Raw genomic sequence first — 72,089 nt, 5'->3', positions numbered from 1 at the left:
TATATTTTATGGTAACAAGTGCTGAAACCAGTACTTAAATTAAAATGCAGGCAAGGCAAATTGTAAAAACTGTTTATAACTATATTGATACACCACCTTCGTATTTTGAAGAAAACACCTAATACTTTATTTTTGAAAAGAAAAATTGAAATGTTTAATCCAGAAATAAGGGTTTAATTGCTTTTAAATGAGCCTATAGGGAGAAGTCTTTTTTTTACTACATTTCACTACTATGTAACTGAGGCAGCCAAGCAACTATTTATGAAGCGAAGTCAAACCAAAGGAAAAAATCTATCAAAAGTTCAATGAAAACATTTACTATTACAAAGCAGTGCTTTCTTGAAGATTTCTGATAAAAGCAGAACAGTGAACATGCTTCTCTCTCCTCTGAGTATTTACAAAACGTTTAAAGTCAACAGATGGCATCTTGATATGCATGTTAGATGGGATTTCGTTGGGAAAAAAATGGCTAATTTTCTCTTTGAAATTGTGGGGCCAAAGTGAAAATTCACCACGGAGTTTTAAATGTATATAATTGTAGAATTCAATTCTATTTTCAGATTTTAGCAGTAAAGAAAGATGTATTTTTAAATTGGTGAAGGTCATGACACTAAATTAATAATTTTAGCATTACATAATTATTTGATAATATAAAGCATGTACTATATAGAAATCAATTAAAATTTAATAATTACTAACACTGATTGAGCACTTACTGAATGCCAGGCAACTTCTAAACCTATATTACTCATTTGATTTCCACAAAATCTCCATGGCACAGTTACCATTATGGTTCATTTTCTACAGGTGAAAAGACTGATAAAATGAGAGTATAGAAAGTTGCTAATGAGTGATGAAGTTGACATGTAGTCGAGAGAGTCTAGTCCCAGAGCCTTTGCTCTTAGTCACTATGCTTATTACATAAAATTATATAAGAAATCAAATTTTAATTCCAGCTTAAATCATGATAGTTTTCCATGACCATGACCATGTTGATGGTAATACTGGGTGTCAGTTATTCAAATAAGTCATTACTAGAATATGAACCAGTAGAAAACTACACCTAATTTCATATTCCAAAACTCAATATAAAAGTACCCTGTTTCTCAAACTGTTTCATCTGTCTGACAATCTTATCAATTTAATACATCAAGGGATTGAATAAATGGCAAGATGTGTAACTAAATAAATTTTTAATACCAAGGAAACTATTACCCAGTTCTCAACAGAGTTTGCTCTTCATATTCATTTAGGACTTTGAGATCATTGAAAGCACATAATGCCTTCATTTCATAAGAATTCCAAAAATTTCTGTAAATTTTATTGAATATATTTAAGGCAATATTTACTAAAGCTAAGTTAGAGTGTAATAATTACGTAAAAGAAATCTTAGACATATGCTTTAGAGTTTCACACCATCAGCATTCTCTAAAGAAATAAAATTGCCTTTGCTCTGCACTTTTTCTTTGCCCCGAGTTCATGACTGGCTGTGTTTTTAAGTCATGACATTTTATTTCTAGCTTCAATAGTTGTTTCTGGCTTCTGCTGTCATTTCTAGAATAGATTTTTGCCCCACTTCTGTCTGTCTGTCTCTCTCTCTCTCTTAAACAAGTAATAATGTCTTGAGATAATTACTCAATAATTTTCCCTATTGAGAGGAAATCCTGAAACAAAATGTTCATGCTGTAATAGAGTATTCTCTATAGAATCAGCCTTGTTGAATTTTAGCACCATAGAATGTGAGACCATCATATTAAAGTAGTTATAAGCAAACACACACACACACACACACACACACACACACAGAAAGATACAGTTAGATATACTTACCTATATCAAGATAAACATCTATAACAACTGAGTGATTTTTAAATTTACACGTTATTTTTCTCTGCATTATTATTAAATGGTATTGCTAAATCTTTCAAAATTGAGTTTGTTTATTCAATTCTTCTTTCAGCTTTTGTTGGCTTTTTGAGCAGTTATAGATCCCCTGGAGGGTTAATCAAGAATGTCTTAACACAGGTAATGGATATTACAGGGGTAGGTAATTGCTGGGAAATGAAAGATATCAGTAAAATACACTTTAAGAATTAACGTTTTCTTCGAGATATGATCATTTTCTTCAAACACAGCGGTAGTATGCTTTTAGGAAATTTAAGCCTAGTTACTTAGCTATGAAAGTAACTAAATCATGTCTTCCATTATACTTGAGGTAATTTATATTACAGTGTTATCTTGATGGATGCCATACCTTTTTCTTTCCACCTTTTATTTTAAGTTCAGGGGTACATGTGCAGGATGTGCAGATTTGTTACATAGACAAACATGTGCCATGGTGGTTTGCTGCCAGATCATCCCAGCACCCAGGTATTAAGTCCAGCTTCCACTAGCTGTTCTTCCTGATCCTCTCCCTCCTCCCACTCCTTGACCTCTGACAGAACCCAGTGTATGTTGTTGCCCCCATGTGTCCATATGTTCTCATCATTTAGCTCTCACTTATAAGTGAGAACAGATGATATTTGGTTTCCTGTTCCTGACTTAGTTTGCTAAGGGTAATGTAAATGCCAAACCTTTGAATTATCCTAATTATAGTGATTTTATTATCTTTGTTAATGTGTCTGTTTGATCCAGATCAAAACATAGATCAAGAGATCTTGTTTTTGGGTGGAATAAGTAGAGATTGTTAACAAATCCTATGTTAATTTCTGTATGTAGTGAATTTACTTGTCCTAAGCACCTGTGAGCCATACATAGTGCTAAGCATTTTTTAGGTATTAGCAAAACTACCCCTCAGTAAATTTATGACGTAGTTACTATTACGCCCATTTTCCAGATTAGAAAATTGAACCTCACATTTTATGGCTGATTAGTACAGTTGACCTTTGAGCAATATAGGAGTTAGTAGCGCTGATCCCTACAGAGTCAAAAATACACTTACAACTTTTGACCTCCCCAAAACTTAACTACTAATAGCCTACTGTTGACTAGAAGCCTTAGCAGTAACATGAACAGCTGATTTATAATATATAGTTTTCATGTTATATGTATACTGTATTTTTTTACCAAAAGGTGAACTACAGAAAATTAAATGTTATTAAGAAAATCAAAACAAGGAGACAATCTATTAACTATTCATTAAGTGGAAGTGGATATTTTAAAGGTCTTCCTCCTCATCACCTTTATACTGAACAGGCTGAGGAGACGGAGAAAATGAAAGGGTTGTTCTTGCTGTTTCAGGGATGACAGACGTAGAAGAAAATTTGCATGTAACTGGACCCACACAGTTCAAATCTGTGTTGTTTAAGGGTCAACTGTAATAGTGCATGTACTGCTTGTACTGTTTATTTGTGTTGTTTGACTCCACAGGCTAAGCTCTTCTTACCCTCTACAAGTTCAATTATATTTGTCTATTTGTATCATGCTGCTATTTTTTCTTGGATATTTTTGATTGCCTACTCCATATCTTCTTTAACATCTTAATTTCTTTTGATGGGCTTGTTCTTTCTCTCCCCCCTTTTTCACTAAAAGTATTTGATTGAATTTTTTCTCTTTTTTCTTTCTTGAGTTCTTTATTTTTCTCCCTCTTCATTCTTTTCTATATATTTAACCAATCCATAGATTCAAATTTTTCTCTTTCCCATGGGAAATGATTTTCTCATTTTCTTACTTCTAGTTTAATAGCGTTCCTTAACACGTCATTCCTTTCCTGTTTATCTGTTAAAATAATAAGTTATTCTAGAATAAATAAGTATATAATATTATTTTGACTAGGTAAGAAAAATATCTGAATATATCTATGAAAATAATGGAACATGAAACCTAAATGCATAATTATTGAGGTTATCTATAGACACGAGTTCTCTAGACCCTTTAATTTGGGGAAAATGATGTTTTCTGAATCCAAGGGAGAATTTTAATCTGTAAATGACTATGAAAGGATATTCCTGATAAAAGGAATGGTGGTCCTCCCCTGGTCAACGTAATCTTTGAAACATCAGATTTCTCTATTTGCTCCCTATCACTCAGCTACAGTTGTATTATTCTATCAATCTAGCATTCTATCAGCTATGTAGCTCAGTGAGTCTCAAAATGCTTGTACTACCACTTGTCAAATGGTATGAAAATGTGTTGGGACTTTTGTTTTTCACACGACTAAAGGTACAACTGGCATTTAATAAGCAAGGACTAGGATGACAGAAGTCCTGCAAGACATGTTATACTTATTTCTAGCTCATATTTCAAATAGTCAGATATTCAGAGGAAGTGTTGATATTTTTAATATTTACAATTAATTTTTAGCTTTTCACAGTTATCACTATTTTAATCATAGTGTATGTTTGAAAGTAAAACATAAATATTAAGTAAATATTTGATAAAGAATTATATTGATAAAGCAGGTAAAGGTCCATATTTCAAAAATTTGAGCAAAATGTTGAAAACAAGAATACAATAAATCACTGGAATGCTCATAAAAACTCCCTGTAAAAAGTAACAGCATTATTATTTCTTACAAAAAGTACAAATACTTTAGAAATGTTATAATTCACACAGTACTGGAAAAATTTATCTTGCTAGGGTTATTAGAATTGGTCCAGTATGATTGTTGAAATAAATCAAATGAAACAGTGAAATATAACAACAAGCATTAAACATTTTTCAGTAGGTTTTATTAAGACAATTAAGTGGAACTCCTCAATAAGTTATTTCCTAAAGAGTACAGTAAAAATAGAGAAGAGTTTAAATATCTTATTCCATGGAAGAAAAAGCTTTGCAAGGAAAACTGGTTAAAAAGAGTTTGCTTGCTATTGAATATTTTGTGACACATTTAAAATTAATGAAATTTGTATCTTGAGATTGAAATATTGCACAATATGTCATATCCTTTAGATAAGTATATATGTTTTTAAATTATTATTATTATTATTTGAAACTGAGTCTCGCTCTGTCACCCAGGCAGTAGTGCAGTGGTGGGATCTCAGCTCACTGCAACCTCCACCTCCCAGGTTGCAGCGATTTTCCTGCCTCAGCCTCTCAAGTAGCTGGGTTTACAGTCATGTGCCACCATGCCTGGCTAATTTTTGTATTTTTAGTAGAGGCAGGGTTTCCCCACGTTGACCAGGCTGGTCTCGAACTTCTGACCTCAGGTGATCCGCCCTCCTTGGCCTCCCAAAGTGCTAGGATTACAGGCATGACCCACCAGCCTAACCTATTTTAAAAGCTTATTGATGCACTTAAGCTGCAAAAAAGAGATAAATCTCATTAAAATACAGAGAATTATGGGATTTATAAACAAATTTACCCAGTTATAAATAGCACTTTCTTGCTGAGAATGTTATTTTCCACCATTTAAAGAGTTAGATAATAGGCTTAAAATGTATTTCCAATGACTTAAAAAAATAAATTGCTGCAAATTGGATCTTATTAGAAAGCTGTGATGTATAATTCCACATATTTTTATATTTAGTGATATAAATAAACCAACAACACAGGATTGTATGATTTCTACATTTGACATGAACATGGAACATACCTGTCAACATTTCTATAAAGAGTAAGCTGGAAAAAAAGAGAGAAAAAACTCTATGTCAAAATAAAATCTAATCAAATTACTGAAAGTTTCAGGTTCAATTAAACTTTATGTCCAACTTCTTTTATATTATTAAAGAAAATATAATAACCAATAATGCTTGTTAAAACATGAGGAGGAAGACTTTATTTAAGACTGTTGAGACAGATGTGGGAACCAGAACAACAGGATTTTGCAGTGGAAGAGAGAGGTTGGGCTCAAGTCCAAATACAACATGGGCAAGTAGGAATTTATAGCCAAGGAACATGGTGGGGATCAGAGGTTAGAAAATTACTAAGAGGAAGCATCAGAAGTAAGGGGGATTCTGGCTAAACTGACCTAACAGGATTCTTGCTGAAGACAGGCCAGTCTGATAACACATCACCTGAGAGATGGTGAAGGATGAGGAACTTGATCAGGCATCAAGGGTGATGCAATAGCAAGAGTGGGGGTTCTTGCTAAACTAATTTAGCAGAGTTCTTTGCTAAAATAGAATTTTACAAAGAAGTATGATATGCACCTAGGAGAAGGTTGAGAAGCGTGACTAAATTTTGGTGAATCAGAGAATCTTTATCAATATTCAGTGGTTCATATCACGTGCAACTGCATACAGCAGGTCCTCGAATAAAGTTATTTCATTATAAGGCTGATGAGAATAAAACATCGATTCTCAGCTGGGGCTACTCTCTGTGTGGAGTTTGTACAATTCTCACATCTGCTTGGACTTTTTCTTGCGAGTCTGTTTCCCTCTCACAATTCAGACATGTGTGCATTAGATTAACTAGTATGATGACATTGTCACAGTCTGAGTGAGTGTAGATGAGTGAATGAGCACACCCTGTGATGGAACGGTGTCCCATCCAGTTCTGGTTCCTGCCTTGCATACTGAACTGCTGAGATAGGCTCTGGACACCCAAGACACTGAACTGGAATAAATGGTAAATAATTATCTTACCTGTTTTATTAATGTTTCTTTAATGTATATATAGATCACATTTATCTCAGTGTTTAATATTAGAAGAGTTTTGGGTCGTTATTTAGAAGCTTAGTGATGTTTTTGTGACCAAAAATATGCTGTAGGAACTTAACTCTTGTTTCTATCAATTAGGCTGCAGTAAGATTGATTTCATTTTATGTCATTTCTCTTAAAGTCACAGTTTCCAAGAACCTATCAGCAACATTGAGTGGAGATTTACTGTAGTTAGTTGAAAATGATTTAAGTGCATCCCTACAGGTACTACGAATGTAACAATAATGCAAATGGTTATTAATGGAGATTTGAGACTCAATTTTAACAGATTCAGAAACAAACATAATTCAGTTAGCAGGGATATACAAGAAATTGAAAGTTGTCACTAAATTTCATTAAGAAAAGTTGTCATTAAAATAGTCCATAATACCAAATTGCATAGTTTTAAAATGTTTATTAAAAGATGTTATTACAATTCTAAGTTGAAACTGTTTAAAATATTTTATACTAGTGATATTCTAAATATTTTCAAAAATTAGAATTAAATAATACATGTAATGAAAATTACTTTTTGAAACTATTTTGAAGTTTTCTGAGATTATCCTCACTTCTACAGAAATTCTTCTCTCTAGACACTGGCACTAATATTTGTATTTTTAAATGAATTCATTCTGTATTTTACTTATTGAAGATTATAATATCTAAAGTCTTAACTACTAGAGACCAAATGCATGGTTTGATTTCAAGGTAGGCAATATGATTGATAAAAGACAGACTTTCTAAGCTTCGTATTTATTTCTTCGTATGTCATAACACAAGAAATTATTTTGTCACTGCACAGAAGACAGCACATATGTGAAAATATTCTACTTTTTCATTTTCTCCGCTTGAACAGCTTAATTGACATTGGTATGTTTTCCTTTGACAATTTAAATATATTTCTCCTTTTCTTTTACATACAAATATGTACGTTGTATTACTTACCACTAATGTTTATTCTACTGTCTATCCTTGCTAGTTTCATTGTCTTGTACTTATTTTAAGGGCAGACTAATGATCTAAATTCACTTATAGCCAAACTTGTTAAATATAAGCAGGTGAAACGTCAGACTGATGCATCATATCTTCTAGTAGTTATGTTCAAATATTTACACATTGGAATACATATGATTTTGTTATAAATATTCCTGTCTTCTTGTTATTAGATTTGGGGTTTATATTGACTTTTTGAAGTTACATGTGTATGTTGGTTATATTATCAATGGATTTAATTTTAGGTAGTAATGTAACCGAGTATCCCAGCCTTGATACGCACTTTAACACTTTTTTTTTTCCTTTCCTTCCTAATCTCTGTATGTAGAAGATTCTTTATTCTCTCCCTTTCCCACTAGGCACATCGTGCACAGCACATGCTTATCTAAGCTTACTTAGAAATTCCAGGGGCCAATTTTGTAACAAATGAGGCCGAGAACCCCAGCTCAGAATTCTCCCACTCATGGGGAGTAACGAAGAGTTAACCCATCACTCCCTACCAGGCTGAAGTCAGGGTGGTACAAATTGGACCTCTGGACAGGTGATTACTCGAGATGGTCAGTTAAACAAAACATGCACACCTGTCCCAAGTTTTTCACTACCCCACATATTTCCCACACTTTTTTCCTTCCTAATCCCCTTCACTCAGCTCAGAAGGTTGGTATGGTCTTTTAAAGGCATGAGCCTGGGCATTCCCCAACTGCTAGCATTTGATTAATAAAACTGCTTTTCTTTCAGCACACTTTGCTTCTCGTGTTTGCAACCTCCGAGTTGCGAGGAGGTGGGCTTGAGCTGGTTATGGTAAAAGGGACATTACAAAATATCTGTTTTACAGAGAGGACACTTCTGATATGACTGAGAAGCACCGATCCATTACTTCTCCATCTCAGTCTTCTCCTCAGCCTTAGAATCTAGCCATAATCTGTCTGCATAAGGCGCACCTTATGTGAAACCACTATGTGTTTAAACTCTTCCCTTTGGAACTCATGTTGGAAAAGTGGGCCTCCTGTTAAGTTCTCTTTTGGTCTGCCTTGTTTTATGGGTAAAAAACACCTCACTCAAAGTGTCTATAAGGGTTAGAAGCCAGAGGAAAACTTACAGTGTGTACTTAAAGGTACCTAAGAAAATCTGCTAAGTGCAGGATACCTCAGGAAGGAAATACCACAAAACTGTTTAAAATGTAACCATTTCTCTGATTCACGTTTTAGCATCAGGCATCTCATAATATTGGGGTTAGAAGTGATTATATAAAAAGGACTGCCTATAGCCTATGGGTTAGGAGAAATTGGACATTTAATTCCAGTCACTCAGTTGACATCCTCTCTTTAGGCAGAAGAAGTGAAGCTGCATTTTTCCTGTTCTCATTTACTTTTATTCCACTAGAGCAATTTTTCTTGAGATACCAATACTACTTAACTTCTATTTGAAAATAATGATAATAGGTTTGGGACACTTGGGGGACTACAAGAATCTCTGACCTCATTTGATTAATGTTCCACCCACCTTTTAGTTTCAGTATGTCTTAAAGTGAATGAGAAAAGAAGTTACTTTCACAAGTGCTAATAGGTAGTACAGAAGAGGTAGAGAGGTAATGTTCTTTCTTCCTAACAGTCACACTCAGTTCTGTGAAATGTTTTTTAGATCATCTTTTATGCCAAGGGGCTTTGTCTTGCTCCTTTTTGTCCTTTGTGACCCTTAAATAAAATGGAAACTTTATATGTTCATGACTTTCTTTCATGTTGAGCTCATAGGGATGTGGGGTCATGCTACTAATATATTTTTAAGCTTCACACAATTACACACAACCCCAGTAAAGTATAGAGCAGTGAGACAGTATTTATAACCTGCTCCAAAGAAAGCCACTGTCTTAGGCAGATCCACAGGAGAACAAGCATTATGCAGTGCGTATAAAGAATATGAAGGGACTGGGCGCAGTGGGTCACGCCTGTAATCCCAGGACTTTGGGAGACCGAGGTGGGTGGATCACCTGGGGTCAGGAGTTTGAAACCAGCCTGGCAAAGGTGGTGAAACCCTGTCTCTACTAAAAATACAAAAATGAGTCAGGCGTGGTGGCACGTGCCTGTAATCCCAGCTACTCGGGAGGGTGAGGCAGGGGAATTACTTAAACCCTGGAGGCAGAGGTTGCAGTGAGCCGAGATCGTGCCACTGCGCCCCTATCTGGGTGACAGAGCAACAACACTCCATCTCAAAAATAAATAAATAAATAAATAAATAAATAGCAAAAACAAAGAATATGAAGGGACAACATAGGGCTAACATATTTAAATATCCTTTTACCACACCTTTGAATATCACTTCTTCCAAACTGGTTTTCTGCTCCTAAGTTAAGTTGTGTGATTTCTCTTCAGGTTGCTGAAGTGGAAATTATTTCTCTATTTTTCTGCCTCCTATTATTTCTGAAATAAAATTATCATCCTGCATTGTTTAAAATTGAGGAGGGATGGTTATTAACTTTATAAATATCAAAGGATACTTCTTCATAATATTTTGTCACTTCCACTCAGTCATGCCATTTAGCTTGTTATAAAGTGAATATAATCACATATTATGCCACAGATTTCAAAAGAAACTTTTGGTTTTCAAACTATTGTTCCTTGTTCTTTATTTTATTTCAATAAAGCTTCAATCTTTTTTATTTTAAAAAATGAAATAAAAAAACAGAAATGAATCTTCATTTGTGAACTGACACATTTGAATGTGAAGAATATTTAAATTAAGAGGCTTGAATATTTATTTCTGGAAAAATTATTTATCCAGGATATTAGAGAAACTGTGGTCTAGAGCAAGATAAATAATATATACTATACTGTCTACTCTCCCATTGATCAGATGTGTTTTCTCAGCTCAGCTGTTAACATTAACCTTGTACCTTTCACAGGTGCAGTATCTGTCAAGACTATAAGTGTGGATATCATTAAGTCTTGTGCAAATCACAAGCCCATTGTGGTACACTAGATGATTTTCTCAGTCTCTGCAGCTTGGAGTTTATCTTGGAATCCTCTATGAAATTACAGTATTCTCTCCAACATCTAAGATGACACTGGATCTTTTAATGACTATCTCTGCTGACTTGTGCCTTTGGATCAATGTCAGCTGTGACTTGATTAATTATGTGTATGAATCATCTGGTGAGGGGACTTGTTTTACATTTCCCCTCAGCACTTGTGCATATTCCTCACAATTAGTCATAGTAATTCAAAGGCCTTATATCACAAGGTCAGCAGAAAGGCTACAGAATTTGTGAGATAAAATAAAGCAGGGTAAATACATAACGCTACAGATTTGCAGCCTAGGTTGTTCTCAAGCATTTTACTGTCACCAGAATAAATTATTGAGAATGTTAAATCTCACTTAGAAATCACTCTTTTAACAATATACTCTTTGATTATAAGATAGACCTGGATTCTATTATGTGATTGCATTAGCAGACATAGCAATTCATGATTGTCAGTGTTATGTGAATTGAAAATTAAATGTAGTGTTTGGACAATTTCCTTTTTTAAAAAACTTTATTTTATTTTAAGTTCTGGGGTACATGTGCAGGATGTGCGGGTTTATTGCGTATGAAAATGTGTGCCATGATGGTTTGTTCCACCCATCAACCTATCACCTAAGTATTAAGTCCAATATGCATTAGCTACATTTCCTCCCTATACCCCTGACCGGCCCCAGAGTGTGTTGTTCCCCTTCCTGTGTCCATGTGTTCTCATTGTTCAGCTCCTACTTAGAAGTCAGAACATGTGGTGTCTGGCTTTCTGTTCCTGTGTTAGTTTGCTGAGGATAATGGCTTCCACCTCCATCCACGTCCCTGCAAAGGACATGATCTCATTCTTTTTTATACTGCATAGTATTCCATGATATATATGAACCACATATTCTTTGTTCAGTCTATCATTGATGGGCATCTAGGTTAATTCCATATCTTTGCTACTGTGAATAGTGCTGCAATAACACTTGTGTACATGTATCTTTAACAGAACAATTTATATTCCTTTGGATATATACTCAGTAATGGGATTGCTGGATCAAATGGTATTTCTGGTTCTAGGTCTCTGAGGAATCGCCACAGTGTCTTCCACAACGGTTGAATTAATTTAAATTCCCTCCAACATTGTAAAAACATTTCTATCTCTCTGTTTTTTCTTGATATTTGTCAATTTTTGTTTTTGTTGAAATTGTTTTGCTGCAGTTGCTTTTGCTGTCTTCATCATGAAATCTTTGCCCATGCATATGTCCTACACAGTATTACCTAGATTTTTTTCTTGGGTTTTTATAGTTTTGGGTTTTGCATTTAAGCCTTTAATTCATCCTGAGTTAATTTTTGTACAAGGTTTAAAAAACGAGTCCAGTTTCAATTTTATGCATATGGCTAGACTGTTCTCCCAGTGTCATTTAAAATTGTAGTAGTTTGTTTTCATGCTGCTGATAAAGATATACCTGAGACTGGCAATTTACAAAAGAAAGAGGTTTAATTGAGCTTGCAGTTCCACATGGCTGGGGAGATGTCACAATCATGGTGAAAGGCAAGGAGGAGCAAGTCACGTCTTACATGGATGGCAGCAGCCAAAAAGAGAGCTTGTGCAGGGAGGCTCCTGTTTTTAAAACCATCAGATCTCTTGAGACCCATTTACTATCACAAGAACAGCACAGGAAATACCTACCCCCATGATTCAATCATCTCCCACCAGTTCTCTCCCACAACATGTGGAAGTTATGGGAGATACAAGATGAGATTTGGGTGGAGAGACAGAGCTAAACTATGTGATTCCACCCATGGCCCCTACAAAATCTCGTATCTTCACACTTCATAATCAATCATGCCTTCCCAATAGTCCTTGAAAGTCTCAACTCATTTCAGCATTACCTCAAAAGTCCACATTCCAAAGTCTTATCTGAGACAAGACAAGTCCCTACCACCTATGAGCCTATAAAATCAAAAGCAACCTAGTTACTTCCTAGATACAATGGGGGTACAGGCATTGGATAAATACAGCCATTCCAAATGGGAGAAATTGACCAAAATGAAGGGGCTACAGGCGTCAGGCCAGTCTGAAAACCAGCAGGGCAGTAAAATCTTAAAGCTCTGAGATGATCTCCTTTGGCTCCATGTTTCACATCCAGGTAATGCTGATGCAAGAGGTGGTTTCCATGGTCTTGGGCAGCTCTGCCCCTGTGACTTTGCAAGGTACAGCCTCCCTCCTGGCTGCCTTCATGGGCTGGCACTGAGTGTCTGCAGCTTTTCCAGGTGCATGGTGCAAACCGTTGGTGGAGCTCTCATTCTGGGGTCTGGAGGATGGTGGCCCTCTCCTCACAGCTCCACTATGTGGTGTCCCAGTAGGGATTCTGTGTGGGGCTTCCAACCCCACTTTTCACTTCTGCACTGCCCTAGCAGAGGTTCTCCATGAGGGCCCCACCCCTGCAGCAAACTTTTTCCTGGGCATCCAGGCATTTCCATACATCTTCTGAAATCTAGACAGAGGTTCCAAAACCCCAATTCTTGACTTCTGCACACTGGCAGGCTCAATACGACTTGGAAGCTGCCAAGGCTTGCAGTTTGCACCCTCTGAAGCCATGGCTCGAGCTCTATGTTGGCCCCTTTCAGCCATAACTGGAGTGGCTGGGATGCAGGGCACCAAGTCCCTAGGCTGCACACAGCACAGGGACCCTGAACCCAGCCCACTAAACCACTTTTTTCTCCTCAGCCTCTGGGCCTGTGTTAGGAGGCCCTGTGGCGAAGACTCTGACATGCCTTGGGGACATTTTCCCCACTTTCTTGGGGATTAACATTTGGCTCCTTGTTACTTATGCAAATTTCTGCAGCTGGCTTGGATTTCTCCCTCAGTAAACAATTTTTTCTTTTCTATGGCATTGTCAGGCTGCAAATTTTCTGAACTTTTATGGTCTGCTTCCCTTATAAAACTGAATTCCTTTAACAGCACCCAAATCACCTTTTGAATGCTTTGCTGCTTCTTAGAAATTTCTTCTGGCAGATACCCTAAACCATCTCTCTCAAGTACAAAGTTCCACAAATCTCTAGGACAGGGGAAAAACGCCACCAGTCTCTTTGTTAAAACATAACAAGAGTCACCTTTGCTCCAGTTCCCAACAAGTTCCTAATTTCCATCTGAGACCACCTCAGCCTGGACCTTATTGTCCATATTGCTATCAGCATTTTGGTCAAAGCCCATTCAACAAGTCTCTAGAAAGTTCCAAACTTTCCCACATTTTCCTGTCTTCTTCTGAGCCCTCCAAACTGTTCTAACCTCTGCCTGTTACCCAGTTCCAAAGTCACTTCAACATTTTTGGGTATCTTTTCATGAGAACCCCACTCCTGGTACCAATTTACTATATTAGTCTGTTTTTATGCTGCTGATAAAGACATACCTGAGACTGGGCAATTTACAAAAGAAAGAAGTTTAATTGGGCTTACAGTTCCACATGGCTTGGGAGACCTCATAATCATGGTGGAAGGCAAGGAGGAGCAAGTCACATCTTACATGGATGTCAGTGGGCAAATAAGAGCTTGTGCAGGGAGACTCCTGTTTTTAAAACCAGCGGGTCTTGTAAGACCCTTCACTATCAAAGAGAATAGCATGGGAAAGTCCTGCCCCCACGATTCAATCATCTCCCACCAGGTCCCTCCCAAAACACGTGGGAATTATGGGAGATACAAGAAGAAATTTTGGTGGAGACACAAGCCAAACCATATCAGGAATCCTTTCTTTATTGCTTGTTTCTTGTCAGGTTTGTCAAATATCAGATGGTTGCAAAAATGTAGTCTTCTTTCTGAGTTCTCTATTCTGTTTCATTGGTCTATGTTTCTGTTTTTCTACCAGTACCATGCTGTTTTGGTTACTGTAGCCTTATAGTATAGTTGGAAGTTGGGTAGCATGATGCCACCAGCTTTGTTCTTTTGCTTTTTAGTTATACAAGCTTTTTTTGGTTCCATATGAGTTAAATTTTTTTTTCTAATTTTGTGAAGAAGAATGTCAATGGTAGTTAAATGGAAATAGCATTGAATCTATAATTTCCTTTGGCCATTTTCATGATATTAATTCTTCCCATCCATGAGCATGGAATGTTTTATCATTTGTTATGTCTTCTTTGATTTCCTTGAGAAGTGGTTTGTAGTTCTCCTTGATGAGGTCCTTCACTTCCCTTGTTAGCTGTATTTCTAGGTATTTTATTCTCTTAGTAGCAGTTGTGAATAGGATTTCATTCATGGTTTGGCTCTGTGCTTGTCTGTTGTTGGTGTATGGAACTCCCTGTGACTTTTGCGCATTGATTTTGTATCCTGCGATGTTGCTGTAGTTGCTTCTCAGCTTAAGAAGCTTTTGGGCTGAGACTATGGGGTTTTCTAGATATAGGATCATATCATCTGCAAACAAAGACATTTTTACTTTCTCTTTTCCTATTTGAATACCCTTTATTTGTTTCTCTTGCCTGATTGCCCTGGTCAGAACTATGTTGAATAAGAGTAGTGAGAGATGGCATCCTTGTTTTGTGCCAGTTTTCAAGGGGAATGCTTCCAGCTTTTACCCATTCACTGTGATATTGACTGTGGGTTTGTCATATGTGGCTCTTATTATTTTGAATTATGTTCCTTCAGTACCTAGTTTATTGGGAGTTTTTTAACATGAAGGGATGCTTAATTTTATGGAAGGCCTTTTTGCATCTATTGAGATAATCATGTGGTTTTTGTTTTCAGTTCTGTTTATGTGATGAATTATGCTTATTGATTATTATGTGTGTGTATTGAACCTGCCTTGTATCACAGGGATGAAGCTGACTTGATTGTGGTGGGTAAGCTTTTTGATATGCTACTGGATTTAGTTGGCTAGTTTTTTACTGGGGATTATTGCATCAATGTTCATCAGGGATAGTGGCCTGAAGTTTTCTTTTGTAGTATCTCTGCCAGGCTTTTGTATCAGGATAACACTGGCCTCATAAAATGAGTTACAGAGGCGTCCCTCCTTTTCGGTGGTTTGGAATAGTTTCAGAAAAAATGATATCAGCTCCTCGTTGTATTTCTGGTAGAATTCAGCTATAAATCCATCTGGTCCTGGACTTTTTTTTTTTGGTTGGTAGGCTCTTTATTACTGCCTCAATTTCAGAATTCATTATCATTCTATAGGGATTCAGCTTCTCCTAGTCCAGTCTTGGGAGGATATATGTGTTCAGGACTTTATCCATTTCTTCTAGATTTTCTAGTGTATGTGCATAGAGGTGTTTATAGTATTCTCTGATGGTTGTTTGTATTTCTGTGGGGTCAGTGGTGACATTCTGTTTTTTATTTTTTATTGTGTCTATTTGATTCTTCTCTCTTTTCCTATTAGTCTAGCTAGTAGTCTATATATTTTATTATTTTTTCCCAAAAAACAGCTCCTGAATTCATTGATTTTTTGGAAGGTTTTTGTGTTTATATCTCTTTCAGTTCTACTCTGATCTTAGTTATGTCGTGTCTTCTGCTAACTTTGGGACTTGTTTGCTCTTGATTCTCTTGTTCTTTTAGCTGTGATATTAGAATGTCAATTTGAGATCTTTGTACCACCCCCCTTTTTTTTGAGATAGAGTCTCGCTCTGTCACCAAGGCTGGAGTACAGTGGCGTGATCTCGGCTCACTGCAACCTCTGCCTCCCAGGTTCAAGTGATTCTCTTGCCTCAGCCTCCCAAGTAGCTGGGACTACAGGCATGCGCCACCACACCTGGCTAATTTTTTGGTATTTTTAGTAGAGACAGGGAGACAGGGTTTTACCATGTTGGTCAGGCTGGTCTCAAACTCCTGACTTTAAATGATCCACCCACCTCGGCCTCCCAAAGTGCTAGGATTATTGGTATGAGCCACCATGCCCAGCCCTTTCTAGCTTTTTGATGAGAGCACTTAGTGTTATAAATTACACTCTTAACACGCTTTAGCTGCAGTATGGACAATTTCTATGGAAATGATAGTTGGTTTGGAATTTTAAAATATCCATGACTCAGAGAATCTTATTCAGAACACATAACCATGTTTTGCTTTAACATTTGGATTTTAAATGTGATGTAAACTTATTTATTCATAAATAGATAATTCAGTGTTTTACACTAAATAGAAGGAAACACTATGGGAAACTAAGGATTTTCTTTAAATGATTGTCCTATTGTTAGAATAGTAAGACAAAGCCAGTGAAAATAAAACACACATGGACACACACTGTTTCTCTATCTCTATCTCCCAGTATCCTTTTTTATAACTTGGAACCAGATTTCAAACAATAAACATCCTTATATAAAGGGATATCACCATTTAAAGTTTGAAGCTTAGCCTATTTACAAAATAAGAAATGTTTATGCTAAAAACTTCTAAAAATATGAGACAAGCGTAAATAACTTGTCAACCATAATACCACATGAAAATATATCCACCACCACGTCAACATCTTTATTCCCAATTTTCTATTTAAGTTTATGCATATAGACATTGTTTTCAAAAATAGAATTATATTTTACAAACTGATCAAAACTTCAGTTTTCCAAATATATTGTGAGTACATTTTAAATTCTCATAAACATACTACAATGAACCTTCTTGTAGTTTCATCTATTATTATCACTTTAGAATGCATCACCAAAATAGAATGGCTTAAATGGAGAAATTTGTCTTTCAGAAAGATTGTGCTAGTGAATAATGGACTTATATCTTTATACCATACATAAGAAATGTCTTGTGTGTGTGTGTCTGCATGTAGGCATGTGTATCTGTGTGTATGCATTTGCTGCTATATACGTTTATATTTGCCAATTTCAAAGGAAAAAAATATGTACCTTTGTGTTTTTCTGCACATTTCCTTGATTAAACTTTTACTCTTGGGAGTTTCTATTTTTTAATATACTTATTAGTCATTTGTAGTTATTTTATGTTTGTCTATTACATCTTTTCTGGATTTTTTTTGAGGGACTACCCACATTTTGAAACTGGCTTGTAGGAGCACTTTATATGTTAAGGGCATCAGCCCTTCACCTCTCGTATACTAATTATTGGCATATCATCTTTGTGTTTTGCCTTTTACACTTGTTTAACTTAAATATAAAATTTTAAAATATTATATAAAAATAGTCCTTTTAAAATTTATAAATTCTTTTGCACATATATTCTAGAAGACTATCTCCCACGTAAGAGACAGTGAATATTTGGATATTTGGAATTTAAAAACATTTGCTGTTTTTGTGTTTAGAGAGACTTGTAGGATAGAGGGCATTGTGAGTTTATGATTTGAATTCTTTCGTTTGTCCTCAGATACGTACCTTTGGTAAAGATTGACTTAATTAAAATATGCTTTACATTTAGTTCTTGATTTATGTAATTTAATGTGTTATATGTTGTTCTTTCTCCTAACAATCAACAATGTTATAGAATAATTTATTTCTTCCCTACTGATTTCTAAAGACAATTTTTGTCACATATATTGGCTCTATTTTGAACACTTGCTAATATTCAAATTTATATTGTCATATGGATGATTGTCAAATCTTTATAATTTTACAATTATTTTGTAATGCATGTTCCTTCTCACATTTTTTATATAAGTAGGTGGGAAATCAACATATAATGTAAACACTAAATTGGAAAAAATAAAGGCAGAATAATTCATGTGATATTTCAAAATGTATAATTGTTAGGCAGTTTGTGTTGTAAATTGATGTAATTGGTTCAAGAAGAAGTTCGTAAAAATGTTAACACAGTACAACATGTAGCTATAACCATTTATAATAATTTAATGACTGAACACTTATCAATGTCCTGAATTGCTGACAATTTCATTAATTGTTTAGAAATGTTGATGGTGCTTAAGTCTAGTGGGCCCTAACTTGAGGGACTACAGCTGGCATGTTTGATTGGATGTCAATCTTGTAGTCCTAGTCATGACTATATAAAGTTTAATTATTATGTGTTTGTTCTTAGAACACAGGTGAGAGTTGAATGCTATGATACTGAGGCCTAAAATAGCTCTGTGATTTAAATGTTAAATATCTAACCAGTTAATACCTAAAGAGGTATACACTTCCTATAAATGTACCTTTTTAATTTATTTGATATCTGTCTTTAAGGGTAAAATGCAATTTAGAGGGCCACTTTAAGTGCAGTTTTATTGTGATAGGAACACAGAGCTATTAATTTATGGACATGTGGAAATAACCTCCTGATAATGGGCCACTTTTTTCCTTTGAATTTATCATAGATATGAAATTTGCAGGTATTTTAATTCAAAGCAATTTCTCTTGCACTATATATCAGAGCACTTAAAATGCCATTGCTCTAAAAATTGATAATGGAAAGAATAGTGGCAAAAGCATTTTGGGTTAAGATATAGGGAATGTGAGAAGAAAGAGTGACTTTTTGGGAATTAAATAGAACAAGAACAAAGAGCCTACTCTGAGATCTAAAATGTCATTTGTATAGAAATTACATGGTATTAATGGGTGTGAGTTTAAACACTTTCAAGTCAAAATCAATATACTATTTTTCACTTTCATAGTTTCATTTTAATCTGTCAGGAGTTACTGACCAAGCAGAATTGTAAACCACGACAATTTCATGATTGACAAGTATTATATCAGAGGAAAAGGCGGGCTGTCCTGTTTTTCAGTTGATTTTTAGCTTTGTGAGCATAAACAGTGGAGGGGCAAATATTCTGTGATTGTCTGTGTGAGGGCACCTCAGGCATGAAATTTTATAATTTGAGGATAGCTTATTTATGTGCAGAAACAAGAAAGTGTTGCACGCACAAAAATTATACACATAAATTTAGTTTCATCAGATGGAGTCATATTGGGATATAAAATTGAGGCACATTCTTTCTTATGGATTCAAATAGTCAAGAAAACCTTTAGACTACTTTTTTTTTTTTTACTTGAGTCTCTATCCTGAGCTATGTTAGTACCTAATCTCCACTTCCTATTTCTGCCATCTATTTATACAATCAATGCCCTGCTTTTAATTCTTCCACACAGGTGGATGATAAAATGCAAAGAAAAAGTATGATATAAAACAGTTATAAGTATTGAGAAACACACAGTGAATACACTGACAGTAGATTTATAAGTCCATTTTGTTCCAGGATATGTATATATTTAGCTGATTTGTGAGTTGATGGAGTGGTAAAATATTTTAATTTTCTGACTTTGGAATGATGCTAAAATAATTTGAAAGGTACTGTAACTAATATTTACCAGATTATAATATTCTTAAAAAGAGCAATAGGCAAAACAAACTGAACAAAAAAAGGGAAATCAAAACTTGGAAAAAGAAAAAGAGAAATCAAACACTAATACAAACTACAATAATTGCATATATAAAGCATTTTAGGGGAAAGATAAGGGCAATAGAATTGATTAAGTTAATGTTAGAATTAGCAAAAGAAGACTTTTTGAGAAAAATATTTAGGGCATTATAGAATATTCTAGTTAAAATACTCATTTTCTAAATAATGAGTTGCAGTTATTTAAAAATATTTGTTATTTTCTTTCTGGATTTTTTGATGTATAAGATATAAAATAATTCACTGCTTAGAACTTTTCAAAAACTTGATATGATAAAAATTAAGATTACTGGAGATATATATATATATCCTCACCAGAATCACCCTTAACACTCTATTCATGGCAATCTAGGCCTTTTCTATCCTGCTCTCTTACCTTCTGCCGATTACCCAGTTACAAAGCTGCTTCCACATTTTTAGGTATTTGTTCTAGCAACATCTCATTTCTCTGGTACCAATTTTCTGTCTTGGTCTGCTTCGTGCTGCTATAAAAGAATATAACTGATGACATAATGTATAATGAATAGAAATGTATTGGCTCATGGTTTTCGAGGCTGTGAAGTCTAAAACTGAGGAACTGTTATTTGGTAAGGTTCTTCTTGCTGCATCACCCTATGGTAGAAGAGCAAAGAGAAGGCAAAAGGTGGGGGGCAGAGGGTAATCTCAGCCTTTTATTAAAAAACCCACTCCTGCAATAATACCCTTCATTAATTCATAAGGGATTTTCACATTAAAAGTAATCTTAGGTGTATTCCTAGAATAAAGTTTATTTTGTTATGGCATATAATCTTTTTATATGTTGCTAAATTGAGTTTGCTAGTATTTTGGGGTCATTTTTGGATCTGTATTTGTAAGATATATTAGCTTATAGTCACATATTCTTGTGATGTTTTGGTTACTTTTGGCAAGTGGAGAAGGATTTCTTCCTATTTTTTGAAGGAGTTTATAATGGATTGACATCTATTTCTCTTTAAGTTTTTGGTAGAATTTACCACTGAAGCCATCTGGTCCTGGACATCTGTTTTGGTGTAGTTCTTGTATTACTATTTCAATCTTTTTGTTATAAATCTATTCAGATTTTCAATTTTATCTTTTATGTATTTTAGTAATTTGAGTCTTTCTAGGAAGTTGTTCACTTCATCTTAGTTGTCTAATTTACTGGCATACAATTGTTCATAGGATTCTCTCATAATGATTTTCACTATTGAATTGTTTCATCACTCTTGTAGAAAATAGTTGAACTTAAATGTAAGGGTAAATGTTTGAAATGCCAATTCTATGTGTATAATTATATGAAAATACTGCACAATCTTGACTAATGTAGCTGCATATAGTAGTACCTCTTTACCCATGCGAAATATGTTCAAAGACACCCAGTGGATGCCTGAAACCATACATATGTGTGTGTGCGTATATATATGTGTGTGTGTGTATGTATACCCTCACCAGAATTACCTTTAACACTCTATTCATGGCAATCTAGGCTTTTTCTATCCTGCTCTCTTACTTTCTGCCTATTATCCAATTCTAAAGCTGCTTCCACATGCATAATTTTTATATTATGTGTTTTTTTGTAAACTTTTTGAATACCCCCATATTTCTATTCTCTATTTTGTGTAATGACCTTCTAGTCTTTGTTATATCCTTCTTCTACGTGCTTTGCTTACTTTGGGTTTAGCATGCTCTTATTTTTTCTAGTTTCTGTAAGTGGAGTTTTGGTTATTTAGTTGAGGCTTTTTTTTCTTTAAAAATTTAGGCATTTACAGCTATAAATTTCTCTCTGAATACTTCTTTTGCTTTCTTCTGTAAGTTTTGGTATGTTGTGGTTTTTGTTTTTATGCATCTCAAAGTATTTTCTAATTTTACTTGAGATTTCTCCTTTCTCTCATTGGTTAATTATGGCATATTGTTTAATTTTTCACATATCATAAACACCTAAATTTTCATCTGTTACTGATGTCAAATTTACTTCTTTTGTGACCCAGAAACATTATCTGTATGATTAATTTCCTTTTAGATATATTAAGGCTTGTATTATGGTTTAGCATATGGTCTATTCTGGAGAATGTTCAATGCGTATTTGAAAAAATATGTGTTTTTTGCTGTTTTTACGTAAAATACTCTAAAGATATCTGTTAAGTCTAGCTTGTTTAGGGTTTTGTTCAGGTCTTCTTTTTGCTTGTTGATCTTTTTTGCTAGTTGTTTTATCCTTTATTGAAAATGGGGCACTAAAGATTTTTAACTGTTATTTTTAAATTGGATGTTTTCCTTTCAGTTTTCTAAATTTAGTGTATGGCGTTTTGTCTCCATTTTAAGAGGCATGCATTTTTATAAATTGTTAAGTCTTCCCAATTAATTAATTATTTTATCATTATGAAATGTCTTCAGTAACATTTAAAAAATTTGAAGATCTGTTTTTTTTTCTTATAGTGTAGACAGTATAGCTCTCTTATGGTATATCTTTTTCAATCCTTTTCTCTCTAAACTATTTATAATTTTACAGCTTATATATATATCTCCTTTTATTGCATCATATTCTTATTTAATCCAACCTGATAATCTCCACCTTCTGAATAGTTTGCTTAAGCCATTTACATTTATTATTATTAAACATTTGCCATTTTTGTTTTCAATAAGTTGCATATTTTTCTCTGTATTTCCCCTTTATTGTCTTTTTATATTTAGGGAATATTTCCTAGTGTAACATTTTAATTATTTTAATGCTTTTTTCACTATATATTGAAATCATTCCTTAGTGGTTGCTCTGAGACTTACAATATAAAAAAATTATCAAATTTTCTTTTAGAGTAATATTGACATAGCTCCATTAAAATATACAAATTTTACTTCTACGTACTGCTATTCTTTCTCCCTCTTATTGAGCTACAAGTTATTACTGATATAGATAGTATCTATATACGTTAAACCTCTTCAAAACTGTTATAATTTTTACTTTATGTAATCTTGTATCTCTTATAGAAGCTGAGAGAAGAAAAGAGAGCATGTATATGTATATATGTATATATATGTGTGTGTGTATATATGTGTATATATATGTGTGTGTGTGTATATATACATATAGTTGATTATGTTAACCTTTTTATTAACCCTTTCTTTTTCATTTCTTTCTATGGATTTGAATTATTGTCCATGACTTATTACAGTACAGCTTTGCTCCCTTGTGGTTAGGAGTAACTCTGAATATGAATACTGTCTCCCAAATATTGCTCTTTGCTTAGTCATTTATTTTTGTATCGATACTTGAATAAAATAATTTTGCGAAATCCATTTGCCACTCCATTATGCAGCATCTGATGTTTCTGCTAATTTTTAATTGTATCTTTCATTCTTGCTATTATCTAGGGATTGCTTTCATGTCAGAATAAGCCACTCATTGATAAAAAGTTATGTTTAAGGTATTTAATCAGTTAAATTTTTACCCATTACTGTTGGATATGAGTCTAGATTAGAGACCACTATCACAGTTCAGGAAGTGTGCGTATTTTTTTCCCACATTTAACCAGGATTAATAGGTTGGAAGTTCCCTCTATAACGACAGCTTAGGTATACAATCAGTCTTCCTGACTCTCAGAGATGAGTGTGACTTTTAATTTTAAACCTGAATTCTTAGGAGTTCCCCATGTCAGAGTAGCTTATTGCTCAGCAGTGTTTTGTCTGTTATGTTTTAATTCCTCGTGCCAGTGAGGCTGCCATTTTTTGTTGACTGATTTGTGTACAGCTTGGAGAATGCTTGCAAGTATGCCCACATTCTGCTCTGGTTGCTTCTGAGTGGTTGTAGCCTAGCATATACACACAGCCTTCTCAACTCCGAGAGTTGATGATAATCTCAGGAAGACTTTTCTTGGCTGTTTCCCTAGTTCTATTAAACTAGTAGCTGCTTTGCTCTTTAGTTTCATACTGTATTCTTCTTGTCCTTGCTTTAAATAACACACTGAGGCAAGGCGTTTTCCACTTTGTTTCAAATAAAGTCAGTCCCTTCTAGCGGAGCTGTGCATCTCTTTATTTAAATGTCTTGCCTTCTCTCTGGGCAGAATCTTTGCATTCCTACACCTGAACTGGGGGTGTAGACTCATTTCTTTTGACGTGGCATCCTCATTCTATTAGTCATCTTGGGAGGGAGTGGCAGTCCCTGGTCTTCTGGGCTTGTCTCTTCCAGGGTAGACCTCCTACTCTGTAAGCAAGCTGGGGAAGGGGCTTGAGGTTCTTATTCTCAGCCTTTCATACATCTTCACATATGAAGATACTACCCTCCTAGTGGTATCTATGTGAAATAGAACTTAGAGGACACAGGACTGGAGAGATGAGAAACACTGGTGACCTGCTTTTTCCAGAGTAAAAGCTTAGTTCTAGGCTCACAGCTTAGAGAAGAAGTAAACTACATTTTCTCTACCTTCCAGGAGGGGAATGCTTTGAGTAATTTCAATAAGACAGGGCTGTGTTGTGGTGAGAAGTAAGTGGATTGTGGCTGAAATACTACAGATTCTTCTCTTTCGTACTAAGATTTAGGATTTTTTTTTTTTTTGTAAATGTTCCTTTATTTGCTGTTTCTTCATAGGACAATTTCTAGAAATTTAATTATTGTTTTTATTATAATCGTAATTCCTTAAGTTATTGTTTTGCCTGATAAATAATATGCCAATCTCTTTACACTGCTGTTCTGAAAGTCCTGCCTTTGTTTCAAGTGAAACCCAAATACACACTTTTCTCACTTCAACAATGAATGTTCACTCTTTCTTCATTGGCATTCAATTAATGTTGATTCCAGGGGACCTAAAACATCATTGTGGTCCTCCAGTTAAAGTAGGAGCTTATAGAGGTCATGTAAGTAATTGAGTTTTAGCTCAGGTCTGACTTACAGAGGGTCCAGTGGGTCCCCGGACTCATCCTGTGGTCATTTCCCCAGTGCCACAATGCATAATTGGCATAGACATACTTAGCAGCTGGCAGGACCCCCACTTTGGCTGCCTGACTGGTAGGGTGAGGGCTATTATTATGGTGGGAAAGGCCAAATGGAAGCCATTAGAGCCTCCTCTACCTAGAAAAATAATAAATCAAAAACAATATGGCATCCCTGGAGAGATTGCAGAGATTAATACTACCATCAAGGACTTGAAAGATGCAGGGGTGGTGATTCCTACCACATCCCTGTTCAACTCTCCCATTTGGCCTGTGCAGAAGAAAGATGCATCTTGGAGAATGACAATGGATTATCATAAGCTTAACCAAGTCGTGACCGCAATTGCAGCTGCTGTACCAGATGTAGTTTCATTACGTTGAGCAAATTAACACATCTCCTGGTACCTGGTATGCAGCCATTTACTCGGTAAATACCTTTTTCTCCATTCCTGTCCATAGGCCCACCAGAAGCAATTTGCCTTCAGCTGCCAAAGCCAGCAATATACCTTTACTGTCCTAACTCAGGGGTATATCAACTCTCCGGTTTTGCATCATAATCTTATTTGGAGAGAACTTGATTGCTGTTCGCTTCCACAATATATCACACTGGTCCATTACATTGATGATATTATGCTGATTCAATCCAGTAAGCAAGAAGTAGCAAACATACTGGATTTATTGGTGAGACATTTGTGTGCCAGAGGATGCAAAATGAATCTGACTAAAATTCAGGGAACTTCTACCTCAGTAAAATGTCTAGATGTCCAGTGGTGTGGGGCCTGTCGAGGTATTCCTTCCTAGCTGAAGAATAAGTTGCTGCCTTTGGCCCCTCCTACAACCAAGAAAGAGGCACAATGCCTAATCGGCCTATTTGGAATTTGGAGGCAACACACTTCTCATTTGGGTTTTTTAATCCGGCCCATTTATCAAGTGACCCAAAAGGCTGCCAATTTTGAACGGGGTCCAGAACAAAAGAAGGTTCTGCAACAGGTCCAGGCTGCTGTGCATGCTGCTCTGCTACTTGGGCCATAGGATCCAGAAGATCTAATGGTACTTGAGGTGTCAGTGGCAGATAGGGATGTTGTTTGGAGCCTTTGGCAGGCCCCCATATGTGAATCACAGTGGAGGCCTCTAGGATTTTGGAGCAAGGTCCTGCCATCTTCTGCAGATAACTACTCTCCTTTTGAGAGACAGCTCTTGACCTGTTACTGGGAACGTTTGACTATGGGTTATCAAGTCACCATACAACCTGAACTGCCTATCATAAACTGGGTGCTTTCTGACCCATCTATCCATAAAGTGGGTCATGCACAGCAGCATTCCATTATCAAATGGAAGTAGTATATATGTGATTGGGCTCAAGCAGGTCCTGAAGGCACAAGTAAGTTACATGAGGATGTGGCTCAAATGTCCATGGTCTCCACTCCTGCCACCCTACCTTCTCTTCCCCAGCCTGCATTGATGGCCTCATAGGGAGATCCAAATGATCAGTTGACAGAGGAAGAGAAGACTAGGGGCTAGTTCACAGATGATGCTGCATGATATGCAGGCACCACCCAAAAGTGGACAGCTACAGCACTACAGCCCCTTTCTAGGACATCCCTGAAGGACAGTGGTGAAGGGAATCTTTCCCATTGGGAGGAGCTTCAAGCAGTGCACCTGGTTGTGCACTTTGCATGGAAGGAGAAATGGCCAGATGTGCGATTATATACTGATTCATGGACTGTAGCCAATGATTTGGCTGCATGGTCAGGGACTTGGAAAAAGAATAATTGGAAAATTGGTGACAAAGAAATTTGGGGAAGAGGTATGTGGATGGACCTCTCTGAGTGGTCAAAAACTGTGAAGATATTTGTATCCCATTTGAGTGCTCACCAAAGGGTAACCTCAGCAGAGGAGGATTTTGATAATCAAGTGGATAGGATGACCCATTCTGTGGACACCACTCAGCCTCTTCAGTCACCCTGTCATCGCCCAATGAGCCCATGAATAAGGTGGCCGTGGTGGTGGGGGTGGAAGTTATGCATGGGCTCAGAAACATGGGCTTCCACTCACCAAGGCTGACCTTGCTACGGCCACTACTGAGTGCCCAATTGCCAGCAGCAGAGACCAACACTGAGCCCTTGATATGGCACCATTCCTTGGGGTGATCAGCCAGCTACCTGGTGGCAGGCTGGTTATATTGGATCTCTTTCATCATGGAAAGGGAAGAGCTTTGTTCTCACTGCAGTAGATGCTTATTCTGGACAGGGGTTTGCCTATCCTCCACACAATGCTTCTGCCAAGACTGCCATCTATGGACTCATGGAATGCCTTATCCACAGTCATGGTATTCCACACAGCATTGGCTCTCACCAAGGCACTCACTTTGCTGCTAAAGAAGTGTGTCAGTGGACTCATGCTCCTGGAATTCGCTGGTCTTACCATGTTCCTCGTCATCCTGAAGCAGCTGGATTGATAGAACAGTGAAATGGCCTTTTGAAGTCACAATTACAAGGCCAACTAGGTGACAATACTTTGTAGGGCTGGGGCAAAGTTCTCCAGATGGCCGTGTATGCTCTGAATCAGCATCCAATATATGGTGCTGTTTCTCCCATAGCCAGGATTCACAGGTCCAGGAGTCAAGGGGTGGAAGTGGAAGTGGCACCACTCACAATCACCGCTAGTGATCCACTAGCAAAATTTTTGTTTTCTGTTCCCTGGATATTACATTCTGCTGGCCTAGAGATCTTAGTTCCAGAGAACTAAAATCTTAGTTCTAGAGATCCTGCTACCAGGAGACACACCAATTCCATTAAACTGGAAGTTAAGATTGCCAACTGGACACTTTGGGGCTCTTCCTACCTTTAAGTCAACAGGCTAAGAAGGGAGTTACAGTGTTGGCTCAGGTGACTGACTCAGACTATCAAGATTAAATCACTCTACTCCTCCACAATGGAGGTAAAAAACTGTGTGCATGGAACACAGGAGATCCATAAATGTGTCTCTTAGAATTACCATGCCTTGTGATTAAGGTCAATGGGAAGCTACAACAACCCAATCCAGGAAGGATTGCAAATGACCCAGACCCTTCAGGAATGAAGGTTTGTGTCACTCCACCCAGATAAAAACCACAACCTGCTGAGGCGCTTGCTGAAGGCAACAGAACACCAAACGAGTAGTAGAAGAGGGTAGTCATCAATACCAGCTACAATCATGTGACCAGCTGCAGAAATGAGGACTATAGTTGTCATGAATATTTCCTCCTCCTTTTGTTAAACACATGTTTGTGCATGTACACAGTTGTACTAAGAAAATATCTTCATTTCCTTTTTCCTTTATTATGTGACATAAGATTTATTGACTTCATATCAGCATTTAAGTATTAATTTTATCAAATAGCATTTGGGTTTGGGGTTGATGTGTATTTTCGGTTGTACGAAAAATAGTTGTATTATGTTAGGTGTATTATGACCTTATTATTGTCTTTATCTGAAGATTATGTGTGATCTCAGGAGATGTGTATGGGTTCACGTTGACAAGGGGTGGAATTGTGATGGTGAATACTGAGTGTCAACTTGATTGGATTGAAAGATGCAACGTGTTGATCCTAGGTGTATCTGTGAGGGTGTGGCCAAAGGAGATTAACTTTTGAGTCAGTGGGCTTGTAAAGGCATATCCACCATTAATCTGAGAGGGCACCATCTAATCAGCAAGGCTAGAATATAAAGCAGGCAGAAAGATGTGAAGACTAGACTGGCCTACCCTCCCAGCCTACATCTTCTTCCTATGCTAAATGCCTCCTACCCTCGAACATTGGACTCCAAGTTCTTCAGTTTTGGTACTCAGACTGGCTTTTCTGGCTCCTGAGCTTGCAGACAGCCTATTGTGGGACCTTGTGAACATGTGAGTTAATACTTAATAAACTCTACTATATATATCTCCTATTAATTCTGTCCCTGTAGAGAACCCTAACATAAATTACATCAATAAGCAATTTTGAAAAAATAAACAACCAGTTAGTTTGTCCTGATGCCCAAGGCCTTGTGATGGACTCTTATGACAGAATAGCTTGCCTTGAAGCTGACTTCTGTTTCCAGCTACTTGGAAGAGATCTCATTCTAAGAAAAAGCTACTATTCACTTACTCAGTTATTCAATATTTATTATTATCACTATACTCCAGATACTCTGCTGGATATTGCATACATATAAAAGTTAATAAAACAAAAATAAATTCTGTCCTCAAAGGGCCTATAGGTTCATGTGTAAAGCAAATCAAGTGGATGATAATAGTGCTATGATATAAATTTGTGGTCATAGCAGGATCTATAGAATATGTTAAGTCATTTGAACTTTATTATTATAAATGCAATAGAAATACATTACCTTGATGGAGTTTATTCAGTGGGGCATAAAGAGATTTTCATTATCAAAAGATCCCTTAGGCTGCTTGCTACATGGAGAATGGATTAGAATATGGCAAAATGGAACCAATGAACAAGGAGGAAATTATATTAATCTAGCCGAGAGATGACAGTGGCTTGAGAAAGTGCCAGTCAAAATAATGAGAAATAGAAGCTTTAAGACAGTGCAGTTGACCCTTGAACAATGCAGAGATTAAACTCTGCTAACTCCCTGCACAGTTGAAAATCTATGTATAATTTTTGACTCTCCCAAAAGTTAACTAATAGCCTACTGTTGACGAGAAGCCTACTGGTAGCATAAACAGTCAAGTAACACTTATTTTGTATGTTATACATAGTATATAGTGTATTCTTACAATAAAGTAAGCTAGAGAAAAAATATTATTTAAAAATTATAAGAAAAAGACAACATATTTACTATTCTTTAAGTGGAAGTGAATCATCATAAACATGTTCATCCTCATTGTTTTCATGTTGAGTAGGCTGTGGAGGAGAAGGAAGAGGAGGGGTTGGTCTTGCTGTCTCGGGTGGCAGAGGTGTAAGAGATGGAGGTAGAAGGGGGGAGCAGGCACAAAACATACATCACAATGTGTGTCTGACTTTCTTGCTTTTTTATTTCTCTAAAATTGTTTCCATGTGGTACTAATGCTTCCCCCCCTCCCCACTTTTTGTCTTCTTTTCAGTGCTCTTATCATGGAAGGGTCCCAGTCATAAAAGAAGTCAAAAACAGTCAAATAATCGGAACCCTTCTGCCAGACTGTCTAATGTCAATTTGTTTTCTGGCACTGTTTCTTCTACATCTTCTTCTTCGTCATCTGGCACTGGTTCAGAAGCACTCACTATCAAATTGTCTTCTGTTAATTCCCCTGGCATGGTGTTTAAGAGCTCTTGAATTACTCCAGTATTCACATCTTGAAACCTTTCACCCACCCCTACTAATTTTTTTTTTTTTGGCCATATCCACAATCTCTCTCTTTCTTTCTCTTTTTTTTTTCTTGCCATATCCACAATCTCTTTCCTTGATTAGTGTTGTTGTTAATTCTGTGAAGACAAGCACAACATTTGGACACAGTTTTCTCCAGCAGAAATTTACCGTTTCAGGCTGGATGGCTTTGGTGGATTTTTCTATAACAATGATGGAATCTTCCACGGTTTAATCCTTCCAGATTAATGTTTTCATGATTTTCCCTCTACTGGAGTTTCCTTTCATTGAATTTCCAATTATTCTCTTAGAATACCATGTGTAATGAGCCTTAATGATTCTATGACCCTCCTCATCTGGAGGCTGAAATATAGACATTGTGTTTGGGGACAAGTAGACTACTGTGATGCCTTGCTGTTGAACTCATGGGGTTCAGACTGGCCAGAGGCATTGTCCAAAATTGAAAGAACTTTTAAAAGTAGTCTCTTACTGGCAAGATACTTCCTGATTTCAGGGACAAAGCATCAACAGGACCAATCAAGGAAAAGGGTTCTTTTCTCATTGTTCAGGCCTCTTGCTGTATAAACAAAAGACTGGTAGCTGGTGCTTATCTTTTTCTTTCAAGGTTAAGAGGTTAGCAGCTTTATAGATAAGGGCAGTTCTGATCATAACCCAATTGCATTCTCACAAAACAGTAGGGCTAGCCTATCCCTTCCTGCCTTAAATCATGGTGCCCATTTATCCTCTTTACTAATACATGTCCTTTATGGCATTTTTCCCCCTCAGAATAAGGTGCTTTCCTCTTCATTACAAAAAAAAAAAGAAAAAGAAAAAGAAAAACCCAAGGGAAAAAAACGTGTTTAGGCAGATATCCTTTCTCCTCAATACTTTTTTGAATGGTGTCTGGGAACTTATCTGCTGCTTTTTGATTAGCAAAAGCTATTTCTTCTATTATCATGGCATTTTTTAAGTTAAACCTCTTTCTAAAATTATCAAACCATCCCTTGCTTGCATTAAATTCTCCAGCTTTAGATCCTTCACCTTCCTTTTACTTTGAGTTGTCAAGTAATAACTTCACTTTTTTCCAGAGTCACATTAGAGCCTATAGGTATGTCTTTATAGCACTCCTGCACCCACATAAAAGCTGTATTTTCAATATGAGGTAAAATAAATAAAAGCACTAAGTGTAAGGCTTTTGTGCCTGCTGGCATCACTGCAGTGATGGCTTCAATTTTTTTTTCTTGTAATAGTCCTTACACTGAGTAAATTACAGATAAACTGAATGAATGCATTTATTCACTTATCTTGAAATGGTGGACAATTGCTGCAGAAAGCCTCAATCTATAGTATATATCAAGCAATTTATTCAACAAAAAATGTAGCATTATGTAACACTCATGTGCACCGTAATAGCAACAGGAAAAGGCTATAAAATTATTATAGTAGTACAGTATGTACTACAATTAATTTTATATACTATGATTTACTACTGCATCTTTATATTTGTTTACATTTCTTTGGACTGTGAATGGTTTCTTGTAGTGTCTGTGTTTGTGTGGATAAGTTTTGATAAATTTTAATTTTATAATAGATTTTTGCATATTTTATGGTAGTAAATGATAAAATAGACTAGTATCTACAGGTATTTTATGCATTACTGAAATAAGTAACTTTTCCTTAATTTTTTCTATATTCATAAGCTGCATGATTCATCTGTGAGTTTTTTCATATTGTTGCAAATATCCAAAGAATTAAGATAATTGTTGAAAAAACTCTGTGTAAGTGGACCTGTGCAGTTCAAACTCATGTTGTTCAAGGGTCAACTTTATATTTAAAGTACAATCATGGGCATGGGTATTAAGTGATTGATAGGGTAAATATGGAAGGAGTGCAGGAATTGACAAAAGATGTCTTCCAGGTTTCTGACTTATGTACCTGGATAGAATGTGGAGATGTTAATGAAAAAAAAAAAAAGGTTGGTGGAGAAAAAGGACATGTGGGAAAGATAATACTTCATCGAAACTATGTAAAAATGAGATATCTAAGTCCTGAGACAAAAATTGTGTATGAAGTCTTAATTAAGCTCAGAAAAAAGTTGGAGTTGAATACAAAATTTTCAGACTATAGTCACGTAGATAATATTTAAAGCCATGAGAATAGATGAGACCATCCAGTGACAGGCTAAATCAAGAGGGTTCATTATCCCTTTCTGCTTTTTAGAAAACAGAGCAATCAGAGATTAACAAAACACTATGATGCTGTGAACAGAAGAGTTAAAGGAGAGAATGCAGTTATTTTTCCTTAGGCAGCATTTATTTATTCTGTTTTCAGATTTGCTTGGTATTTAATTTATTTCATCTATTTGATTGCTTCAGGACTGATAGAAATATTTTACAGTATTCTACTATCAGATTTCTACTAATTTTCCTGGTACTTCTAAATATTTTAAGAAATATTTTGAGGTTATGTTCTCTAGCCCAAAAGTAGTCATACTATTTTGTCCTTCCTCCTTTCTAATGGCAATTTCTGTATTCATACCCCCAATTTTTACCTCCTCTTTATGTTTATTCAGGGATTTCCATCAAAAGTTTCTCTGCTTTTATTTTGCTTCAACTTTCTCCTCAGCATTCAAACATGTTCAAGATTTCCTTGTCCTCAAAAAAAAAAAGCTAAAAATAAATTTATTCCACTGATCCCCCATCTTATTCCTGCTACTGCATAAGCTCTCTTCTCCTTTGCAGCCAAAATACTCCACTCTAACAAACACTCCTTCTTTCTCTTTTGCACTTACCCCTTTACTGTGTTTGCAATGTCACCTGTAATATTATTGTTGCAAAATCCAGTAGACACTTATCTTGCTTGACATCTCTGAAACAATTCATATCTTTTCATTTATCCACTTCCTTGTTCTCAATTCTATTAATATGCTAATGACTGTAGACTCTTTTTCCTGTGCAACCTCTTGTGAGCTTCAATTCCATATATTTAGAAAAACTGCACAATTTTTCCATTTGATTGAATATTTTAATTAAAAATTGAAAGGGACATCATTAGAGCCCTGTATTTACAATACCATCTTGCTTGGAAGATAATATCAAGAAGAAACATCAAAATTTATAATATGCAAATAACATTAGACAGACACTGGTGTTGGTTTATTTTTTAAAAATTTGTATTATAGATGCTATATAAAATTGCAAGTCAGTGTTTATTAATGAGGATGGGGATAACTTGAGTAACAGGTTTGAAATGATACGTGCTTGGGAGATAGCTTTGTGTTATTTTAGCAACTAATGTTCATTTCATTATGCTATCTTGAAAGAGACATTTATGTAAAATTAAATTTTACTTTGATTAATGGTTGCAAAATAACTTATTGTTGTGCTTCCTGGTTAATTGCACATTATTTGATAATGATGTCATCAGAGAATTATGAAATTCAGTAACTGTTCCCTGCAGAGTGATCACTAGTTTCAGCCTTTGAAAAGTGTATGATGCAGAATGCATGATCATTTTTCTTTTATTTTACTTATGAGTTTTAAATTCGTGCTGTAAACTTAACTTAAAGTTTGTGTGTCTATTTCAAAGCAAATTGAAAATGTTAAAAGAAATACAGGAATTCATCTCTCACTATTTGAATGGGGCTTGATTTTCCTCCTGATATGAATCTTTAATATAAAAATATGAATCTTTAATATAAAATGTACAAATAATTGTATTTCTTCTAAATGTTTCGTAACTCTTTATTTTTGATAGCTTATATTTTGACTACCCTCTGTTTTTTTTGTGGTTTACGTCTCACATTTCTAATTTTTAATGCATGCACAAATTAAATCTCAACATCTTTATATTTTTAAGCATGTTAATATTACTTTTTTCATATTCCAACTGTGGTTTTATTAATATTGTATATAAAATTCAAACAAAACAACTCTAGATAATATAACTACAGAGGACCAGGTTTTCTGTATATTATCACATTCACTACATTAAAACCACAAATATTGCCAAAAATGATATCTCCAATAAAATCATATTTGGAAGCAGCACAGTTTAAAGTAAAAGTTTGTTACATTTTGTATATATTAAAACTACTTCTTAAGGAGAAAACATTTTAATAAATAACTATAGTCAGTTCCCATACAATGGAGCAAAATATTTGATTAGAGGGATCTAGACACTGGTATTAAACTAAACATCATATAGGTACTTTTAATGCAGAGTATTTTTGAGACATGCAAAGCTTGACTTAAATAAATAACAGAAAACTTAAGTGTAAAACTAAAGGTCTAGGTCACAGTGATCACTTAATAAATGAGAGGTGTTATTCTTATTGATATAGCCATCACGATCATCATCACGTCATCATTTTAACTTGTCAATTACAAATATGAAATATTAACTATGCCAAGACATAATCTGTGAATTTATAATAAAAATCAGAATTATATATGGACTTAATTTATATATATGAAAATAATAGCATATTGCAAAAAATCCAGAATAAATACAGATTCATTAGGTCCATTAGGTATATACATTGTTCAGTCTTCTTTTGATTATATTCTATGCATATAATTTAAGATCCTATGGCATCAGAATTTTATTGCTCTTTTGGGTAATTTAGTTTCAACTCTTATCTGTATTAATTTTAGTCTAAAATATCAAAGTTGTACATTGTTATTTATTTTGACTGGTGAATGTAATGGCACATACTGTATTTCATTATTGTCACATAAGACTTAGATTTCATTTATAGGTGAAACAGATATTAAAACATTGGTATTTGAGACTATGAAGCCAAGAAATACATAACGATTAAATAAAATAAATAAATTACTACTTAGGGAATGCTCTTATGTATGGGAAGAAGACAGTTCTTTCTCTCCTTTATGTATCATTTACACAAATGACAAGAAAGATTCAATTAACACAACTCCACTGTGTAGACATTAAAAACCCAGGGAAGGAATGGTGTCACAGCAGCCTCTAACAAGAATAAAGCTTTTATTCCAGGAATAAATGTTTATTTTTATGTTTACTAGCATAATGATGAAATATTCATAACATGTGACCTGACAAGCCCACCTCAATTGTTGAATATTGTGTTTTCCAGGAAATGCATCTGTGTCCTCTGGCTTTATCAGTTATTGTTAGGGCATCAAAATTAAATAGCTTATTTCAAGTACCAAGACATAAATTAAAACCAGGATGATAGTCATAAATCACTGTAAAATCTCTCTTATTTGAAATTAAAGGCTGACTAGTAGTATAAGTAGCTTCAAAATTAAAGAATTTTTAATTTAGATTTTTACTAAAAATTATTGCAATTAAAAATAATTATTTAATATACATTTTGACATTCCCACCTCTACCCCAGCCCTCAACTACCCTTCCTAGCCTCTGGTAACCATCTTTCTACTCTCTATGTCCTTGGGTTCAATTGTTTTGATTTTTAGAAACTGCAGATAAGTAAGAACATGCAACATTTGTCTTTACGTGTTTGCCTTATTTCACTTAACATAATGATCTATCTCTCTCTCTCTATATATATATATACACACATATATATATCACATATTTTACATATATATATAATATATATTATGTACATATATTTAAAATAATAAACATATATAATAGAGTCCATTCCATATATATATATATATATACACACTCATGTACATACACACATACATACATATGTGTATGTATGTTTTTTTGTGTGTATTTATGAAATGGAATTTTATATATTTGTATGTGTAAATTTCCATTGCACTTTATTGCAGCAAATATCTGTGTTCACACACGCCACCTATAAACAGACATGCTGGATGAAATTAAATGTAGATCAGATATTAAAGGAAAATCACTGGACTTGAAGACATAGGCATAAAGGTTTTCAAAATAAATTACAGAGAGTGAAAAAGACAGATAAATGGGGCATTAGTAATCTGTGAGACAGTGGCCTGTTAAAACAATACCGAACATTCTAACATACATCTATTGGGGTCCCGAAAAGGGGGGGTGTTGTGGAGAGGCAAAAAAAAGTCTGAAATTTCTAAAAATCAAAATGAGAACCAAAGAAAATAAACATAAGTAAACTATGCCAAAGTATATGTAGCACCATGGAGGTATGCAGCTCAGATATCCTACATGAGAATTTGCTGGCATTGGGGGCCTATAGTTGGCTGGTAGCCTCCAGCCTGCACACCCCCAGGCTGCTTTCAGCCAATGGTGGAACATGGCTGGAGTTCCAGTGCCTATCCATTTCTGACTCAGGTGGAACTATTCCACTGAAAACCTTTCCTCAAGAACTCCATATTTATCTGATCAACATTCTCAGAACTGTGCTGAATGTTAGCCTCCTTCTACACAATTTATTCTCACAATTTATTCAGTAAATAATACTGATTCTATTAAAACTCTCCTCAAGATAAAAGAAGGGCAATTTTCTAAATATATCCTAACAGTCCAGCATTACCTAGCAATAAACCATAGACATATATGATAAAAAATATAATCAAAAATCCTTGGAGCATAAACACAAAAATTTCTAAGAAACTTTTAGGAATACATAAAAGCTAATATATCATGACCAAGTGAGGTATATCACAGAAAATAAAGTTGCCTTAACATTGAAAAAATCAGTGTAAGGTCCTACATTAACAGAACAAAAAATAAATCCAGAGATAAGGAAAAAGCATTTGATTATCAGAGAACTAGAACTAACACAGAATAACAAAACCAAATTGGGAATCCAGAGATTAAGAGACAATTTTTAAATTATCTGTAGAAAAAAGATGGCAAAATATCTCAGTATACTAGGAATAGGAGTGATCTGTCTTAATTTGACAAGCGCATTTGCAAAGTCTACAGATAAACTTGTGGTGAAAGAATGAATGTGTTCCTCCTAAAAAAAACAAGACAAGGATGTCTTTACCAACTACTTCTATTAAACATTGTACTGTAAGAGCTAGATAATACAAGAAAGTAATAAGAATAAATATATGTGTACACACTAGAATGAAAAAATTAAAAATTTTTTGATGACAAATTACCTATATAGAAAATACGAAAGAGTTAACAAAAAAGATTCAAGAACTAATCAATTAGTTTAGCAGAGTTGTAGGAGACAAGGTCAAAAAAACCTAACTGCATTTCCCATACTGGCAATACAAAATCAGAAATTGGAATTTAATAAACTAGAGCATTAGTAGTAGCATAAAATATGAAATACTCAGTGATAAATATAACAAAACTTGTACACTTCTTATATAATTAAAACTGTAAAAATATTGCTGAGAGATATGATAACTAAGTGGATAGATACACTATGTTTATGAAGAAGATTGAATTAAATTAACTAATTAATTGCATTTAATTTATAGACCAGTCATGGAAATTTAAAAGCAATTTTAAAAGCAAATTCCTAATTGTGGGAATTTAAGGGCCAAATTGGAGGGCTGACAAAACCTGGCTTTAAGACTTACTAAAAATCCACTATAGAGGAGCAAAATCTACTATAGAGCAAGACAGTGAAATAGAAAGCTCCATGGATAGTCCCCCCAGCAAGGACACCAATTCGACAACTACACAGAAAACATAACAAACAAACCAAAACAAACAAAAAGCCTTCGTAAGACCCAAAAATCAGGTGAGCACTCATAGTACCTGGTTTTAACTTCATATTGTGGAAAGAGGCACTGAAGAGATTAAAAAAAGAAAAAAGAAAAAAAAAGTTCTGAATCGCTGATGCCACACACCCCCTGCCCACCTCCATCCCTGGTGGTGTGTTGCCCAGAGCATCTCTGGGTGCTGGGGGAAGGAAAACACAGCTATTGTGAGGCAATGAACTCAGTGATGTCCCGTTAGAGCAGAAAGGAAAACCAGACCAATTCAGCTGATGCTGGCTCACAGATGGAAGGATCATTTAAACCAGCCCTAAAGAGAAGAGAATTGATGATCCCAGCAGTCCAAACTTGAATGCATGCAAACCTTGCCACGGATGGCTACAGGATTCTGAGTCTCCAAGTAAACTTGAAAGACAGTCTAGGGCATAAGGACCACAACTCCTGGTGCTGAACTAGGCTTAGAGACAGTGGACTAGGGGTGCACATGACACACTGAAACACCAGCTGGGGCAGCCAAGTGCTGGCATCAGCCCTCTCCTAATCCCAGGCTGCATAGTTTGCTGACAAAAAAAATATAATAAGACCCCATGCTTCCACTTGAAGGGAGCGGGGGAAAGATTGGGGAGGACTTTGTATTTTATCTTGGATACCAGCTCAGCCACAGCAGGATAGGGCACCAGTCAGAGTCGTGAGGCCTCCATTCCAGCTCTAGCTTCCAGACAAGATTTCTAGACACACCCTGGGTCAGAAGGGAACCCGCTTACTTGAAGGAAAAGATCCAATTCTGGCAGCATGCATCACCTGCTAACTAAAGAGCCCTTGAGCCCTGAATAGCCAGCAGTGACACCCAGGTACTACACTGAGGGCCTTGGGTGAGCCTCTGAGGCTTGATGGCTTCAGCTACTAGCATAGCCACAGAGAGATGATAGAGCACCAATCAAGCTCCTCGGATCCCCAATTCCAGGACTTGACTCTTGGTTGGCATTTCTGAACCTACCCTGGGCAAGAGGGGAGCCCACTGCCTTGAAAGGTGAGTCCCAGGTTAGGCGGCATTCATGGCAAGCTGACTTAAGGGACCTTGGGTCTTAAGGGAACATCAGAAGTGGTCTGGCAGTACTCCTTGTGGCCAGGGTTGGTGGTGGGTATGAAGTGAGGTTCTTCTGCCTTTGGAAAGAGGAGAGAAGAGTAGAAAGGATCTTGTGGTTTGAGTGCCAGCTCAACTGCAGCACAATAGAACACCAGGTAGACTTCTAAGGTTTTTGACTGTGGTCCCTGACTCCCAGGCAGCACTTCTGGACCCCCCAGGGGCTTGGGAAACCTCAGTGCCCTGAAGAGAAGGACATACGCCTTCAGGTCTCACCCAGCACAGTCATAGTGATGGTGACCACAGAAAGGGTTTCTGTCACTCCATCCCCAGCTTTAGGTGGCTTAGAACACACACAGAGAGAGAGAGAGAGAGAGAGAGAGAGAGAGAAAATGAGAGAGAAAGACTCTGTGTGTTTGGAGAAAGTAAAGAAAGAGAATAAGGGTCTCTGCCTGATAATCCAGATAATTATCTGGGGTCTTGTCCAAGACTATCGAGGCAGTACTTCTACAAGTCTGCAAGAACCACAGTGTAACTGGGCTTGGGGTGTCCTCTAAAGCAGATACAGCTTAGATCACATCCAAGTTTTTCAAATATCTGGAAAGCCTTTCCACTGGCTACAAATATGCTCAGACAGTGAAGACTACAATAAATACCTAACCTTTCATTGACCCAGCACTGAAGAACATCTATTAGCATCAATATCATACTGAAAAACATGACCTCACTATATAAACTAAACTAAATAAGGCACTAAGAACCAATCTGGGAAAAACAGAGATCTATAACCTTTATGGAAGAGAATTCAAAATAGCTGTACTGAGGAAACTCAAAGAAATTCAAGTTAACAGAGAGAAGGAATTCATAATTCTATTAGATACATTTAACAAAGAGATTGAAATAATTGAAAAGAATTAAGCAGAAATTCTGGAGCTGAAAAATGCAATTGGCATTATGAAGAATGCTTCGATGTCCTTTAGTAGTAGAATGGATCAAGCAAAAGAAAGAATTAGTGAGTTTCATGCAAGGTCCTTTAGTAGTAGAATGGATCAAGCAAAATAAAGAATTAGTGAGCTTCATGCAAGGCTATTTGAAAATATTTTTTCCGTCAGAGAAGACGGAAAAAAAAGAAACAATGAAGCATGCCTACAGGATCTAGGAAATAGCCTCAAAAGGTCAACTCTAAGTGTTATTGGCCTTAAAGAGGAGGTAGAGGAAGATGGGTAGAAAGTTTATTCAAAGGGATAATAACAGAGAACTTTCCAAACCTAGAAAAAGATAGCAATATCCAAGTACAAGAAAGCTTTAGAACACCAAACGGACCAACACAAAAAAGACTACCTCAAGACATTTAATAATCAAATTCCTAGAAATCAAGGATAAAGAAAGGATCATAAAAGCAGCAAGAGATTTTGAAACAAATAACATAAAATGGTGTTCCAATATGTGTAGAAGCAGACTTTACAGTGGAAACCTTACAGCCCAGGAGAGAGTGTCATGATTATATTTAAAGCACTGAAAACACTTTTACCTTAGTATAGTATATCTAGTGAGAATACCCTTCAAACATAAATGAGAAATAAGGACTTTCCAAAACAAACAAAAGTTGAGGGATTTCATCAACACCAGACCCACCCTACAAGAAATGCTAATGGTAGTACTTCAATCAGAAAGAAAAAAAATACATTAATGAGCAATGAATAATCACCTGAGTGTACAAAACTCACTGGCAATAACAAGGACACAGAAAAACATAGAATATTATAACCCTGTAACTGTGGTGTGTAAACTACTCTTGTTCTAAGTAGAAAGACTAAACAATGAACCAATAAAAAATAATAGCTACAATGTTAAAGACATAGTCAATGCAATACGATATAAATCGAAATAATAAGAGTTAGAAAGCATGGGATAAAATTAAGGTGTAAAGTTTTTATTAGTTTCCTTTTTACTTGTTTGTTTATGCAAATAGTGCTTAGTTGTTATTGAGTTAAAAAGAGTGGGTTTATTGCAGCACTATTCACAATAGCAAAGACTTGGAACCAACCCAAATGTCCAACAATGATTGATAGACTGGATTAAGAAAATGTGGCACATATACACTATGGAATACTATGCAGCCATAAAAAAGGATGAGTTCATGTCCTTTGTAGGGACATGGATGAAGCTGGAAACCATCATTCTCAGCAAACTATCACAAGGACAAAAAACCACCACATGTTCTCACTCATAGGTGGGAATTGAACAATTATAACCCATGGACACATCACACACCAGGGACTCTTGTGGGGTGGGGGGAGGGGGGAGAGATAGCATTAGGAGATATACCTCGTGCTAAATGACGAGTTAATGGGTGCAGCACACCAGCATGGCACATGTATACATATGTAACAAACCTGCACGTTGTGCACATGTACCCTAAAACTTAAAGTATAATAATAAAAAAAAAGAATGGGTTATGAGATGGTGTCTACAAGCCTCCTGGTAACCTCAAACCAAAAAACATGTAATGAATACACAAAAAATAAAAACAAGAAATTAAATCATATTACCAGAGAAAATCACCTTCACTAGAGGAAGTGAGGAAGGAAAGAAACGAGGAGAAGACCACAAAACAACCAGAAAACAGGCAACAAAATGGCAAGAGTAATTCCTTACTTATCAAAAATTACATTAAGTGTAAATTGACTAAACTGTCCAATTAAAAGACGTAGACAGGCTGAACGCGTGAAAAAACAAGCTCTATTCGTCTGTTGTCTATAAGAAACACACTTCACCTATAAAGGCACACATAGACTGAAAATAGAGGAATGGAAAAAGATATTCCATGCCAATGGAAACCAAAAAAAGAGCAGGAGTTGCAATACTTGTATCAGACAAAATAGATTTCAAGACAAAAACCATAAGAAGACACAAAGATCACTATGCAATGATAAAAGGGTCAATTCAGTCAGAGGATATAACAATTTTAAATATATATTCACCCAACACTGGAGTACCTAGATATATAAAGAAATATTGTTAGTACTGAAGACAGAGATACATCCCGATACAATAAAAGCTGGAGACTTCAACACCCCACATTCAGCATTGGGCAGATCATTCAGACAGAAAATGAACAAAGAAACATCAGACTTAATCTGCACTATCGACCTAATAGATCTAATAGATATTTACAGAATATTTTATATAAAAGCCAAGGAATACATATTCTTTTCTTCAGCACATGAATCATTCTCAAGGATAGACCATATGTTAGGCCAAAAAGCAAGTCTTAAAACATTAAAAAATTGAAATAATATCAAGCATCTTCTCTGACTACAAAGAATAAGAGTAGAAATTAATAACAAGAGAAATTTTGGAAACAATACAAATACATGGAAATCAAACAATATGCTCTTGAATAATCAGTGGGTCAAGAAAGAAATTAAGAAAAAAATTGAAAAATTTCTTGAAACAAACATTAATAGTATAAATACAACATACCAAAACTTATGGGATACAGCAAAAGCAGCACAAAGAAGGGAGTTTATAGCTGTAAGTGCCATGTAAAATAAGAGCATAGACTTCAAATAAAAAATCTGATGAGTATCTTAAAGAATTAGAAAAGCAAGAGCAAGTGAACCCCAAAATTGGTGGAAGAAAAGCAATAGTAAAGACCAGAGAAGAAATAAAATTGAAATAAAGAAAATAATATAAAAGATCAATGAAACAAAAAGTTGTTTTTCTGAAAACTTAAAATTGACAAAGTTTAGCCAGAAAAAAAAATAGAGAAGATCTAACTAAATAAAACGTCATTCTCAGCAAACTATCGCAAGGACAAAAAACCAAACACCGCATGTTCTCACTCATAGGTGGGAATTGAACAATGAGAACACATGGACACAGGAAGGGGAACGTCACACACCGGGGCCTGTTGTGGGGTGGGTGGAGGGGGGAGGGATAGCATTAAGAGATATACCTAATGTTAAATGACGAGTTAATGGGTGCAGCACACCAACATGGCACATGTATACATATGTAACTAACCTGCACGTTGTGCACATGTACCCTAAAACTTAAAGTATAATAAAAAATAAATCAGAAATGAAAAAAATGAGACATTACAACTGATACTGTAGAAATTCAAAGGATTATTAGTGGTTATTGTGAGCAACCATCTTCCAACAAATTCTAAAAATTAGAAAAAATGAACTCCTAGATACATGCCACCTACCAAGATTGAACCAGGAAGAAATAAAAAACCTGAGCAGAACAAAAACAAGTAATTAGGTTGAAGCCATAATAATCTTCCAGTAATGGAAAGCCTGGGACCTGGTAGCTTCACTGCTGAATTCTATCAAACATTTAAAGAAGAACTAACACTAATCTTACTCAAACTATTCCAAAAAGATAGGAGAAGGAAATACTTCCAAACTAATTTTACAGGGCCAGTATTACCCTGATACAAAAACCAGACAAAGATACATTAAAAAAATGAAAAACAACACTACAGGCCAATATCTCTGATAAATATCGATGAAAAAATTCTCAACACAATACTAGCAAACAAAATTCAGCAGCACTTTAGAAAGATAATTTATCATGACCAAATGGGATTTATCCCTGTGGTGCAAGAATAGGTCCATACACTCAAATCCATATATGTAATACATCACATCAACAATAAAGGATAAAACCATATGGTTATTTCAATGATGATGAAAATTATTTGATAAAATTCAACATCCTTATATAACAAAAACTCCCAAAAACTGTGTATAAAAGGAACATAGCTCAACACAATAAAAGCCATACATGACAGACCCCTACCTAGTATCATAATAAATGGGGGAGAACTGAAAGCCTTTTATCTAAGATCTGGAACATAACAGGGATGCCCTGTCACCATTGTTATTGAACATATTACTGGAACTCCTAGCCAGAGCAATCAGACAAGAGAAAGAAATAAAGGGTATCCAAATTGGAAAGGAAGAAATTAAACTATCATTGTTTGCAGATGACATGATCTTATAGTTGGGAAAACCTAAAGACTCCACCAAAAAACTATTAGAATTGATAAACAAATCAGTAACATTTCAGAATACAAAATTCAGAAGCATTTCTATATGGCAACAGTGAACAATGTGAAAAATAAGTTTAAAACTAGTGTCACATACAATAGCCACACATAAAATTAAATACCTACAAATTAACCAAAGAAGTGAAAGATCTAGAATGAAAACTATGAAACACTGATGGAAAAAATTGAAGAGGACACCAAAAAAATGAAAAAACTGTTCCATGTTCATGGATTGTTAAGATGTCCATACTACCCAAGCAATCTATAGATTCAAGGCAATCCCTACCAAAACACCAATGACATTCTTCAGAGAGAAAAAACAAACTAGTCTAAAATTTATATGGAATCACAAAAGACTCAGAATAGCCAAAGCTATCCTAAGTGAAAAGAACAAAACTGGAGGAATCACATTACCTGACTTCAAATTATACAACAGAGCTATAGTAACCAAAAAAGCATGATACTGGCATAAAAACAGAGATATAGACCAATGGAACAGAATAGAGAACCCAGAAACAAATCTACAGACCTTCAGTGTGATAGTTAATACTGAGTGTCAACTTGATTGGATTGAGGGATACCAAGTTTTAATCCTGGGTGTGTCTGTGTGGGTGTTGCCAAAATAGATTAATATTTGAGTCAGTGGTTTGGGGAAGGCAGATCCACCCTTAATCTGGTGGGCACAATCTAATCAGCTTCCAACAAATATAAAGCCGACAGAAAAACCTGAAAAGGAGAGATGGGCCTAGCCTCCCCGTCTTCATCTTTCTCCAGTGCTGGATGCTTCCTGCCCTCGGACATTGGACTCCAAGTTCTTCAGTTTTGTAACTTGGAGTGACTCTCCTTGCTCCTCCACTTGCAGACAGCCTATTGTGGAACCCTGTGATGGTGTAAGTTAATACTTAATAAACTCATATGTGTGTGTGTGTGTGTGTGTGTGTGTGTATCTTATTAGTTCCGTTCCTCTAAGAGAACCCTGACTAATACAATGAACTCATTTTTGATAAAGGTGCCAAGAACATACACGGAGGAAAAGACAGTTTCTTCAATAAATGCTGAGATAACTGGATATGCATATGCAGAAGAATGAAACTAGACCCCTGTCTCTAGCCATATACCAAAATCAAATCAAAATAGGTTAACATTTATGCCTATTGTTCCATTATTGGAACACTAAGCATGTGGGAGTGATTTATATCCTACTGCTCAAGATCATCGCCAGTCTGATTTTTCACATATGTCTGCCTCCTGAGGGTACATGTTATCACATGGTGCACAGAGTTAGTCACTGCTGAAGACACTGGCATGCTGGGAGCTTGACAAAAAGTGATGTGAGTTTTTGGAAACATTTTTGAGGAAGTATCCAAAGACAGGTACGTAAAACTTTACTGCATTACCTCTTACATAGTATTTTTTTATTACTTCTCTACTAGTTATGCTATTGTGCTGTAAAAAGAAAATACCGAAATTATTATTGTTGCATTAGTTATGGGTTTGAGATTTTGCATGTTCCATTTTTGGAACACTAGGCAAAATGACTACCACTGGGACTAATAATACTTTGTTTTTCCGTTTTAGTCCCAAGATGCCTCAAACTCTAAGTTTACATGAAATAACTGACCTTTTAGAGACAGATGACATCATAGAAGCAAGTGCTAGAGTGATACAACCACCTGAAAATGCTACAACACCTGTTTCTGATGAGGACTCAGAAGATGAAGAAGGTGTAATAATAAATAATCTGCCAGGTTCTTTGTTGTTTGCAACTGCATAACTTATTCAAGATGGCTCGGATGCTGAATCTGACTCAGATGATCCCTCATATGCACATAATGATGACTCTCCTGGCGAAGTTCCATCTACCTCCACTGTGCAGCAACCTCCACCATCGAGGAGGAGGAAAGTGACAAAAGTTGTTTTCAAATGGCAAAACGCTGATCTAACACACACCCCCTAGCAGGTAGAGTTACAGAACCACCAAAAGGTTTCTTTAGCAAAATGAGAACTCCCACAGAACTTCTTGAACTTTTTCTTGATGAAAAGTTCTTTGAATTCATTGTCAAGTTCTCCAACTTATATGCTGGAAGTAAGGGTGTACATCTTGGCTTGACTAGCTCCAAATTCAAATGTTTTCTGGGAATTATTTTTCTGAGTGCCTATGTCTCAGCTCCTAGAAGGCGTATGTTTTGTAAACAAAGAACAGATGCGCATAATATACTGGTGAGTGCTGCCATGAGATGTGACCGCTTTGAAACTATATTTTCTAATTTGGATGTTGCTGACAATGCAAATTTGGATCCAATGGACAAGTTTTCCAAGTTACAACCTCTCATAAGCAAACTCAATGAGAGATGTATGAAATTTGTTCCAAATGAAACATATTTCAGCTTTGATGAATCCACGTTTCCTTATTTTGGTCGTCACAGGTGTGAACAATTTATTGGGGGAAAGCCCATTCAATTTGGCTGTAAGTTTTGGTGTGGTGCCACATGTCTGGGCTGCATTTGCTGGTTTTAGCCATATCAGGGTAAAAACCAAATACTAAACATGAGGAATACGGTGTCGGTGCATCATTCACCCTTCAGTTTAGAGAGGCACTTATAGAGGCACACCCTGGACAATACCATTTTATATTCGATAACTTTTTTACCAGTATTGCACTTCTTGATAAGGTCAGTTCAATGGGACATCAGGCAACAGGTACAGTGAGAAATGATAGCACTGACAAAGCTCCACTGGAATAGGATATAGTGCTAAAGAAAAAAGAAAGAGGCACATTTGATTATCTAATTGATGGCAAAGGCAATATTGCCTGCAGATGGAATGATAACAGTGTTGTCACTTTTGCCTCATCTGGTGCTGGTATCGATCACCTGTGTCTTGTCAGTTACTATTCCTGGAAACAGAAAAAGAAGACCCAAGTTCTGCAGCCAAACATGAACAAAGTGTATAACTGGTTCATGGGAGGCATAGACAGAGCTGATAAAAACTTCGATAAGTATCAGGCAGCAATCCATGGAAAGAACTGGTATTCGAGCTCTCTTGTTCTGTTTCAAATTGGTCTTACAAAATGCTTGGTAATTGCATAAAACGTGATGAGAAGCCAGTGGATTTTCTGGAGTGTCGTTGGCGTGTGGTATGTCATTATCTGCAGACCCATGGTCATCCTCCAGAACCTGGCCAAAAAGGAAGACCTTCTCAGAAGCATAACATTGACTCACATTATGATGGCATAAATCACATGATAGTCAAACAGGGAAAGCAAACGCGATGTGCTGAATGTCATAAGAACACCACTTTTCGATGTGAAAAATGTAATGTTGCTTTACATTTGAAGTGTTCTGTTGAATATCACACTGAGTAGCAGGTGTCATGAGACAAAAAAAAAAATTATATGTTATGTACAAGGTAGCAGTGATTTTGCCTAGCGTTCCATTTTTGGAACACCACATAACTCAACAATGGAACATAATATTTTTTTTCTCTTCAAATTCTTGTCCCTTGAATTTTTCTAGGAAATATATATGAATTTCATGGCCAAATTCAGAAAACTTCAACCTCAGCATAAACGAGTTAAAGACTTAAACCTAAGACCTCAAACTGCAAGAGAGTTTCCTCAAACTACTTTGGGGAAAATCTCCAGGACATTGGTCTGGGAAAAGATTTCTTGAACAATACCCCACAAGCACAAGCAGCCAACACAATAATGAACAAATGGGATCACATCAAGTTAAAAAGCTTCTGAGCAGCACAGGAAACAATTAACAAAGTGAAGAGACAACCTAAAGAATGAGAGAAAATATTTGCAAACTACCCATCTGACAAGGGATTAATAATCAGAATATATAGGGAGCTCAAACAACTCTACAGGAAAAAATCCAATAATCCTATCGAAAATGGGCAAAATGTTTGCATAGAAATTTCTCAAAAGAAGACATACAAATGGCAAAAAGCCATATGAAAGTTGCTCAACATCATTGATAATCAGAGAAATGCTGATCAAAACTAAAATGAGATATGATCTCACCCCAGTTAAAAAGGTTTATATCCAAAAGACAGTCAATAACAAATGCTGGCTAGGATGTGGAGAAAAGGGAACCCATGTACACTGTTGGTGGGAATAAAAATGAGCACAACCACTGTGAAGAACAGTTTGGAAGTTTCTCAGAAAACTCACAATAGAGCAACCATATGATGCTTCAATCCCACTGCTGGGTATACACCCAAAAGGAAGGAAATCAGTACGTCAATGAGATATCTGCACTCCTATGTTTGTTGCAGCACTGTTAATAATAGCTGTGATTTGAAAGCAACCCAAGTGTCCATCAAAAGATTAATAGATAAAGAAAATGTGGTACATATACACAATGGAGTACTATTCAGCCACGAAAATGGATGAGATCAAATTATTCACAGCTACATGAATGGAACTGGAGATCACCATGCTGAGCTTAATAAGCCAGGCACAGAAAGACAAATATTACATGTTCTCAATTAGTAGCGGGATCCAAAAATCAAAACAATTGAATTAATAAACATAGAGAGTAGAAGGACAGCAGAGGGGTGAAAGGGATAATGAGGTGGAGGTAGTGGTGGAAATGGTTAGTAGGTACAAAAAAATAGAAAGAATGAATAACACCTACTATTGATAGCTCAGTAAGGTGACTATACTCAATAATAACTTAATTGTATATTTTGAAATAACGTAATTGGATCGCTTGTAACTTAAAGGTTAAATGCTTCAGGAAATGGTTACCCCATTATTCATGATGTGCTTATTTTGTATTTCTTGTAATTATCAAAACATTTCACATACTTCACATATATATACATTTACTATTTACCCACAAAATTATAAAAATAAAAATGTTAAAAATACTATAATCAAGTTTATCCATGTAAGATGTACATATTGATCAAAAGTGAATAGAAAATCAAGAAAGAAACTGAACACATATATGGTCAACTGATTTTAAGCAATAGGAATTCCCAGGCAATGCACTGGAAAAAAATGTATAGTTTTTTCCACAATTTGTGATGAAACAGTTGAATAAAGAATATATAAACCTTGTCGTTTCCACAAATAAAACAATCAAATCAAAATAGAATGTAAATTAGTATCAGAAAAATATTAAGCTAGGGAATAATTTCTTATGTACAATACAATAAGCATTAACGATAAGAGAAAAATTGACAATTTGGACTTGATACAATTTTAAAATGTTTATTTCTTGCACTCTTGAAACCAAGCTGAAGTTATTGAACATTCTCAGGCACTGATAATTGTTAGGATTTTGCATGTAAAAACTAGCCCCAGCCCTGAGCCAAATTATTTAAACCCTCATATAAACTCTCACCCATTCCCCTTGCAATGGATATATCTGGGTAGGACACCTTTCTTGCAGTGTGTTGTGAGTATGCTGTAGCCCTCTGCATGTAATTTCTCCTAATAAATACGTTGAATTGATTATCATAGCATTTAGTGCTTCTTTCTTTGGAATCCTAACTGGTTCCATCTCTGGATACTTTGGTGTAGTCCCTTGTGGGAACTACCCTGCAGCCACTTTTGCGTCAACTGCAGCTGAGGGTTCAGCTGAGCAGAACAGTTAGACATATATCTATGCCAAGACTAGTAATTCTCTAAGTATTTCCATAAAGGGAAAAAAAGAAAAATTCTTACAAAGAACTGTACTTCAGTAATTATAGCAGCTTTACTTATAACAAATTAAAACTGGCAACCAATAAACAAGTGAATGGATGATGCCAATCAACAAGTGAATGTCAATTAACATGTAAATTTATAAAGGAATATAGGGATGCCCATACAAAGGAATAATACTCAAGAACAAACTACTAATGCATGCCACAACATAGATGAATCTTAGAAGCAGTATAAGTGAAAGAAGCCAGGCACAGTCACCTATGGACTGTATGATTCTATTTATGTGGAATTCTTTTTTTTTCTTTAAGCTTTTTTCTATTTTATTTTTATTTTATTTTACTTTATTTTAGGTTGGGATACATGTGCAGGTTTGTTATATAGGTAAGCCCGTGTCACGGGGGTTTGTTGTACATTTTATTTCATCCCCCGGTACTAAGCCTAGTAGTAAATAGTTATTTTTTCTGATCTCCTCCTTCTCCCAACCTCGATCCCCAAGTAGGCCCCAGTGTCTGTTGCTCCCCTCTATGTGTCCATATGTTCTCATTATTTAGCTCCCACTTATAAGTAAGAACCTGGGGTATTTGGTTTTCTGTTTCTGCATTTGTTTGCTAAGGATGATTCTATTCATATGGAATTCTAGAGGAGGCAAAGCTATAGGGACCAATTTCAGATTGACAGTTGCTAAACCAGATTATGGGAAAATAATTTTACAAGAGGCATGATACATATTTTTATGGCTGATGGAAATGCTCTATATCTTGATTGTGATGATTACATGATAATACACATTTGTCAAAACACATATAATTGTTTCCTTAAACTTGGTGAATTTAAATCCATGTAAATTATGCCTCAAAATGGTGATTAAAAAGAAATATAAGTTCTGGTTCATACATAGTAGGTGGTGAAAATATAAAAATCAGTAGTATTAGTTGTTTCTTGTAAGTACTAATTACGTTAAAGGTGCTTAACAAATAAAAAGAGATAATAAAGTCTATATTTAATTGTTATATTTTTATAAATATATGTAATTATATCCATAAATGTTTGCAATAAGCGAAATTAAATATTCTGAAAATTTATTTTGCACTTGATAAAATGTTGACTATATTGATGATAGATGATTGTATTGTAAAAAATGTCATATTAAAATACTACCTCATCATATGTTGTTTTTTTTTTTTTGAGACGGAGTCTCGCACTGTCACTCAGGCTGGACTGCAGTGGTGTGATCTCGGCTCACTGCAAACTCTGCCCCCGGGTTCACGCCGTTCTCCTGCCTCAGCCTCCCAAGTAGCTGGGACTACAGGTGCCCGCCACCACGCGCCACTAATTTTTTGTATTTTTAGTAGAGACGGGGTTCCATCGTGTTAGCCATGATAGTCTTGATCTCCTGACCTCATGATCCGCCTGCCTCGGCCTCCCAAAGTGCTGGGTTACAGGCGTGAGCCACGGTGCCCGGCCATATGCTGTTATTTTCTAAAGAAGTTATTTACAATCGTGGTCATTATTACATTACATGTAATCAGAGCTATATATTTAACAATTATTGATATAATAAAATTATAAAAGAAAATAAAAATCTTACTTGCATAATACTTTGTGCTATGTGTCATTTAGTTATTTTATTCTATACCATTAACTTGATACACAGAGAAAAGATGTACATATAAAATTGAAGGAAAAACATATCTACATCATATATGTATGTGTGTGTGTGCTTGTTTGCACATACCAGAGAGATAAGGAAGAGTTAAGTTATGACTCTTTTAAGAGTTAATAGTTAACAAATTTATGATCCAGAGTGGTATTTCTAAACATTATCCAGGGTCCAGGAACCAATTTCACTGGAATCATTTGAGGTGCTAGAGAAAGAAATACACCTTAGCCAACCTTCTGCACTGTACCTTTGATCTACTGAATCATTGTCTCTTTGAGTAAAGCAAAATTTTTTTTTAAAGAAAGAAAATTATAATGTCCACTAAAGTTTTGTAATCCTTAATTTATCTTGATATATTGTTTTATTTTCTATGTACCTTATTTTCATGTAACTTTCTATTTATTTTGGCTTTCAATAATTGTTCTGTAGTTTTCATAGGTTTTCACATGTACTATCTAATATTATCTATATAGCAATGAGATAAATAGTAATTTCTTAGCTCTCTTTTATTGCCAGAAAACATAACAACATAAATTTTATTGATGATATTTTTCTGGTTGAGTAGATCATTAAAGCTGGTTGAAAGAAATTGATTCCTGTTAACAGATTCTGAGGAAAGCACAAGCTGTCGTTCCTTACTTCCACTCCAATATCAAAAATAATAGGAAACATTACTTGAGATTGTATTATTTGGAAATAGCTAGATACAACCTGGGGGTTAATTTGTCTTGTATCATTTTTTTTTATAATTCTCCAAATTGATATAGACCCATAATTGTTTGGGTTCCAAAAAACAAATATTTCAATTAGGCCCCCAAATAGAAGCTTTTGACATATATTTTCTTCTGTCAACTTCGGTTTCCTGAGAAAATTGGAATTTATTGTCTGAAAAAATACAATTCCCGGAATCATACTAACACCAATGATTTTTCTGTTATGAATCAACAAGTTATATACACATACCTTTATATGTTCACATACAGAAAATATTTATTTTATTTAAATTATTTTTGTGTGGTAATAATAAAACTCAGTGTTCTGTAGAGCTTTAGGCTTTACAAAAGGGATGCATTCATATATATTAACTAATTTAATTCTTATAATAATTTTATAAAGTGGTATAATTATCACCATTTTAATGAATGTCTGAGGCTCAGAGTTGAAGTGACTTCTTTAAGGCAATGGTGCAGGTAAATAATATGACTAATTATTGAGTCTTCTTTTTAATGATTATATAATTGATTAAACTTTGTTGGCTGCAAGTCTGTCATTACTTTACATCTTATTTTAGAAATTGTATCCAACCTCTGATTTCTATTATTTTCCAAAAAATAGGAGAATGTTTTTGGCTCTCATATAACACAGTCAATTACTATTTTATAACATGGCCAGTGCTTAGTGTTAAAATATCATCTAGAAGACTCTACTAAATATAAAATGGAACTTAAAGAACTTGACTCATTGTTTCCTGATATAATGATTCTAACACGGATTTTCATTCCATTTTTTTTCCATAGTATAGATAAATTCTGAGATTGCACTAATGAGGGAATTTTGAGTTTACAAGATAAATAAATTAGATGTTTATGTCTAATTGCATCCTTAAAATATAAACTAGGTAAACAAATGTATCTGAGTGGAAGAAATTATTTATTAAAATATAAGAATTAAATACCAATAACGAAATAGGATAAACTATTATCATGCTTGGACCTTTAAAAACTTTTTCTTCATTTTAAGTGATATATAGACTTCAGAAAGAAGTCCTGTTGCTATTTATTTGTAAACACATATTCAATATTTCAGACATGTTATTCTGAGCCCATTTTAAGCAGAATTACTAACTGGCAGTATCTATCTGAGAAACACAGTCTGTCTCCATCGATGAGTTTGCTTGCAACTGAAATAAGCCACCTTTTGATGACTAATTTTAAGAATAAAAAATGAAGTATACATAATTCTGTTTCTCTGCTACATGCATGAGTACACACACACACACACAAACACACATACACACAGAAAGAGAGAGGTTAATTTTTAGAGGCTTGACTTGGTAAGAAATTATTCAACTTTTGGATAGTTGACACGTAAATTAATTTTAAAAACCTAGTCCTGTTAACTGCCAGCCAATGTAGAGGACCAGGAAAAAATTCTTATCAGTGGATTTATTACAGAACTTTTCTCCAATTGTGTGATGTGCTTAACTGCACTCATCAATTTGAACACAGGTATAGGAGAGGGAAGAGAAGGGCTTATCCAGGGTTTGGAATTTTTGTCAGTGGATATGGCCTGAGGACAGTAGGTAAAGAAAGTTTAAGATATCTTTAGGATACTGTCTGTCTGAAATAATATAACATTACCTCTAAACTGAAATGGAGAAGGATTTAAGGCTGGAGGGCCTCATGGATTTTTAAATTTAGAGATGATAAATGTGGGGGAAGATCCAATGAGGCTAAGCAACATAGGTATGTAAAGGAAGGATTTTCAGAGGGGCATGCCTCAATTCATAATTTTAGAGATGAAACTGTATGTGTATGTGTGATGTGCCTAAGGATGTAAATGGTTTAGGTGCAGTGCAGAAATTATTCAATGAATTACTCAGTACATAACATTTCATCAAGAGTAAGTGGGGAGAACACACTGAGAGCCAAACGCAAATAGCAAAATGACCTACAAAGAGACTTAGACTCCCACACAATAATAATGGGAGACTTTAACACCCAACTGTCAACATTAGACAGATCAACAAGACAGAAAGTTAACAAGGATACCCAGGAAGTGAACTCAGCTCTGCACCAAGTGGACCTAATAGAAACCTACAGAACTCTCCACCTCAAATCAACAGAATATACATTTTTTTCAGCACCACACCACACCTATTCCAAAATTGACCACATAGTTGGAAGGAAAGCTCTCCTCAGCAAATGTGAAAGAACAGAAATCATAACAAACTGTCTCTCAGACCACAGTGCAATCAAACTAGAACTCAGGATTAAGAAACTCACTCAAAACCACTCAAGTACATGGAAACTGAACAACCTGCTCCTGAATGACTACTGGGTACATAACGAAATGAAGGCAGAAATAAAGATGCTCTTTCAAACTAATGAGAACAAAGACACAACATACCAGAATCTCTGGGACACATTCAAAGCAGTGTGTAGAGGGAAATTTATTGCACTAAATGCCTACAAGAGAAAGCAGGAAAGATGCAAAATTGACACCCTAACATCACAATTAAAAGAACTAGAAAAGCAAGAGCAAACACATTCAAAAGCTAGCAGAAGGCAAGAAATAACTAAAATCAGAGCAGAACTGAAGGAAACAGAGACACAAAAAACCCTTCAAACAATTAATGAATCCAGGAGCTGGTTTTTTGAAAGGATCAACAAAATCGATAGACCGCTAGCAAGACTAATAAAAAAAGAGAGAAGAATCGAATAGACACAATAAAAAATGATAAAGGGGATATCACCACTGATCCCACAGAAATACAAACTACCATCAGAGAATACTACAAACACCTCTACGCAAATAAACTAGAAAATCTAGAAGAAATGGATAAGTTCCTCGACACATACACTCTCCAAAGACTAAACAAGGAAGAAGTTGAATCTCTGAATAGACCAATAACAGGATCTGAAATTGAGGCAATCATCAATAGCTTGCCAACCAAAAAGAGTCCAGGACCAGATGGATTCACAGCTGAATTCTACCAGAGGTACAAGGAGGAACTGGTACCATTCCTTCTGAAACCATTCCAATCAATAGAAAAAGAGGGCATCCTCCCTAACTCATTTTAGGAGGCCAGCATCATCCTGATACCAAAGCCGGGCAGAGACACAACCAAAAAAGACAATTTTAGACCAATATCCTTGATGAACATTGATGCAAAAATCCTCAATAAAATACTGGCAAATCGAATCCAGCAGCACATCAAAAAGCTTATCCACCATGATCAAGTGGGCTTCATCCCTGGGATGCAAGGCTGGTTCAATATACGCAAATCAATAAATGTAATCCAGCATATAAATAGAATCAAAGACAAAAACCACATGATTATCTCAATAGATGCCGAAAAGGCCTTTGACAAAATTCAACAACCCTTCATGCTAAAAACTCTCAATAAATTAGGTATTGATGAAACATATCTCAAAATAATAGGAGCCATCTATGACACACCCACAGCCAATATCATACTGAATGGGCAAAAACTGGAAGCATTCCCTTTGAAAACTGGCACAAGACAGGGATGCCCTCTCTCACCACTCCTACTCAACATAGTGTTGGAAGTTCTGGCCAGGGCAATTAGTCAGGAGAAGGAAATAAAGGGTATTCAATTAGGAAAAGAGGAAGTCAAATTGTCCCTGTTTGCAGACGACATGATTGTATATCTAGAAAACCCCATTGTCTCAACCCAAAATCTCCTTAAGCTGATAAGCAACTTCAGCAAAGTCTCAGGATACAAAATCAATGTACAAAAATCACAAGCATTCTTATACACCAATAACAGACAGAGACCCAAATCATGAGTGAACTCCCATTCACAATTGCTTCAAAGAAAATAAAATACTTAGGAATCCAACTTAGAAGGGACGTGAAGGACCTCTTCAAGGAGAACTACAAACCACTGCTCAATGAAATAAAAGAGGATACAAACAAATGGAAGAACATTCCATGCTCATGGGTAGGAAGAATCAATATCGTGAAAATGGCCATACTGCCCAAGGTAATTTATAGATTCAATGCCATCCCCAACAAGCTACCAATGACTTTCTTCACAGAATTGGAAAAAACTACTTTCAAGTTCATATGGAACCAAAAAAGAGCCCGCATCGCCAAGTCAATCCTAAGCCAAAAGAACAAAGCTGGAGGCATCACACTACCTGACTTCAAACTATACTACAAGGCTACAGTCACCAAAACAGCATGGTACTGGTACCAAAACAGAGATATAGATCAATGGAACAGAACAGAGCCCTCAGAAATAATGCTGCGTATCTACAACTATGTGATCTTTGACAAACCTGAGAAAAACAAGCGATGGGGAAAGGATTCCCTATTTAATAAATGGTGCCTGGAAAACTGGCTAGCCATGTGTAGAAAGCTGAAACTGGATCCCTTCCTTACACCTTATACAAAAATTAATTCAAGATGGATTAAAGACTTAAACGTTAGACCTAAAACCATAAAAGCCCTAGAAGAAAACCTAGGCATTACCATTCAGGACATAGGCATGGGCAAGGACTTCATGTCTAGAACACCAAAGCAATGGCAACAAAAGCCAAAAGTGACAAATGGGATCTAATTAAACTAAAGAGCTTCTGCACAGCAAAAGAAACTACCATCAGAGTGAACAGACAACCTACAGAATGGGAGAAAATTTTTGCAACCTACTCATCTGACAAAGGGCTAATATCCAGAATCTACAATGAACTCAAACAAATGTACAAGAAAAAAACAAACAACCCCATCGAAAAGTGGGCAAAGTATATGAACAGACACTTCTCAAAAGAAGACATTTATGCAGCCAAAAGACACATGAAAAAATGCTCACCATCACTGGCCATCAGAGAAATGCAAATCAAAACCACAATGAGATACCATCTCACACCAGTTAGAATGGCAATCATTAAAAAGTCAGGAAACAACAGGTGCTGGAGAGGATGTGGAGAAACAGGAACACTTTTACACTGTTGGTGGGACGTTAAACTAGTTCAACCATTGTGGAAGTCGGTGTGGCGATTCCTCAGGGATCTAGAACTAGAAATACCATTTGACCCAGCCATCCCAATACTGGGTATATACCCAAAGGTCTATAAATCATGCTGCTACAAAGACACATGCACACATATATTTATTGTGGCACTATTCACAATAGCAAAGACTTGGAACCAAGCCAAATGTCCAACAATGATAGACTGGATTAAGAAAATGTGGCACATATACACCATGGAATACTATGCAGCCATAAAAAATGATGAGTTCATGTCCTTTGTAGGGACATGGATGAAATTGGAAATCATCATTCTCAGTAAACTATTGTGAGGACAAAAAACCAAACACCACATGTTCTCACTCATAGATGGGAATTGAACAATGAGAACACATGGACACAGGAAGGGGAACATCACACTCTGAGGACTGTTGTGGGGTGAGGGGTGGGGGAGGGATAGCATTAGGAGATATACCTAATGCTAAATGACGAGTTAATGGGTGCAGCACAGCAGCATGGCACATGTATACATATGTAACTAACCAGCACATTGTGCACATGTACCCTAAAACTTAAAGTATAATAATAATAAAATATAAAAAAGAAACAAAAATAAATAAATAAAAAGTGCCGCAAAAAAAAAAAAGACATAACAATGAGAAGTACTAGTTAGATGGTGATAGACACAAGGGATAAAAGCCTCTGAAAGGTAGAGATTTTCACCAGAAGCTGAGGGAGTAAAAAAATTAGAAATGGCATTAGGGACATTGATTGAGAGCGTGGATTCCAACTCATGATATATCTGCAGATGGGTTTGAGAAAATAAATACATTATAGTTGAGAAAGGAATTGGGGAAAGAGAGTTTACACTAAAAGTGAAGAAGTGAAGTAATGCTTACTGAAATGGTTATGGTCTGTGGGCAGATGACTTATTCCTGACTCACGTTCCCATAGAGAGAGTCATTTTTCAAAATAACAATTCTGGTCTCTCTACCCATCTTATTTACTCCTTCCTAGGTAGTGGACTGACTTCACTGAGTGCTGAGGTTGGAAATGAGCCGGGCATGCGTGGCTTGGGCAGACCCTCCAGACCTCTTGTTTGAGGGATTTTCCTCTGTGCACAGAAGATGTGCCATGGTCTCCTTTGTTCCTCTGTGTAGTAAGTTTCAGGGAACAGGTCCTTGGTCAGAAACATGCGGTTGTCAAGCTCAATGTGTGATTCGAAGGTGTATGGTTAATTCTGAGGTGAAATGTTAGCAAGCTCTCTTGCCTGAATATCTAAGCTCCATATTCTCCAAACTTGCTCTTATAAACCTAATATTAGGATCTCCAGTTAAGACCCATATTCTCCAAACTTGCTCTTATAGACCTAATATTGGGACTTTTTTATTTTAATACAAATTTAGGGATGAGGAGAGCACTATTTTTGTTCTCAAATTCCAAGAACAAAAGGGTAATGAAAAACTAAAACTAAAACAAAGTAGCAAAGAACAAACCAACCAATATGCACCTTAGGAAGGATGAGAGAAGAGTGAGTTTGACTTCAGGAAAATGCCACCAAGAGAATAATCAGCATAAAATCCTAGAACATAGTGGCCACGTGGACCTAACAGAATTCAGTGGAGATTTGGAAGATTTAGGCAGCAACTTGGCTGAGGAGTCAGGTTTGTCTTTGCTTCTGGTCTGCAGTGGTGGTAATATTTGCCAGTGAACAGAGCCTCTGCAAACTCTAAGTGAGAGTGGGCAGGGAGGAGCAACTGATCATAAAGCATATGGCTCTCCGCATGGTAGAGTCAGGTGGCAGAAAGGGATCCTCAGCTTTTAAAGGTATGATATATGTTAATATTCCATGTTTTGGTCTAGTCAGCATTCTGAGTTAAGTCAGTATTCCTTAGGGACCAGGATGGCATCTTTAGAATGAAGTCCGAACTATTTAATACAATCTACAAACCTGTGTACTTTGGCTTCAGCTTTTCCTCTTCCTCTCTGCTACCCAACCACAATCTCTAACCCAACCAATTCCTTTTTCATTTACCAAAACCCATATGAAAGACAATTTTTACCTGTCAGAAGCTTCTCCACTAGTTGCTGCACAGATAGGAGGACAACATCAAGCTGGCCCATTCATTTTAAGTATGCTACCTCTCTGTCACTGAAGACTTGCATTTTAGAAAGTGAGAAAGACAAAAATTATATTTAAAGGTATCCCAGCAAATTTTGAGATTTTATGCATTCATTTTCTTGCTTATTCTGTTACCTCTGCCTTAAAAATCAGTTATCTTTTCAATCATATCCCTCTCACTTATTTATTCAAAAAATATTTATTAAGCACCTATTATGTGCCAAGATTCCTAAAAGATGCTGAAAATATAGCAGTGAATAAGCATCCATTCTAGTGCAAACATGTGCATAAGAATCACCCTGGTGCTTTAAAAGCGCACATTCCTGGGCTCTATCCTGGATGCATAGAATGAAAATATCTATGGATGAGGTTGAAAAAATTGGACTTAAAGAAAGTTTCTAAGTGATTTAGATTACCCCACTGTGTAATAATCACTAAGCCAATGTAAAAGACAAACTGACAATTAAAATTCACTGGCATGGAATAGCATAAGGATGAATTTTATGCACCAGGGTAGATTATAGGAGAGGCATTTTCCAGATGAAATTATATCTAAAATGACATATGAAGGATAAGTAGGACTTAATCAGATACAGTGGGTAGGAGAAAGGAGAAAATATTCTAAGCAGAATTAAATGGATAGACAAAGTCTTAGTGAGGAGAAAAAGCATGGTCACCTGGATTTGATTCTGAAAACACTTCAGCATAGACAAGGTGCATATTTGTGGGAGGCAGGAGAAGAGTGGGACAGGAATAACAAGAAATAAAACTGGATAATAAGAAAATAGCCAGGTCATAAAGGGGCTTTGTGAAGCATCTTAAAGAGTTTGTATCTCATTCTTAGAAAAAACAGGAAGACATATAAGTGCTTTAATTGGGGAAGGATGTGAAAGCACTGCATGTTAAAAATATTGCATTATGGAAGTTAAGACTCAAAGCTTTTAACCAGGCAGGGGGACTGTTAATGGAACTTGGGATAGACGTTCTCCAAGTAAAGCATATGCCACCTAGGGATAAACAAGACCAATACCACCTGTGTAGAAAGACAGTATTTGAACTTTCTATTTATTTGTAACTTCTTGTTTTGTACTTTCTGTTGCACTGTTTTCTGATTGTCAAGTATATGGTTGCCCAGAGTTTCTTGCATAATTTAGAAACAAAATAAATATACACATTTTGGAAATTGTTGCTGAATGTTTCTTACTGATATATATGCATGATCAATAAAAGCTTGGTGTACACTGTTCTAGGCAAGAGGTGATATCAACCTGAAATAAAAGCAGAAGAAAGAGAAATATAGATGAACTTGAGATGTTTACAAAGTACAATTGGTAAGATATATCAATTCATTGTGAGCATGAATTAAGGAAGAAGGAAGAGTCAAGGATAAATATTGATACCTGGTTTACACAGCTGAGTGAACGATAAAAGGTAATGTTTTCTGACATGAAAAAGCATAAACCAGAAGTAGAAAAACATTCGAAATATGTGTCTCTGCAAGAAAATGTAGAAAAATGAAGGTTAGAGCTGCTGGGATAAAATGGTTAAGCCCATTGAGTTTTGTTTTGTGATATATTGATATATCCAGCATTAAAGGTTTCAAAATGTTTTCATAAGAAACTCAAGGCAGTTTGGGGATTTATTCCAGCCTATTTACTAAGGAATTCTGTTATGCTTTGAATGATGAATAATTGGAGTCTTGTGGGAATAGAGTCACAATGCACCACCCCACAAACTCGGTGTTTCCCTTGAATATAATGAATCTAAGTTTTCATATAAAATGACACATGCCAATTACTTTTAAAAGTGTATGTGAAGACTGGGAATAAAACTATTATATGTTGTTAGTTTTAAAGGCATATAGTAAGCAATAATAAAAACATAAGGGAATATGAATATATTTATGTAATATATACATACATATTAAAATAATTTCTTAACCTATTATTTTTCCTTACTTCAGATACTGAAGATTATGCATCTAACATATAAGAAAATTATTTACTCCAAACCAACACATTGTAGAGTTGTGGATCAGCTTTCCAATTTTCTTTACCTGCCCACAGCATGATTTCTTTTAGGCTCAGAGCTGCAGTAATTTGCATGCTGAATTAAACCACTTCATCACTTTGACTTTCTGTCATAGGATCATAGCTGGAGAGGACTGAAAAAAGTGGACAGTGCAGCTGGGAGCCAGAGGCATGTGTTATTGCTTGCATTGAGTTGTGATAGTCTCTAGTGAATCATGAAATTATAGAATGTTAGCACAAGGAGCACCTTAGCAGTCATCTAGGCCAACTTTTTTCTTTACATAAAGATAATCTGCATTCAGAAAGGGTAAGCAACTTATTTAGGTTCATATAATTTCTAGTGTCTATCTTTTTTCTCTTCTTTCTCTTTTTGTCTTCACACACCTATTTGATTCTTTAGTTTTCTGTTATATCTTTTGAGAAAATAAGTCAATTTTATAGCAATTATTCACTTATTTGACAAACATATGTTGACATCCTGTGAAGTACAATGTATTTGGGGGGCAACTATGAAAGATATTACACTATACTGTTCATAGATAGCTAATAGTTCAGTAGGAGAGGCAAGATAGTGTAAATAACGACAATTCAAAAGCATGTGTGAAATGGGCTGTAATGAAAGGACTTGGAGGTGCTAAAGGAAATCAGTGATTATGTTACGCTTAGAAAATCATACAGGGCATCACTGAAAAAAGGGACCTTTGAGTGGATCTCAGAGAATGGGTAGAATGTCAGTAGGCATGTGAGGAGGAAAAATAAATGTTACGAATAAAGATAAACAGGTGGAAAAAGTAATGGCATGTTTGAGGAATTGTTGGAACACTTTCTGGATCATGTGGGAGTAATGGAATGTGAAACTGGAAAAGACTGACTGGGGCAGATTTTTGGGAAGACTTCACTGCCAGACGGAGGGAGAAATTGTGTGTGAATGATTATGATGTATGAAAGTGATATTGATCTTTTAATTTCAAAGGTAGTGATATTTGGGACAGAGATGCCAGTTGGCTAACTATGGAAATTTTGAGAAAAAAAATGGCTCTCGATTCAGGATGGTGGCCAAAAACTCAGCACAGAAAAAGGAAATATGATGAAGACCTAGTTGACAGGAATTGAGGACTTATATTCAAACAAAAAGGTGGAAAGTCTTCCGTATTACTCTAAAATTTTGATATGGAAAGTGGAGAAATAGATGTAAATTTGACAGAGGAGAAGGAGGTGTTTCAAATAATTGAATTAGTTCTAGACTGGTTGAGTTTGAAAAGTAGATGATCATTCACGTGTTATTCTTATTGTATTTATTTTTAATTGACAAATAATAATTTTATACTTGAGTACAATGTGATATTATGATACATGTATACATTATGGAATAATGAAATCAGGCTAATGAACATATATATCACCTTACATATTTGCCATTTCTTTGTGGTAAGAACATTTAAAATCTACTCTTTTAGCAATTTTGAAGTATGTAATACATCATTATTAACTCAAGTTACCATGCTGTTCAATAGATCACTTGTTCTGTCTCTTCTTCTATCTAACTGAAATTTTGTACCGTTTGACTAATACCTCCCTTTTCCCAATAACACCCTCAACTCCCCAACCTTTCTCTGACATCAGCAACTGTTGAACTATAAGTGAGCATTAATCAGTTATTTGGTTAAGGCAGAAGTGATGGTTATGTTTTTGTCCTATGTGGTACAAGCAGGCTTACTGACACACTTAAGAACCAAAAATCAGAGAAAAAGCTTAGAGTTGTTCTGGTAATCTCACACCTCAAAGATTACTTCAAACTACCCTTTAAAGTGTATTTATCTGTAATAAGCATTTATTCAATAACAAACATATATTCAGCATATACTATGTGCCAGATACTGTTCTAAGTGCCAGGGCTACAGTAGCGTAAAAGACACAGTAAATCTCTACACTTCTCTTTGTTTAGCAGTTGCAAAGGTTAACGTAATTTAATGTGAAGCAGTAAAATGTGTTAGGGAGAAAACTAAAATTGATTTAGTAAATGGAGGGGGAAGATATTTTCACTTCAGTAGAACACTGCATTTATACATATGTATGTGTCTTTCAGTATGGGTTCTAGATGACAAACATAGTAAAAAATAAGAAATCCATCAATTCTGATTGAGATTCAGGTATTTTGATCTAACTGAGAAAGGATGTAAGGTCAGGACCTTCTTTAAATTCCTCTAATCAAACTATAGAGGTGACATTAGTTTTATCCTCACTTGACAGGTATGGTCACGTGCTGAGTATTATAAATTCAAGTACTCTAGCATTAGAAATACATTTAAGATTCTTTACTCTTCTTCTTCTTTTTTTTTTCATTTGAGACAGAGTCTTACTCTGTTGACCGGGCTGGAGTGCAGTGGCGTGATCTCGGCTCACCGCGGGCTCTGTCTCCCAGGTTCAAGCGATTCTCCTGCCTCAGCCTCCCGAATAGCTGAGATTACAGGAGTGTGCCACCACGCCCAGCTAATTTTTGTATTTTCAGTAGAGACGGGGTTTCACTATGTTGGACAGGCTGATCTGGAGCTCCTGAGCTCAAGTGATCTGCCTGCCTCAGCGTCCCAAAGTGCTGGAATTAGAGGCATGAGCCACTGTGCCCTGCCTTGACCATTTTCTGTAAACAAACAATGCAATCAAAATTTTCTAGGAAGTGATTTATTTTGTCTTTTAGTGCTCTATCTAATGCCTCTAATGTATTATTTATTCTCCTTTTTCGTTTGCTAATTACTAATTGAGACTCATTATTTTAAAATAGGACTAAGTACTTTTACTTTCTTAACAGAAGTACATATGTAAACAGGATAATATAGGTTATTTGGCATAGGTAGGATGATTTAATGATTTCTTTATTATGATCAACAAGACAGTCACAGTGCTATCATTTTTATTATAAGCACAATCATTCTTATCTGCCAATAGTAATTTTTTTCTAGCATTGATGTGCTTTATTGAGAGATGTGTATCCTTTCAGCTAGTTGCTTTGAAAAATGTAGGCATTTAATGGACAAGTAAGCTGGTTCGAATATAGGGGGTTTGCCTGTGGTTACTAAATATAAAACAGGTCTATATAAAAATGGATTTTTTTTAAGAGATGAGGTCTCACTCTGTTGCCCAGGCTGGAGTGCAGTGGCTCAATCATAGCTCACTTCAGCTTTGAACACCTAGGTTCAAGCATCCTCCTTTCTCAGCCTCCCGAGTAACTGGGATTACAGGCAGGCAAAACCACACTCAGCTGATTTAAAAAAAAATAAATAAGAGAGAGGGTCTTGCTATGTTGCCCAGGCTGGTCTCAAACTGGCCTCAAGTGATTATCCTGCCTTGGCCTCCTGAGTAGCTGAAATTATAGGCTTGAGACACTGCACCTGGATAAGCTAATATTTTTTATTTCAGAGAAATCCCTTTGCCCCTTCTGCCATGTGAAAATACAGAGAGGAGACACCTGGCTAGGATCCAGGAACTGGGACCTTATCAGACACTGAATCAGCAGGTGCTATGATCTTGGACTTCTCAGGTTGCAGAACTGTGAGACAAAAATTTCTATTGTTTATAAGCGGCCTAGGCTATGTTATTTTGTTATAGCAGCCCGAACGGACCAAGATAGACAGGTTATAAGGAAGGAAATGAAATATTTAGTTAGGTATAAAGGTACAGGCAAAAAAAAAAAAAAATAACATAAAAAGTCAGGAAGAGTTAAAGGAGTAGTTCCTAACCATTCTAGCTTATGTCTGCCATGTATACGAGAAGGCAATGATAGCTTGGACAATACACTTTCTTTACTAATGCAATTACTGTAGGTCTTAAATGTAAAGCCATACTCGGGGGACCGCAGCTACATGGGTGTCAGCAAAAAGAATGCAGTTACCCTTTCACCTCATATTGTTAAGCTCAATAAAATAAAACTAAAGTCGAGGGAGGATGATAGGATTATTACAGCTTCATCACTCCTCTCAGCCCATCTTTTACAAATTTGACCTTTGCTACACTTCATTATTCCAAAATTGATAGGTTGTGATCATAGACTAAAATAATCTTGACCATTTGAGGGTTACCCTGTTGCTTAAACAAACAACTGTATGTGTTCCATTTTTTAAATGTTTTCTTCCTTCTGGGCCAATGTCTTATGAAATTTTGTCCTTGGCATTAATTTCCTCTCTCTGTAGTTGTAAAAGTAAATTCTTTAGAATGGACTTTAGTGAACTAATTCTATGCTTTTAATCTACTTAACCTAGGAATTTTCAGAGACAATTGGAATAAAGTCGTATGAATAATAATGATGGGGATTATTAATGTACTTCATCCCAAATGGGGAAATAATACCAATACTACACTTAAACAACTAAATTTATATTTTGCCTTTCTGATTTCTTAAGTTCTGTGAAAAACATTTTATTTAGAAAATTTTATCATGTGTTATAAAAGCTCAGCCTATTGTTCAGGAAAAAAGACGTAACCACTGATAGGGAAAAATAAATATTAATTTAATTTTGATTTGCTTTGTGAGAAATAAGGTCTCAGTGTAATCACAATTAACACTGGATTTATCAGGGAAATAATAGAAACTAATGAGTAACATTAACTTATAGCAAAGTTGATTAATATTTTCATTAATAGTATTTAATTATTGAAGAGACTTCAATCAAGTCACCTAGCCTTTCTTTACCTAATGTATAAGTAAAATTTTGCCTCCATATGTAAACTTGAATTTAAACTGTGGCACCAGGTGATTCACGCTGTAGGTGTGCTAATATTTTGTGTTTTCAAGGAAAACTAACTGCTAAAATGCTGGCATATCGTATTCTGTTACTCCATTCTTCTCCTTGCCCTTAAAATCAGGCCAACTTTCTCTGACTCTTCTTCTGTCTGGTTTATATAAAGCAATATAAAAATATCCTTTATGAAGTAACTTGGGTCTTTCTCATTCCTTTTTGACTAACTGTATTCCCCTTCTTCACACATATTCTCTTAAACCTACTTCTCTCTTGCTTGTTCTCAAACTTGTACCATTTTCATTGCAGGCAACCTCCTAACTTTGTAGTTATTGGCAGCCTTGAAATGAATTTGACTTTGTTCATTATTTTGGTTTTAAGTGTCAATCATTTATTTAGTTTGGTTCCCTGGAAGTTCATTTTTGCTCATACTCATTCCTACTTTCTGTTTCTGACACTAGCTCCCTCATCCCTACCCCAAACACAAAGCAATGAGGAGAGGAGGATGTACTTGTTGGCAAAACATCACTTCCAGGTTGAAGTCTGAAGCAAAAGTAAACAAACAAAAACCTATTTTTGCAGTGTCATATACAATCCAATAGGGTCATCACTCAGAAAGAATAATATTTTCCAATAACGTACCTTTTTCCTCCAGCTGCCAGATATGCCCCAATGCTGTAATCTAGGGATGGAAGGTGGATATTTTTCCCACTGATGCTTGTTCCATGTTTATGTCAGAGAGATAGATAAAATCTCTAACTTTGAAAAAGTATTCATCCATCTTTCTTTCTTAATCTGCCACACTCTGTCCTACCAGTCTATTTTATTAAAATATATAAAAACAACTCTATAAATAAGTAAAGCACCCTCACAACTCAAAAATTCTACTTTTAAAAAATCAGGAAGGAATCTACAACAAGGTCTTACAGAAACCAGCTCCACAACAACTTGGATCAAGGACATATAGGATATATAGGTTGAGTCAATACATCTCTGTTTAGAAATGTACAAACAGCGGGAAAAATTATAATGTCTTAGAAAATACCATAATACCCAGAACATGGGAACAACTTTAGGGAATTGAAAAAATATTCATTTGATCTAAATTCCTAAAAAAAAAAAAAAAGTTTTAGATTTGTGTTCTGAACAAAACTAAAGATATTGCTTAAATGAGATTAAAGTGCACATACAAAATATTAAATATTTTGAAATCAGAAAAAAATTTCAAATAAAACAAAGAATAAGGTACCGATTAAAATCACAATGTCAGCATGAGGTAGAAGTTTAAATGGCACAGAAAATCATATTGCAGTAGTAAGAGATATATGGAAAAATTGTCTACAAATTTAGATAAAAGAATAAAGTAATGTTTACAGTGAAAGAAAAGATGACTGACATGAAGAACAGACTAGGAATAAATTAAGAAGAAATGATAATTAAGAAATAACAGTAGAAACCATTACTGATATAAAACAGCAACAAAAACAAAAAATAAAAAGCATCATATGAAAATATAGAACCTGAATCATGTTTCTAAAAACCTATACTAAATAAATCCATATGAAAATAAATGTTTCAGCAAGGATTTTCAAATTCTGCAGGTATAGAAAAAGGAATTCCACAATAATCTATGGAATTAAAAGGGATGTTATACAAAAAAGAAAAGAATTTGGATTGCTCTTCAACTTTCTCTACATATACCTGAATGGTATAATAAAATCATTCTTATAGAGCAACAAAGGAAAAAAAAGTGACATTTAGAATTTTGTATTCATACTACTTGACATAGGTATGTGAAGGCAACAAAACGTTATACTTGAGGCAGACTATATAACTCTCAAAATGTTCTTCAAGAAAATTCTACTTGAAATCTTAGGCTAAAAATAAATTTTGAATCAAAACAATATCAAACAGATAAGGAATTTTCCCTACAAATGAGGGACACTGGAAACAGATTCTGCTAAACTTTAAAGATACACATTCCAGGAATTGTTCTGATTCTCTTTTAATTTTTGTCATGTTATATTTCTCTCATATTTTGGGAATTGCAGCAGTGGGATTTAATGAGCAAGTCCGAACAGTAGAAATGTATTTTTCACTCATACTGGACAACTTGTCAAGCTGCTGTGGTAGTTAGAACCAGAAACAGATCAGGTCAGAAAGTTTCTATCAGTTGAATTCACAGTTAGAAGGGGAAGAAACAGGACTACGGGACTCATACACTGGGTTAGAGGCAGAATTAGGCAGAGGAAGTTCAGGATCCTAGAGAGCTTACTGTTAAGAATACTTGCTTAAATGAAGTCTAGTTTATATTGAGGCAAAAAAAAAACTTCAGTGTTTTCATCTCAGTAATAGGTTCTGATTCTTTGAACATTTAATTGTTTTTAAAAACATGAACCTGATGAGAATTAGATTTTGCTTAAGTGTCCTTTCTATGTACCTAAAGGCTTTTATATAAAGCCTTATCTAAGGTGGATAGAAAGGATACCTAAGCAATATAAATAAGAATAAATATGTGCTATGCATCAATCAGTCTAGTAGCAAAATAGAAACTCCATGATGTTTTTCAATACAGATAATTTACTTTAGGGAGCTGCGGCATTCGTGTTGCAAGACTGAGAAGGCAAAATGGAAATTTGAAGTAACAAAGAAATAATAACTATGAGAAGGAGCTACAACTTCTAGGGCTGAAGAATCAAAAGGGAAAGGTGGGTGCTTTGCAGATGATGCTTCTTGTGAAGCTGCCACTCAGGCTTTTAAGGAGGGCATGTCGTCCAGTTTCTGCTGGTACCATGAAGGAGTGACCCCACAGAGCTGGAGCTCACACTTCTGAGAAGAGGAGCCTGCTTAGCAGCTGCTGATACCTCTGAGAAATGCTATGAAGCTAGCTCTGATAGTGCCAAAATAAGCTGGAGAGTGGACCAAGAGTGAAAGGCCATTTCCTAGGACAGCTAGCCACCAAAATGGGAGGTAACTGTTTCCTTCTTCCTTCATCTACCTTCCAAACTTCCTATAGTGTTACTTGCTGGCAGAATCTATCTAGAAGGTAGCTGAGACAGGAGAAATGTAATTTGCAGTGTACCGGTCATAGCATCACTAAGGTATAGAAAAGTAGATCTGGAGTTGACAGACAATAGCTTAATAACTGATACAGCTCCTACCCGCAAAAGGTTTGCCATTTATAAGAAAATATAGTTACTGAAATAGAGGTGTTCAGGATATTATATTACTTGAAACAACAAGGCAGTTGGGAATTTAACTCATATAACTTACACATTGTGCAAAGTTTTGCTATTCCTAATATATAAAAAATATTAATTTTGGAGAAGCCAATATGGCTGAATAGGAACAGCTCGGGTCTACAGCTCCCAGCGTGAGCAACGCAGAAGATGGGTGATCTCTGTAGGCTCCACCTCTGGGGGCAGGGCGCAGACAAACAAAAAGACAGCAGTAACGTCTGCAGACTTAAATGTCCCTCTCTGACAGCTTTGAAGAGAGTAGCGGTTCTCCCAGCATGCAGCTTGATATCTGAGAGTGGGCAGACTGTCTCCTCAAGTGGGTCCCTGACCCCCGAGTAGCCTAACTGGGAGCACCCCTCAGTAGGGGCGGACTGACACCTCACACAGCCGGGTACTCCTCTGAGACAAAACTTCCAGAGGAACGATCGGCCAGCAGCATTTGTGGTTCACCAATATCCGCTGTTCTGCAGCTGCTGCTGCTGATACCCAGGAAAACAGGGTCTGGAGTGGACATCTAGCAAACTCCAACAGACCTGCAGCTGAGGGTCCTGTCTGTTAGAAGGAAAACTAACAAAGAGAAAGGATATCCGCACCAAAAACCCATCTGTACATCACTATCATCAAAGACCAAAGGTAGATAAAACCACAAAGATGGGGAAAAAACAGAGCAGAAAAACTGGAAACTCTAAAAATCAGAGTGCCTCTCCTCCTCCAAAGGAATGCAGCTCCTCACCAGCAACGGAACAAAGCTGGATGGAGAATGACTGACGAGTTGAGAGAAGAAGGCTTCAGACTATCCAACTACAGTAGGAAATTCGAGCTACAGGAGGAAATTTGAACCAATGGCAAAAAAGTTAAAAGCTTTGAAAAAAAATTAGATGAATGGATAACTAGAATAACCAATGCATAGAAGTCCTTAAAGGACCTGATGGAGCTGAAAACCACAGCACGAGAACTATGTGATGAATGCCACAAAGATACTCCTCGAGAAGAACAACTCCAAGACACATAATTGTCAGATTCACCAAAGTTGAAATGAAGGAAAAATGTTAAGGGTAGCCAGAGAAAAAGGTCGGGTTACCCACAAAGGGAAGCCCATCAGACTAACAGCTGATCTCTCGGCAGAAACTCTACAAGCCAGAAGAGAGTGGGGGCCAATATTCAACATTCTTAAAGAAAAGAATTTTCAACCCAGAATTTCATATCCAGCCAAACTAAGCTTCATAAGTGAAGGAGAAATAAAATCCTTTACAGACAAGCAAATGCTGAGAGATTTTGTCACCACCAGGCCTGCCCTACAAGAGCTCCTGAAGGAAGCACTAAACATGGAAAGGAACAACCAGTACCAGCCACTGCAAAAACATGCCAAATTGTAAAGACCATCAAGGCTAGGAAGAAACTGCATCAACTAACGAGCAAAATAACCAGCTAACATCATAATGATGGGATCAAATTCACACATAACAATATTAACTTTAAATGTTAATGGGCTAAATGCTCCAATTAAAAGACACAGACTGGCAAATTGGATAAAGACTCAAGACCCATCAGTGCGCTGTATTCAGGAAACCCATATCACGTGCAGAGACACACATAGGCTCAAAACAAAGGGATGGAGGAAGAGCTACCAAGCAAATGGAAAGCAAAAAAAAGGCAGGGGTTGCAATCCTAGTCTCTGATAAAACAGACTTTAAACCAACAAAGATCAGAAGAGACAAAGAAGGCCATTACATAATGGTAAAGGGATCAATTCAACAAGAAGAGCTAACTATCCTAAATATATATGCACCCAATACAGGAGCACCCAGAGTAATAAAGCAAGTCCTTAGTGACCTACAAAGAGACTTGGACTCCCACACAATAATAATGGGAGACTTTAACACCCCACTGTCAACACTAGACAGATCCACGAGACAGAAAGTTAACAAGGATACCCAGGAATTGAACTCAGCTCTGCACCAAGCAGACCTAATAGACATCTACAGAACTCTCCACCCAAAATCAACAGAATATACATTCTTTTCAGCACCACACAACACCTACTCCAAAATTGACCACATAGTTGGAAGTAAAGCACTCCTCAGCAAATGTAAAAGAACAGAAATTTTAACAAACTGTCTCTCAGACCACAGTGCAATCAAACTAGAACTCAGGATTAAGAAACTCACTCAAAACCACTCAACTACATGGAAACTGAACAACCTGCTCCTGAATGACTACTGGGTACATAATGAAATGAAGGCAGAAACAAAGATGTTCTTTGAAACCAACGAGAACAAAGACACAACATACCAGAATCTCTGGGACACATTCAAAGCAGTGTGTAGAGGGAAATTTATAGCACTAAATGCCCACAAGAGAAAGCAGGAAAGATCTAAAATGGACACCCTAACATCACAATTAAAAGAACTAGAGAAGCAAGAGCAAACACATTCAAAAGCTAGCAGAAGGCAAGAAATAACTCAGGTGAGAGCAGAACTGAAGGAAATAGAGACACAAAAAACCCTTCAAAAAATTAATGAATGCAGGAGCTGGTTTTTTGAAAACATCAACAAAATTGATAGACTGCTAGCAAGACTAATAAAGAAGAAAAAAGAGAAGAATCAAATAGACACAATAAAAAATGATAAAGGGGATATCACCACTGATCCCACAGAAATACAAACTACCATCAGAGAATATTACAAACACCTCTACGCAAATAAACTAGAAAATCTAGAAGAAATGGATAAGTTACTCGACACATACACTCTCCAAAGACTAAACCAGGAAGAAGTTGAATCTCTGAATAGACCAATAACAGGATCTGAAATTGAGGCAATCATCAATAGCTTGCCAACCAAAAAGAGTCCAGGACCAGATGGATTCACAGCTGAATTCTACCAGAGGTACAAGGAGGAACTGGTACCATTCCTTCTGAAACCATTCCAATCAATAGAAAAAGAGGGCATCCTCCCTAACTCATTTTAGGAGGCCAGCATCATCCTGATACCAAAGCCGGGCAGAGACACAACC

General features: G+C 35.9%; 1 pseudogene; it reads left to right on the top strand.

Moving 5' to 3' along the window:
- Window positions 45,486-47,495, top strand: PGBD3P1 (piggyBac transposable element derived 3 pseudogene 1; annotated as a pseudogene).

The sequence above is a fragment of the Homo sapiens genome, chromosome 12 (assembly GCF_000001405.40).
Source record: "Homo sapiens chromosome 12, GRCh38.p14 Primary Assembly".
Lineage (NCBI taxonomy): Eukaryota > Metazoa > Chordata > Mammalia > Primates > Hominidae > Homo > Homo sapiens.
The sequence above is the reverse complement of the archived record's forward strand: the minus strand, read 5'-3'. Positions and strand labels throughout refer to the sequence as shown.